The 72,089-nt window shown below is 35.2% G+C and overlaps 4 protein-coding genes across 7 annotated transcripts; 2 read left to right on the top strand and 2 right to left on the bottom strand.

Annotated features, from left to right (window-relative positions):
* Positions 1–14,316: 14,316 nt before the first annotated feature.
* Positions 14,317–17,655, top strand: LOC107793598 (NAC domain-containing protein 17). Its single transcript, XM_016615979.2, has 3 exons — positions 14,317–14,709; positions 15,648–16,886; positions 17,174–17,655. The coding sequence occupies exons 1-3, from the start codon at positions 14,487–14,489 to the stop codon at positions 17,548–17,550; spliced, it is 1,839 nt and encodes a 612-aa protein (XP_016471465.1). The 5' UTR covers positions 14,317–14,486; the 3' UTR covers positions 17,551–17,655.
* A 10,771-nt stretch (positions 17,656–28,426) lies between these two features.
* Positions 28,427–48,873, bottom strand: LOC107793597 (putative aarF domain-containing protein kinase At1g71810, chloroplastic). 4 transcript variants are annotated; one of them, XM_016615975.2, is made up of 21 exons: positions 48,385–48,873; positions 48,256–48,300; positions 48,062–48,100; positions 47,219–47,389; positions 46,954–47,106; positions 46,743–46,778; positions 45,406–45,449; positions 43,745–43,835; positions 41,230–41,271; positions 41,039–41,147; positions 40,012–40,126; positions 39,875–39,924; positions 39,686–39,764; positions 38,233–38,283; positions 37,976–38,117; positions 36,985–37,029; positions 36,753–36,857; positions 36,590–36,631; positions 31,109–31,288; positions 29,818–29,937; positions 28,427–28,948 (listed from the first exon to the last, which is right to left on the bottom strand). In XM_016615975.2, the coding sequence occupies exons 1-21, from the start codon at positions 48,748–48,750 to the stop codon at positions 28,844–28,846; spliced, it is 2,130 nt and encodes a 709-aa protein (XP_016471461.2). In that variant the 5' UTR covers positions 48,751–48,873; the 3' UTR covers positions 28,427–28,843. The 4 variants fall into 4 exon arrangements, with proteins under 4 accessions (XP_016471461.2, XP_016471463.2, XP_075082493.1 ...); XM_016615977.2 differs by having other exon boundaries at positions 29,818–29,934; XM_075226392.1 differs by lacking the exon at positions 43,745–43,835 and having other exon boundaries at positions 45,406–45,468.
* A 5,017-nt stretch (positions 48,874–53,890) lies between these two features.
* On the top strand, positions 53,891–56,211 carry LOC107793596 (putative oxidoreductase At4g09670). Its single transcript, XM_016615974.2, has 2 exons — positions 53,891–54,572; positions 55,499–56,211. The coding sequence occupies exons 1-2, from the start codon at positions 54,108–54,110 to the stop codon at positions 56,123–56,125; spliced, it is 1,092 nt and encodes a 363-aa protein (XP_016471460.2). The 5' UTR covers positions 53,891–54,107; the 3' UTR covers positions 56,126–56,211.
* A 2,867-nt stretch (positions 56,212–59,078) lies between these two features.
* LOC107793593 (16.9 kDa class I heat shock protein 1-like) lies at positions 59,079–60,522 on the bottom strand. Its single transcript, XM_016615972.2, has 2 exons — positions 60,230–60,522; positions 59,079–59,493 (listed from the first exon to the last, which is right to left on the bottom strand). The coding sequence occupies exons 1-2, from the start codon at positions 60,444–60,446 to the stop codon at positions 59,222–59,224; spliced, it is 489 nt and encodes a 162-aa protein (XP_016471458.1). The 5' UTR covers positions 60,447–60,522; the 3' UTR covers positions 59,079–59,221.
* Positions 60,523–72,089: the final 11,567 nt, after the last annotated feature.

Below are 72,089 nucleotides of genomic sequence, written 5' to 3'. Positions count from 1 at the left end.
CCCAAAAAGCAATTTTCTAAAGTAATTTTTTATTAAAAAAAACTGAAAAAAATTGAATTTATTTTACTAACTGGAAAAAAAAACGAAAATATTTTTTTTCAGTTTTTACAAAAAAACTACTTTAAAAAAAACTGAAAAATATTTTCTAAAACACTGTTTTTGTAAAAACTGGGGAAAAAAAACTAAAAAGCAATTTTCTAAAGCAATTAAAAACTGTAAAAATTGAAATTTTTTTTACTAAAAACTGAAAAAATCAAAAATATTTTTTTCCAGTTTTTAGAAAAATATTTCTTTTAAAAAACCGAAAAATAATTTCTAAAGCAATTTGTTTTGTAAAAACTGGAAAAAAAAAACTAAAAAGTAATTTTTTAAAGCAATTAAAAATTGAAATTTTTTCAACTAAAAACTGGAAAAAAATAAAATATTTGTTTTTTCAGTTTTTACAAAAACATTGCTTTAGAAAATTGCTTTTCATTTTTGTTTTAGTTTTTACAAAAATAATTGCTTTAGAAATTATTTTTCAGTTTTTTTAAAAGCAATATTTTTCTAAAGTTTTTAGTAAAACAAAATTCAGCTTTTTCGAGTTTTTACAAAAAAAATTACTTTAGAAAATTGCTTTTCGGGTACTAAATAATGGGTCTTTTTAATTAATTAGAAGATATTTAGAATTGGCCAACGGAACGATGACACGTGTCCCTCCATTTAAATGAGGGTATATTTGAACCCAAAGTACGAGTGCAGGGGTATAGATAACCAATAGTATAATGAAGGGTATTCTTAGACCATTTTCGAAAGTACAGGGGTATATTTGGACTTTTGTCATTTTAAAAATACCCTCCACCCAACGGAAAGCCACCAGATTAATAAAATAATTACTTTAAAAAAATTTCATTAACCCAAACCCATTAAACCTATCATTTAAAAATACATAACATAGATTTATGAGACGTCTTGACTCATTTTATTCATTTAGAGAGACCGAGAATGATGGTGGAAGTAAGATCAGTAAGAACTTATATATTTGGTTATTAGTTGTTCATAGTGGCATTAGGATGTCATGTTATCACTTTCGGTTATTTTTTTGTGTGTGTGGTTATAATATGGCATCCCTTTGTCTAATGTAATGCACATTTGACAGTTGGTTTGTATGTTGGTAACAAATGATATATACTTTAATAATACTTGCATTTGGTTAATACATGAAGTTAGTGTACTTATGTTGTTAAGTTGCTTTCCAACTTGTTGGTGTACTTTCTTTCATTCTTGATGAATTCCTTAGACTGTATCTTGATATTAAATTGAATCTCCTCTATTTATTTTTTAATTTTTGTTCATTATAAGTTTATCTGTTACTAAAATTATGAGTATCACGTCCCGTAGCTTGGAATATAACTTTGGTTTCTAAGGCGTGATTTGGCGATAATTACTTGTTGCCCAAATACTTAAAGCATAATAACAATCATGGTGCGTGAATACTCATCAATAAAGGCTCATTGTTGGATGAAGAAATACTTCGGTAGCTGCCTTAAAACTTCAGATCTGCCAACCTAATAAGATGCTATAAACATTCAAGTCATGGTGGAAAGAAAATCATGGTGAATACTTGGTACAGTTCGACATGGTGGAAAAAAACAAAGAAAGATGTTAGACGAAAAAAAAGAATTGAAAATGGTAGAATATAATAAACATACAATAAGGATATTAAAAGAATTGGGACTCAATGTATAAATTAATATATGGATGTCAGTATTTTTATGTCTTTCACTTCTTGAGTTCAGCAAGTGACTGCGAAGGAGATGACTAATATGTGAGGAAGAAGTGCAGTAAATAAAAGGGGGTTAACGGGTTATTAATCGTTTTTTATAAAAAAATATTTTTTAATTTGGTAGCTTTTCGTTAGATAGAGGGTATTTATAAAAAAAATTGGCTAACGGTAAGGGTATATATGCCCCGATAGTATAACGGATGGTAGATGTGAACAATCTACCAAAGTAGAGGTGTATATTTGCCCCTTTATATTTATGTATTTAATATTTTAATTTAAACTCTTATTAGAAATCTTGTCATTTATGACAATATTAGTCTAGTGTACAAAACATTCTGTATTCACGTAAAGTTCGTGAAAAGATTGCAACATAAGAGATGTGATTTAGACAGTCAATCCTAATGCAAACATTAATGACTGCTTCCAGCCTTTCACGGTTCGAAACCGTAACCTATAGGTCACTTGCAAACAACTTTACCGTTACTCCAAAACTTCACATCTGTGTGATAATTTTCTTTACTAGCTAGCATATCAACTTCTGATCTTTCTGTCCCACGCAGTATTTCTTTTATTTCTTAGACTCGGACAGACGGTTGAATGTTTATGAAGTTTGAGGCGTTTAATACATATCATTTATTGCAAGGTTTAAAATAAAATTAGACATTCATTATTATATTTAATGTGCACCTTTGACATTTGCTTAACTTAATAGAATAAAAATTGAATCGTTGAAAAGACGAAAAGGAAAGTACTATACCTATTCAAAATTGTAAAAGAAAATTCTTATGAAGAATGAAATATATCATATGAAAATGTGAAGGTAAAAGACTTATATATCACTTAGCACCACGACAGAGATGGAAAAAAGTAAAAAACTCAAGCAATTAAATCAAGCTACTATCTCTTATTTTTTTGGTACATTAAAGAAATTAAATGAAATTTTATCTTTTATAAGTTGTATGGCTTAAATTAGTCGGAGGAGAATGACAACATTTTCAATCATTAAACAGTTTACTTGTACCAATGTCGGCTTCTCCTCTGCAATCGAGACCAATCTTCTCCAAGGTCAAAATCAAAATTGTTTTTTTTTTCTTTCAAAAAAGTATACTTACTTTTTCATTTTTATTTTAGAGATGAGTTATTTGATCAAGTTTTTAGAAGAAAAAAAATAATTTTTAATAGAAGCAATTTTTGAAAAGTAAAAAAAAATAGTTTATCATTAAAATAACTTTTTAAAAAATACTTTTTAAAAAAAAGCTAAATTTAAAAGTTTGACCAAAGGCTACTGATGGTAATTGGTCACCGGAAGAACTCCATTATTTGTTCTTGGCCATGTACACGTCAGACAATTTTCCTTTTCTTCTTGACTAGATTTGGCCCGAAATTTTTATTTAGCTATTCTACCTTTTAAACTTATTTACCCTCACTATTGAAATTTAACTTAATTACAAGTTGATATATATATATATATATATATATATATATATATATATATATATATATATATTTCTGTTGTTATCACGCCTATTTTTCTTTCTTCGATCTTCTTTGATCCTCTCTCTTTTCTCGTCTCATTTATCCTTTTCTATTTAAGGAATTCATGGATTTAAATTATTTGACTATGAAGTTTTAATTTAGCAATTTCCTTTTATGTTGCACAGTTGGTGTTCGAATTAAAATTATCAATCAATAAATTTTGAAGGTGTTTGACTCTCAGCCATTGACAACAATTAAAAGATTTTGAAGCTTTGAATTCGAAATCGGATTTTCAAAAAATATTACTTATTTGGATTGGGTATTGTTGCAAGCGATTAAAAATATTATTTGTAGTTTATATCTCAATTTTGTGGGTGTTTGATAAAAATTAGAGTTGATTTTGGCTGGATTTTTATATTGAAACCCGATGAAGAACAACACATGACATACAATGTGCATATAAAATTGTATTAAAGTTGTATTATAGCTGTATGAAATTTGTATGCGAATTGTATTAAAATTGTATTCTGTTGTGGTGGTATTTTTTTTGTTTGAATGTTGTATGAAAATTAGAAACAAGTTGTATACTATATGAGTCATTGTATGAAATTTATATTTAAGTTGTAAATACTCTCTCAAAATTATACTAAAGTTATTTGAAAATTGTATTTCAATTGTATTCTGTTTGTAGTTATATTATTTTGTATGAATATTATATGAAAGTTGTATTAAAATTATCCTGCCAGGTTGTGCCTTTATCTTGATTATTCCCTAATTTCGCCATAGATATTTATAAATAAAAACTCCTCTCGTTTGGTGAAGTTTTTAGAGACTTAAATATATACTCATACTCAAGGGGTGTTTTTCACAGACATATAAGTACTAGAGATGATACTTTTGTTTCCTCGTAATGAAATCAAAGTGCACTAATGTCCATTAAAAAAGGAGCTTATGAAGAAACTTTAATCTGGAAGTGGATCATCTTTTGATGTTCCTATGTGTTAAGACAAATTTCAAAATTTAATTCAATATCAACTGCGAAGAATATGGAGGGAGGCGGCAGTGGAAAAAGTAGAGAGAAGAGGAGAGGAAAAAGAAAGAAGTGTGTGACTGAATCCCTTAATTGAAGACACTAATTACGGTTTGTGAGCCTTTTAAGGGGAATGTATATAATTTGTAAAAAGAATCCTCTTAGCTCTAGTAAATAGGAAAACTTAGACAATCTGGATGAATAAGTTTCAAATATAGTATAGGAATAAAAAAATCTCAGTTGGCCCGTAGTAGTCTTTACTTGGGCGACGATAAAAAACAAAAAATGAACGGAGAGGGGTTATATACACCTTTCTACTACAAGATATTAGTTATTTATTCCCCTCGTTATACTATTCAATATTTTCTACCTTTGACGTTACTCGTTTTAGCATTTTTACCCCTCATTTTGACGAGCCCCACATACATATGATGTCTTTTAAGCGTCCAGACTTATTTTTCTTTTCTAACCAAATATCTCGTAACACATACAAAACCCACACCTATATCGAGTATCTTTTAACTCTTTGGTTCTTACTTTAAAGAAAGTAAAAAAATCTTAAAATATTCTTCATAATTGGTTGGTTCAGGGTAGTATTAAAGTCCATAGTTATTGCCGCTAAATAAATGCCATTACAATTTAGACCTTTTAGTGGCAATAGTTGAGACCTTTATCAGTACTTTATGTAGTTGCCGCAAAAGTCTCTAATAATGCTAGATACAACGACAAATAATTAATTACCGGAAAAGTTTTTTGTAGCAATTTTATTGCCGCTAAAAGCCTCATTTATTATAATGTCAATTGCTAAAACTGAATTATTACTGCATTTTCAGCTCAAAAATATCGACCAAATTTAGTCAAAAGTTGTCTCAATCAACCTCTAATCTGATTCAATCCCAAGACCTACAAGGTTTAACTATAGATTTTTAATTTTTTTTTAATGAACCAAGCTCTTAGATTTTCAGCAATGAGATTCTTCTTCCTCAATCGATGTTTCAGATGTGTACTGAAACTTGATAAATAATACTAATTCAAATTGCAAGCACCAATCCGAGCAAATATCGGCAAAGAAAAGATGCCCAATTCATCCTCTTCTAGCTCAAATCTTAAATTCACTTTCGAAGTTCAAAGGTTATTCATCAATGACGAATCTCAAATTTCTTCGCTCAAGCTCGAACTACCAGCCACACAAAGAACTTTAAAGTTATTCAAGTGTTCCAATACCAAATCGTCTAAAACAGTGCGCCACGATTTAAGCTTAAGATTTCAGCTCCTAATTTAAAATATAACCAACACTCAAAACTCAAACTTAGAAATTTTTATTATAGATTTCGAAACCCAAACAATGAAATTAAAGAGACCCGTTACTAGAGGTATTATCCAGAAAGTTTGGAACATCTATTTTCTGATTTTCCTAAATAAAAAAGTGGTGCAATTATTCCTAACTAGTAGTCGTATCCGCGCGATGCGCGGTTAATATTAATTAAATTAATTATGATCAGACTTATTTGAACATATTAGATTGTATTGCTTTAATAATTTCAATTGTCATCTTATTTGTCAATATGATATACCCAATAATAAAATCTTTATTAAATTAAAGGAACTTATATATTCATTGAATAACCTTTTTGTTCTATATTTGTTTTTATTCTATTATCCAATGTTTAGTATTTTTACATTATTAATAAAAAAAATTATTATCAAATTACTTTGTTTAATATTTTTGTCTGCACGCTTTCTTTTTGTAATATAGGAGAAGATGTATATTTTATTAATGTTCAAATATTTTTTATTTTAAATTTTATTCTAATATTCTAAATAATATTATTTGAATTTTAATGAATAAAATCTCTATTAAATTAAAGAAACTTATATAGTCAATTAGTTATTTTTTGTTATGTATTTTTCTTTATTATATTATCCAATATTTAATATAATTGTATTGTTAATAGAAATTTTTATATTTTTGTCTACTATTTGTTTTGTAATATAATAGAAGATATATATTTTATTACTCTTGAAATACTGTTTTTATTTTAAATTTTATTCTAATATTCTAAATAATATTGTTTGAATTTTAATGAATAAAATCTCTATTAAATTAAATAGACTTGTATAGTCATTGAATAACTTTTTTGTTCTATATTTTTCTTTTATTATACTTATCCAATATTTAGTATTTTTACATTGTTAATAGAAATTTTTATTAACATATTACTTTGTTTAATATTTTTTTCTAATATACTTTCTTTTTATAATATAATAAAAGATATATATTTTATTACTCTTGAAATATTTTTCATTTTAAATTTTATCCTATTGTTCTCAATAATATTATCTAAATTTTAATGAATAAAATCTCTATTAAATTAAAGAGACTTATATAGGCATCGAATAACTTTTTTGTTTTGTATTTTTCTTGATTATTTTATCCATATTTAGCATTATTGAATTGTTAATAGAAACTTTTATTAGCATATTAGTTTATTTAAATTTTTATATGCTATTTATTTTTATAATATAATAGAAGCTATATATTTTTATATTTTATATTTTATTCTATTATTCTCAATAATATGTTCTGAATAAATAAACTTTTTACTTTTAAAAAGAAAAATAAATATTATTAAGAAAACCAAAGAAATTTTGAATTGGCATTTTTTGTTTGTTTGTAATTTTAGGTTTTTATTTTAAAATAATTTAAAAACTCCAACTTGAAACTACCCTACAATTTGAATGGACAATTTTTTTAATTTTTGTTTTTTTATTCTAAACAATTTTATTTTATTATCTTATAAATATTTAAATTCATAAACAATAACCAATAACTAATTATTAACTACTTATGCCATGTGGCTTTTTTTTAGGCTGCCACTTGGCTTAAGGGGATAGTTTTTTCCTCTTTTTAAAAAAATAATATATAGATACTACTTATGCCATGTGGCTTTTTTCTAGGCTGCCACTTGGCTTAAGGAGAGGACTTTTTCCTCTCCTTTTAATAATATATAGATTGTTCTCAATAATATTATCTAAATTTTAATAAATAAAATCTCTATTAAATTAAAGAGACTTATATAGGCATCGAATAACTTTTTTGTTTTGTATTTTTCTTGATTATTTTATCAATATTTAGTATTATTGAATTGTTAATAGAAACTTTTATTATCATATTACTTTATTTAAATTTTTGTATGCTATTTATTTTTATAATATAATAGAAGCTATATATTTTATATTGTATTCTATTATTCTCAATAATATGTTCTGAATAAATAAACTTTTTAGTTTTAAAAAGAAAAACAAAAATTATTAAGAAAACCAAAGAAATTTTGAATTGGCATTTTTTTGGTTTGTAATTTTAGCTTTTTATTTTAAAATAATTTAAAAACTCCAACTTGAAACTACCCTCCAGTTTGAATGGACAGTGTTTTTTAATTTTTGTTTTTTATTCTAAAATATTTTATTTTATTATTTTATAAATATTTAAATTTAAAAATAATAACCAATAATTAATTATTAACCAAATATCTAATTATTAATTACTTATGTCATGTGGCTTTTTTTAGGGTGCCTCTTGGCTTAAGAAAATGGCTTTTTCCTCTCCTTTTAATAATATATAGATTGTTCTCAATAATATTATCTAAACTTTAATGAATAAAATCTCTATTAAATTAAAGAGACTTATATAGGCATCGAATAACTTTTTTGTTTTGTATTTTTCTTGATTATTTTATCCATATTTAGTATTATTGAATTGTTAATAGAAACTTTTATTATCATATTACTTTATTTAAATTTTTGTATGCTATTTATTTTTATAATATAATAGAAGCTATATATTTTATATTTTATTTTATTATTCTCAATAATATGTTCTGAATAAATAAACTTTTTAGTTTTAAAAAGAAAAACAAAAATTATTAAGAAAACCAAAGAAATTTTGAATTGGCATTTTTGTTTGTTTGTAATTTTAGCTTTTTATTTTAAAATAATTTAAAAACTCCAACTTGAAACTACGCTCCAGTTTGAATGGACAGTGTTTTTTAATTTTTGTTTTTTATTCTAAAATATTTTATTTTATTATTTTATAAATATTTAAATTTAAAAATAATAATCAATAATTAATTATTAACTAAATATCTAATTATTAATTACTTATGTCATGTGGCTTTTTTTAGGGTGCCTCTTGGCTTAAGAAAATGGCTTTTTCCTCTCCTTTTAATAATATATAGATTGTTCTCAATAATATTATCTAAACTTTAATGAATAAAATCTCTATTAAATTAAAGAGACTTATATAGGCATCGAATAACTTTTTTGTTTTGTATTCTTTTATTATTATTTTATCCATATTTAGTATTATTGAATTGTTAATAGAAACTTTTTTTAGCATATTACTTTATTTAAATTTTTGTATGCTATTTCTTTTTATATTATAATAGAAGATATATATTTTTATATTTTATATTTTATATTTTATTCCATTATTCTCAATAATATGTTCTGAATAAATAAACTTTTTATTTTTATAAAGAAAAACAAAAATTATTAACAAAACCTAAGAAATTTTGAATTGGAATATTTTTGTTTTTAATTTTAGGTTTTTATTTTAAAATAATTTAAAAACTCCAACTTGAAACTACCCTCCAATTTGAATGGACAGTTTTTTTTTTAATTTTCGTTTTTTATTCTAAAATATTTTATTTTATTATTTATAAATATTTAAATTCAAAAACAATAACCAAGAACTAATTAATAACTAAATAACTAATTATTAACTACTTATGCCATGTGACTTTTTTTTAGGCTGCCACTTGGCTTAAGGGGAGGGCTTTTTCCTCTCCTTTATATAGATATAGATTACTTTATTTAAATTTTTGTATGCTATTTCTTTTCATAATTTAATAGAAGCTATATATTTTTATATTTTATATTTTATTCTATTATTTTCAATAATATGTTCTGAATAAATAAAATTTTTTGTTTTAAAAAGAAAAACAAAAATTATTAAGAAAACAAAGAAATTTTGAATTGCCATTTTTTTTTTGTTGTTGTTGTTGTAATTTTAGCTTTTTATTTTAAAATAATTTAAAAACTCCAATTTGAAACTACCCTCCAATTTGAATGGACAATGTTTTTTAATTTTCGTTTTTTTATTCTAAAATATTTTATTTTATTATTTTATAAATATTTAAATTCAAAAATAATAACCAATAACTAATTATTAACTAAATAACTAATTATTAACTACTTATGCCATGTGACTTTTTTTAGGCTGCCAATTGGCTTAAGAGCAGGGTTTTTTCCTCTCCTTTTAATAATATATAGATATAGATTATGCCATGTGGCTTTTTTTTAGACTGTCACTTAGTTTAAAGAAAGTGTTTTTTGCTCTTCTTTTAATAATATATAGGTTATGCCATGTGCCATTTTTTAGGTTGCCCTTGGTTTAAGTGGAGGGTTTTTTTCTCTCCTTTTAATAATATAAGATTATGTCATGTGGCTTTTTTTAGGCTCTCACTTGGCTTAAGAGGAGTGTTTTTTCCTCTCCTTTTAATAATATATAGATTGTTCTCAATAATATTATCTAAACTTTAATGAATAAAATCTCTATTAAATTAAAGAAACTTATATAGGCATCGAATAACTTTTTTATTTTGTATTTTTTATTATTATCTTATCCATATTTAGTATTATTGAATTGTTAATAGAAACTTTTATTAGCATATTACTTTATTTAAATTTTTGTATGCTATTTCTTTTTATAATATAATAGAAGCTATATATTTTTATATTTTATATTTTATTTTATTATTTTCAATAATATGTTCTGAATAAATAAACTTTTTAGTTTTAAAAAGAAAAACAAAAATTATTAAGAAAACCAAAGAAATTTTGAATTGGCATTTTTTTTTTGTTTTTAATTTTAGCTTTTTATTTTAAAATAATTTTAAAACTCCAACTTGAAACTACCCTCAAATTTGAATAGACAGTTTTTTTTAATTTTCATTTTTTATTCTAAAATATTTTATTTTATTATTTTTAAATATTTAAATTCAAAAACAATAATCAATAACTAATTATTAACTACTTATGCCATGTGATTTTTTTTAGGCTACCAATTGGCTTAAGGGGAGGGCTTTTCCCTCTCCTTTTAATAATATATAGATGTGGTAGTTAAGGGGGCGGCGATAAAGTTTAACAGTGTTTATGAGTGTACTTTCAAATAGGGACGGCTCAAGCATTTTAGTGGCATAAAGCCAAAATTTTTTGGGGGCTTAACTTTAAAAGGTAAAAAATATTTTTCCCCAAAAAAATATATATATTTCTTGCCTTTTGAGATATAAAGTTGTAATTAATGTTCTTATTATCGATTTCTTCTAATAATTTGTTTTCAAATGACAATATCGCTAACTCATTTAATCTTTCTTGAGAATTATTGATTTTAGGTAAGATTTTATTAATTTTAATTTTAAAGAACTTATTTCTATTTGGTAACTGTTATAGGAACTGTTAATATTATTTTATAAGAAATAAATGCATTTGAAAAATAATTAAGTCTTTTTATTTGATTGAATGTGTCAATTAGAGTATTATTTTCTACTTGTACTATTTTTTAAAAATATTTTTAATTTTAAAAATAAGTCTAAACCATCAATATTAGAGTGACTACTATATTTTAAGGAACATTCAAGGTTAAGACAATATGTTTTTAAGTTCTCGTCATCTAATGATCTTAAATTTTTACCAATAAAACTTTAGAACTGTTGAATTGAAAGAAAATAAGAAAGAAATTAAAGAGATAGTATACAATCTCATACATTCCATAATAATCCTTCTGACATCGATAATTTAAATTTAAATTTAACAAAATTATCTTTCTCTTTATATGAAAGAATTTACTTTTCTACTAAAAGTACTCTATCTTTTTTTTATTATAAAGAAATCATAATTCTATTATTGCTAAAAACGGGGGTGGGTGGGGGTTTGGGGGGGGGGGTTGGGGGCCTAAAGCAAGTACTCTACTTGCTTCACCATAGAGCCGTCACTGCTTTCAAAGGGTGTCGATGTCTATGCACCGACGAATTTAGAATTTTGTTCAAGCGGACTCAATCAGAGAAGTCCATAACTAATATAAATGGTATCAGACACGATTAGCAAGTTTTTTTGTCTTTATTGTTCACATTGTAATCTCATAATTAATGCCTCTTAAAGTCGGTGCTTTATATTTTAAATAATTTTTTGCTTATTTTAATTTAACCAATCTAACTTTAGCTACTTTATTGACCTTTAACAAAAATAATTTTGTCCAATTTTAAAATTCGTCGATTATAAAATATTTTCAGTATTTATAAGTAATAAATTATTATTTGCAAAAGAAGACAATAAGAAAAAGATTACAAACTAAATTAAATTAACATTAATAATAAAAGAAAGAGAGCTTATGAACTAAATAAAAAATTAAAAATATAAAACAATGAAAAAAAATTCAACATAAACTAAATTAAATTAAACTAACAAATGATAAATAATTTCAACAAATATATTTGCAAATCTTAGCAAAATTTATGAAAGAGAGAACTAAAATTACCTTTTGAAGTAAAATAAACTTCAACATAATTTCTATTGAATTGAAGTAAAGAAAATAAACTATAAAGTAAATTAAAGAAAACATCAAAATATATACCAGGCAAATAATTTGATTTGATTGAAATGACTGTTATACTAGACTACCATTGCACATTTTTGCTGCTATCTTTTTTCCTCCTGATTCTTATTGCTATCTATACAAAAAAAAAAAAAAAATACTATGAGCTCTCTTGACTACTTTGCAGGAGCACATTTTTTGTCAAAGTGGATTTAAATATAATATCTATACTTTAATTATCCTGCTTTAGCTGTAATTTATATATATACATACTATTATTTTTTGGCAAGATGAATTTAATTGAACCTGCTTACCATTACGTGGGTCGGCCCCTCAATTTATGTGTTTATGGATAAGATATTGCAAATATTTTGTGGTGGCTACTGATTGCTAGACAGGATGGTGATTAGTAGTCATACAGGTTGATGGAGTGTCGCGTTTTCAAAATGAAAATGAGGATATTGCTTTTAAAGATTAAAACAATTTTTTTCTGGTGGCGACAAATATAGTATTTGGCTGATTGATGCTGGGGCAAGAAAAATTTGTATGAAGTGGCCGTTTGGACATAAAAATTGTGAAATTTCGGAAAAAGTGAAATATTTTTTTAAGTGAAAATAATATTTGAAAATTAAAGTTATGTTTGGATATGAATATAATTTGGAGTTGTTTTTAATTTTTTGTGAGTGATTTGAAGTGAAAATTTAAAAAATAGTTTTTTCGGAGTTTTTCGAATTTTTGAAAAAATCCGAAATTCAACTTCAAGTAAAAAAATAAAATTTTCATGGCCAAAGATTGATTTAAAAAAAAAATTCCGAGAAAAAAGGTCAAAATAGCACGGGCTAGCCAGTTTTCGGACTGGTGATTCAAAAATAGCCGGCGTTTGTCAAGTAATTAAAAAATAGCCACTATTTTGCTGCCATAGAGACCGGTCCAGCATAATATACTGGAGTTCGGTGCACCTGTGTATGAACTTCCAACATATTATGCTAGACCGGTATTTTCAGTATATTATATTGGAATTCCAGTATATTATGCTGGAGTATTTTCCGGATTTTGAACAGTGTTTTCGTTCAGATTTATATTTACATGAAAAATGACTAAATTTCGATGATTTTTGAAACTTTGACTATTTTTGAATGACCACTTGTAAATCTGATTATTTTTGAATTTCTCCCGAGAAAAAGTGAATTCTTTTTATGACTTAACTGGCCCGAAATGATACAAAGATAATGAAGGAGGTGAGGGTTGACCATGAAAAATAGGGGAAGGGAGAGAAAAGAGAAGTATTTTAAGCCAAAAAAATGAGATTTATTTATTTATTTTTTATAAAAACGCACACGTGACTTAGGGTCATTGCTTTATCAAGTAGAGGTGTCTCAATGCCAGCTTGCAAAGTTGAAGCATCTTTTTAGCAGTTAGCGACAAGTTTAAGGGACTGTCTACGAATTTTGCCTTTTATATAATTTGAAGTTTTTTGTCTCTTGTGTACACACATGTGGAATAAAAATTTACCATTAATCTTTATTTTTTGAAGAATGCTTAGCAACGAACGGTTCAAAACTTTGAATTAAGATCGAAATTGAATTACTTAAAAAATATAATACTCTTTTCGTTTCAATTTATGTGAATCTTTTAGCATTTAAGATTCAAATTCATATTTTGACATAATTTTTTTTTATCATATTGACATGAAAAAAATTATATTTAATAGTATTTTTTATATAATTTTTGAATATTTAAATTTTTACTTTAAATATTACATCAATCTAATTTATCAAATTGACTTTCGAATTGAGGGGACTACAAAACATCTCACCTTTTTGACATAAAGACAATAACATATAATAATATCTTTCACTAATATTATTTTGAACTTTTTTGGCAATGTACTACTATTACCCAATTGTTCGACTGATTTTTTGGGCAAAAAACCATGACACTACCCTTTATGGGATACATGAATTTGCCCCAAAAGGACAAACCTTACATTGAGTTTTCAAGAATCAAGAAATCGAAAGAATCCAATTCGAGCAAGTTTTAGGTACAAAATAATTCAAACCTCGGAAAATACTACTTTAGTCCCAAAATTTCCAAATTAGTCAGCTCACTTGCTTCTATTCTTTGTAGAATTTTCTCTTCACTAAACAGATTTTACAAAAAAAAATAAATTTCCATTTTCTAATTAACCAAAACCTTATTTTAATTCATAATAATATTCATAATACAAGAACCCCACTCAAATCTCACTAAACCTAGTCACACCAAATTCCTACCAAAAAAGTGAAAAATTCTCCTTTATTTCGCACGAACCTTCCTCACACCCCATATGCCTTCACTAATTACCCCCCCCCCCCCCCCCAAAAAAAAAAGCCGCGGGGGTGTATTTTTCTTCGCTATTTCTTATTTGACCAATCAACTCTACACTCGCACCTCTTAGGGTCATTCTCCTCAATTGACCCTTCTCAATTTCATCTTTCTAGGGTTTCAGTTTTACACTTTTTCCTCTACAATCACAGCCACATATTCAGATATACAGTGTAATTCTATTGATTTTTGAAGAAAAGATGAAGCTTTTGGTGGATTCATCAACCCCGTCATCATCATCAGCTTGTAAAGAGATTAAGGTTTTTGGAGAAAGTAATGTTTTTCCACCTGGGTTTAGGTTTCACCCGACAGATGAGGAGCTTGTTGTGTACTACTTGAAGAGGAAGATCTGTCGGCGTCGGATCTTGCTTGATGCTATTGCTGAGACTGACGTGTACAAGTGGGACCCTGAAGATTTGCCTGGTATGTATCAATTCTTTTATTATATTAGATTTTTGTTATTATAACTTGAAAGATTAGATTTGTATGTGTTTTTTGAGGAGTTGACTTGATTTGATCATCTGAGTGACTGTTTTTGTAGGGTTTTGGTGTGTGAAGTGTGTTGTTATGTTCTGTTTGTGATTTTTTTTTGAGGATTTTGATTTAACTGGGTGTTGTATTGTTTTCTTTCTGGAGTATTTTTGTTGTTGACTTTGTTGTTTGGCATGATTTTACCATTTTTGCTTTCTTAATTCTTTCTGTGGATGAAGGTGTGTATTGGTTGAAGGATTATATGTGATGTTTATGTATTGTACATTGTGCAAGGAATATTAGTCATCTTGGCTCTATTGTGTTTGTTTACTTGACAAATATTTATTTGGGGTGAAGTAGATCTGTCATAAAGATGTTCTTTTCGCTTAATTTTGAGTTTCTATAAAAGGTTTACTGTGTTTTTTTTGGTTTGGGGGGTGGGGGGGCTAGGTTCTATTTTGAGTCATGTGTTTTTTGTGTATATTGTGATCAGAGTTTGTATGTGGACTGAGGGATGAATAAGAATAGAGATCGAGGACATATGTAAGCTCTCAGTAGTTTAATTGTGAGAAAAGAAAGGAAGTATCATTATCAGTATTTGACATGCATTTAAGTATATTTATGATTCTTCGACATTAATGGAAATGATGATGTTCCATGTATAGCTATTGTTTTCTAAATTCATCATTCTTCTCTTTGTTTGTTTGCTGGCTTTTCCTCTCTTGATGTGCTTCCTGACTTGAATTTCATACGATATTTTATTCTCTTCAATTGTCTGAAACTAATTGTTGCTGGTTGACACTCATATTTGGGTTGATGTACTTTCATGACCATGTTTTAATCTTCTGAACTCTTAACTGACTTTTTATTTTTGCAAATTTGAATTGCAGATTTGTCTAAGTTAAAAACTGGAGACAGGCAGTGGTTCTTCTTTAGTCCCAGAGATCGAAAATATCCCAACGGAGCACGGTCAAACAGGGCAACAAAGCACGGGTATTGGAAAGCTACTGGAAAGGATCGTATTATTACATGCAACTCTCGTGCAGTTGGAGTCAAGAAGACACTTGTCTTTTATAAAGGCCGAGCACCTGTAGGTGAACGGACAGATTGGGTGATGCATGAATATACCATGGATGAAGAAGAGCTAAAAAGATGCGAGAATGCACAGGACTACTATGCGCTTTACAAGGTCTTTAAGAAGAGCGGGCCTGGCCCCAAGAATGGTGAGCAATATGGTGCACCTTTTAAAGAGGAGGACTGGGCTGATGATGAGTGTCCGGTAGCCGAAGTCTCTGTTCAGCAGCAGGAGAATTCCACAAAGCACGTTAATGAAGTTCCAGCTGCTGCTGCTGATGCCCTTGAGGAACTGCTGAAACGTATTGCAGATGATGAGCCTGTGCTTCTTGAGCCTTTCTTTGTAGATAACGACTATGCATTGGATCAGCTTGTACAAGAGGAAGATACTGAAAGTACCTTGCTAGATCAGTCCTCAAGGGAAGTTAATTTGTACAATCATTGTGCTGTTGTTGGCCCAAGCTGCCAGCAGTATAATGTGAACGCAAGCTTTGACCTGACACAATCAGGCACATCACAATTGCAGTTGCACGAGGCAGCGGAGGTCTCATCTGCTCCTGTGAATCCTGAAAAGCCACTACATGCGGTGGAAGAGGATTTCCTGGAAGACTTTCTGGAGATGGATGACCTTCTTGGTCCAGAACCGAGTGTTCAAAACTTTGATGATTCAGCACTCTCTATTCAAAACTTTGATAATCAAACACCAAATGGTCAAATCTTCGACAATCCTGCTGGAAACCTGGAGACTGTGCAGTTTGATGGCTTCGATGGCTTAGGAGAATTTGACCTGTATGATGCACACTTGATTCTTGATAATGAGGGGACAACGGTGGGGCAAAATGGTGAACCATATATGAACAACTTTGTGAATGGGATTGCATACCCAGATTCCACTACATACATGAGCACTTTCCAAAATGACATAATGAACAACCGGCAGATGCACTTGAATCATGAAAACCAGATAAACCATCAATTGTGGAGACATGATGAAAGTTTCAACGTCTTTAACCCCATTGAAGGAGACCAATCAGTTGTTCATCAAGCAACTTCAGGTATTCAAAGAATTCCATATAGCGATGCTGCCAGTTTTGCTTGGCTAATGCCTTAATATTGTCATACTTTTCAAGATTTGTATAAAACACATTCTCTATGTTATCTGACTTAGTGGAGCTCATGGACAGATGGATGGTATTGAATAACCATGTCATCTTCAGCATGGCAAGAACTCTTTTGCCCAAGTGGAAATGGGGGAGTTTGAGCCAGCTTCAAGAGCTCTTCTGCTGTTAATATATTGGTGCTAGATCTTATTCTAACTTTAGCAAGTTTTGGCAATGTTTAGGTGTGGTATATGATAATAATACAAATCATCCTATGGGCGCAAATCAAAATCCAGTAGCCAAAAAGGATGATGGTGCACAATCGTGGATTTCCTCTAATTTGTGGGCTTTCGTGGATTCTATACCCACCACGCCTGCTTCAGCTGCTGAAAGTGCTCTAGTTAGCAGGGCCTTTGAGCGTATGTCTAGCTTTAGTAGGATGAAATTAAATGCCAGGAACATAAATGTTGCTGCAGGTAATACCTCTGCAACTTCAAGTAGTTCGGGCAAATCCAAGAATGGATTTTTTTGTTTTTCTTTACTTGGAGTACTTTGTGCAGTCTTGTGGGTGTTAATAGGAATTTCTGATAAAATCTTTGGGAGATATATATCCTCATGAATATGTGAAGAGTTTTGCTTTGCTAATTTATCATCTGGCTTCTTGCCAGAATCAATGGAAAGCTGAGCACATAATTTACAATAATAGGAAATTGTACTTGATGTATGATTGTCTTAAATTCTCCTCCCGTTACGCCCTCCAACCCTGGTCCTTGACCAAAGAAACCCCTGAAACAAAGACAAATTAAATTGAGATTTAAAGATAACTATGCATTAAAAGGTGGTGTGATATGTTATCCCACCAAAAACGTTTACCTATATTTCCCGTTTCTCTTTTTTTGGGGGGTAAGGTAAATTTTATTGCTAAAGGTACCAAGATGGTACAGAGAATTACATAACAGGAGTCGAACATCCTTTACAAACAAGCTCCCGAAATCCGTATATCAAAAAAAGAACCTACATCAAAATATGGTTCTCGACAAAAGTGGCTCAATCCTCTATACGACAAGGGACCTCCTAGTACACCAAGAAGAGACTAGAGACATAAGACTATACTGCAGTTTAGCCAAATCTTGTTCCACCTCTTTGTTTATGGTTTTAGTTCATGACTATCATCCTCCTCACAAAGGGGCGATGGTGATGTTAACTTCTTTTGATTATGAGTAGCTTGTATATTTGCAGCAAATACTTGCCGTTTTTACTTTGTAAACTTGCTTGGATAGATTGGTTTTTTCCCTTAGGTTTATAGCAGGCAAATGTTACGTTCAATCGGATCAATGAGCTGCACATCGCATTGCCTAAAGTGTTTATTTGTAGTCGGAATATCCGAGTAGCTGGAGTTAATAAGGTTTATTAGGGGTGTCGAAGAATATGCAATAATCCTAAGACAGATAAATTCAAGACAATTATAACAGCAGAAACAGAGAAAAGAATTGAAAAGGTATCCTATTTTGATCTAGGAGGTATTCTATTCTGAACCTAGTCGCAGCAAGAGTTGCACTTAACTATAATCGTGGCAGGAGAGGCACCCCAAAACCTTGAGATACACTCGACCTCACATTGGTCAATCTTCTGTCATTGCTATCTTTTGCGCATTTATCACTATATTTGTACGTCCACAGCATGGACTATAAAGCATTTATCGTAGTAGTTGCATGACCATATAACGAAGACTATAAAAAGCTATGACTTACACTATTCTTTTATTTAATTTCTGGCATGAAATTCAAAAATAGCCAGATTTACAAGTGGTAATTGAAAAATAGCCACAATTTTAAAAGTAATCGAAATTTTGTCACTTTTCATGTAAAGATAAATATGAACGGAAACACTGTTCAAAATCCGAAAAATATTCCAGCATAATATACTGGAGTTTGAATTTTTTACATGTGAACTTCCAGCATAATATACTAGAGTTCCAACATAATATGCTAGAAGTTCATACATAGGTGCTACAATCTCCAGTATATTATGCTGGAACTTTCTGTGTGCTGGAATTCTAGCATAATATGCCGGAAGTTCATACAATCTCCAGTATATTATGCTGCAACTTTTCGTGTTGCAGCAAAATAATGGCTATTTTTCAATGACTTTGCAAATACTGACTATTTTTCAATTACCAGTCCGAAAACTGGCTAGCCCGTGCTATTTTCACTTCTCAATGGCTTATCTAATATTAAAACTGCGCATTTTTTAAGTTTCAATTTTGAACTGTCCATATCCTTTTTTTTTGTTGAGAAACTAGAATAATTTATTACTTCAAACTACATATAGTCTGACAAAAGATCCAAACTAACTTAAGGTTGCCAAGTTTGGCTAGCTTCCTACAGTTACTTTCACTAACTAACTTATTGGTAGATGAAAGACCCTCCTTGTCCACCAGCATCCTGGGCTCAACGAAGGCAGGGGTTACTACATAGCAAACTAATCTATCATGATTCGATTTCCTAACTCCTTCCTGTGCCAACATGTGAGCTACTTCATTCCCTTGTCGAAAGTTATGCCGGATCACCAACTCCTTCCCCTTCGTGGATAATAACCACCTGCAAAATTGTAAATGAAAGTCATAAGAGGTGTTGCTTTCCTGTAATAATTCAATTACCTGAGTTGAGTCGGTTTCAATTTCATACGGCCATAGGTTATGTTGAAGAACCAGGTCTAGTCCTTTTTTTAAGGCCAGGATTTTTGCATGTGTACATGTTAATGCCTGTATTCTATCATGGAATCCCAGAATCCAGTCGCCAGTACTGCTTCTTATGACTCCACCTATGCCTCAATGATTTTTTTGGAAAGCTCCATTCACATTAAACTTAAACCATCTAGCACGTGTTGAAGAGCAACTTTCTCTGCTGGTCAGGAGAATAAATTCTGTAGCTTGTTTGATGACTAAGGGAATAGAAACGTAATTAGAGGTATTGTTTTCACTATTATTATCCCTATTAAGCCAAATGTTTCAAATAGCAAAAGGAAAAGTTGAGACCAAGTAATTAATTTAGAGGGTATGGTAGGATTACAAAATCTTAATCTATCAAGTCAATGGTGGTTCTCAGACTTTGGCCAGTTGATGCTTAGATTAAGGGAGTGCCAAAATATTTTTGCTACAAAACAGTGAATAAAAATATGGGGGATATCTTCAATATCATTACTACAAATAGTACAAACTTTATCAAAGTTCATTCCTATATGGTGGAGATAGGATCTGCAAGGGAGTCTATTATGGTAACATTTCCATAGAAGGATTTTTAACTTATTGGGACAATATACTTCCCAAATCCAACTAAAACTTTTGGTCGGTATCATATCTGATTCAATTAGATTATAGCAAGAAGCTGTAGAGAATAAATCATTACTATTAGGTTCCCAAATCAAACAGTCATTGCCTTTGTCTATTGGTAATTTGATAGAGAAAATTTTCCCAACTATATTATCTAGCAAAATCATCGAAATATTATCCAAGGCCCAATTGTTGTGGTTAATAAGGTCCTTGAAAGTTAATGAAGAGTCTTTTTTCGTTAGGGGGCCTTAAATAGCATTTCTTAGGCAGGGACAATTAGGGATCCATCTTGTATCCCACATGCCTAGGGAGGATTTATGACCAATGTACCACAATTATCCTTTATTGCAATATTTTCAACCCTTGAGTATACTCTTCCAACAAAAAGATTGACGCTTCATAGAAGAAAAGATGTAGGATTGCATGAGAACTTTTATCCATGGGGCTTGGGGAAAATTTAATAGTCTCCATGCTAAGCTTGTAAGGAGAGCTAAATTTTTTGATTTGGCTTTCCTAAGACCAAGGCCGCCTTTGTTTTTATCAAGGGTAATCGTGTCCCAACTTAGGAGATGGAGTTTTATTTTAGAGTCATTTGATCCCCAAATAAAGTCTCTTTGAAGCTTATCAATGATTTTATGAATTTTGTCTGGTAGAAGGGTATATTTCATTACATAGTTAGGAATGCTAGCAAGAGTGGTTGATGAAAGAGTAATTCTAGCAGTCATGTTTAAACAATTAATCTTCCAATCGGCAAGGCGATTACGCATATTGTCAAGAATAAAGAGGAAGTCTTTGGTTTTTGGGAGGAGTCAAGGATAGAAAATCCAGGTACTTTCCAAATGATTCACTACTTTTCACCCCAAAGAAGTTGAAGGTGGCAGTTCTAATGTCTTTGGAGCAATTCTTAGAGAAAATAATTTTTGACTTAGCCATATTAATGCTTTGACCGAATAGATTACAAAACATGTCAAGGCCAAATTTAATAGTAGTGCAAGATTTTTGATTAATATGACTCATTAGAGTTAGGTCGTCCGCAAAAAAAGGTGGGAGAGGGCAAGGCCATTAGAGCTAATAGTTACAAGATCCGACCTTTTGATATCCATTTGGAAGTTGATATATCTCGATAACATCTCCATGCAAAGGATAAAAATATAAGGAGATATAGGGCCACCCTGTCTAATTCCTCTACTAGGATAGAAGAAATCACTTCTTGTACCGTTTACAAGGACATCCATGCTAGATGAAGTGATACAAGACATAATTAATTTTGAAAAGTTGGGAGGAATTTTGAAGTAGTTAAGGGTTCTAAAGATGAAAGACCATTCCAATTTATCAAACGCTTTTTCAAGATCTCTTTTTAGGACCATTTTATCTTTTTTACTAGAACTATTTTTAAAATTGTGAATGATTTCTTGAATCAGAATCGCTTTGTCACTAGCTCATCTATTTTTTAGAAAACTAGACTGGAAGGGACTAGTGATCTTATCTAAAAAGGGCTTCAGTCTATTGGCAATAATCTTTGTGATGATTTTGTAAATGGTGTTACACATGCCTATTGGTCGGAAGTTCTTAAGATTATTAGAATTATGAAATTTGGGAATGAGGCATAAGTAGGTATTATTAATATTATCAGGAATTTGATAGGAACTGAAGACCTTATGGCAAAAAGAAATAACACTAGGCCCGACAATTTTCCAGTATTTTTGGTAAAAGAATGGGTGTAAACCATATGGTCCGGGCGCTTTATAAGGTTTAAAGGAAAAAATTGCGTTGGTGATTTCACTATTCGAAAGAGGCTTGTTTAGAGGGGAGAGGTCTAGGGAGTCAAAGCTGACTAAACCACTTATAACATCAATTATTTTAGAAAGGCAGTGGGAAGTTGTGAAGGTATTTTCAAAGTAAGTTTGGGCATGAGCAAGGATATCTCTTTGGTTATCAATCCAATTCCCTTGGTCATCTTTAAAGAATACATGATTTCTTCTCCTTCTACTAGAAGTTGTTATGTGAAAAATTCTCGTGTTAGCGTTACCATCATTTAGGGCATCTCCAACCTTTACCCCCATTTTGGTCCTCAAAATGGAGATTTCCCCATTTTGGGGACAACTTACTCCAACCATTCCCCCATTTTCCCCCAAAAGAGAATATTCTTCTCTCTCTTCTATATTATATTATTATCTTTCATTTCAATTTTATTTTTTAATTTCCATTAAACAAATTCCATATTTTATTTTCATTAATTTGTAATTTTCATTAAAACAATTCCATAAAATTTTAAATAATATAATTTGTAAGCAATTATTATAGATTTAACTAATAATTCAAATAAAAGTAAAATCATTGCGATACAAGATTAATTAAATACATATTACATAACGATAAAATTCATTCGAAATACTACATAAATATTCAACTTCAACCTCTAGTATTCTCCCATAAATGATCTATTAATGCATTACGAAGTGTAAAATGAGCATCTTTGTCCTTAATTCTTCTATGTCGAGCTAAAAATTCTTGAAATCGTTGATTTTCATCTACTGCCATTTTTACTGTTGGAGGTGGACCTTCCAAATCATCTTGAATTGGTGCATTAAGATCACGCTCATTCTCGATTATCATATTGTGCAGTATAATACATGTAGTCATTATATCATGTAGCACTTCTTTTTGCCAAAAACATGACGGTCCTGCAACAATTGCAAAACGTTGTTGTAAAACTCCGAATGCACGTTCAACATCTTTTCGACATGATTCTTGTTTCATCGCAAAATATTTCTTCTTTGCCGAACGCGGCTCACAAATAGTTTGCATAAGGGTTGACCATTTTGGATATATACCGTCAGCTAAATAATAACCCATATTATATTCTTATCCTTGAATATCTCTATATATATTTATGGTGTTAGCATATCCTTCCATAACCATAAGTGCCTTTTATTTTTCTTTAACCATATAATTTACTTTTCCTCTGTAGATAAAGATCTTCTATTATGCCAAATGTATTTAGATATTTCTCAAGATTCAATAACGGGCATCTATCAATCTAGAGATCAATTTTGGTTTCGAGTTGTAGATGCATACAATAATGCAAAGGTATGTAATTGGGAGATTCGCAACAAAAAATCACTACAACATCGATTTGCAAATATTAAGAAGGCAGTAAGAAAATTAAATAGATGTGTACGTCAAGTAGAAATGTTGCGTCCTAGTGGTGCTTCAGAGAAAGGCATTGTAAGTATTTATTTTGTAGTTACTTATACTTTATTTGTATATATTTACTTATTGTTTTTCTTATCTTTTTTTAAACATTGCAGCTTACACAAGCAAAAACTTTATTTATGCAAGATCCAAACTTCAAAAAAGGATTTAAATTTGATCATGGGTGGGCTCTAATGAAGGATTTTGAGATGTTTAACGATAGTAATATTGAAAGAAAAAAAAACAAGAAAGAAAAATGATGCTAATATATCATCGGACTCTGAGGCTCGTGCCCCTGATTCACCCTGTGTATCATCTCCTAACTTATCATTTTTAGTAAATTTAAATGAGGATATTGTAGGTGATTCCACACCATCACAACAACCAAGTGGGGTGAAGAAAGCAAAAATGAAGAGAAAAATCGACGATGGTTATATGAAGATAGTCGAATCACAAAATATCGAATTGTTGAGGCGATGAATAGTGCAACTGAGAGACAAAAATAAACAAATGACATTGAAAGAGAAAAAATAAGACTAAAAGAATTGAAATATGATCGTAAAATTATGTCCATGGATGTGGATTCTGTTTTGGATCCAATTCGTCGTGAATATTTCCGGTAAGAACAACAACAAATAATGTATAAAAGAAGTCAACAACCATAACAGTCACAACCACAACAATCATCTGCCCCATTCACCCAGTACTATAATAATTTTGGTGTACCTGAAAACGACATATCTCACTACTAAATTATTATGTTATTTAACGTAGTTTCAATTTTAATGTATTTTTAATTTTAATGTATTTTAATTTAATGTATTTTCAATTTTAATGTATTTCAATTTTAGCAACATCAAATATTTTATATTTGCACCTTCATTTTTTGTGATGGTTATATGTTTTTCATACAATTATAACTCATAATAAAATTAACTACCAATTTTACATAAAAAAAATAGATGCACAATAATTAATTTTTTAAAATTATACGTCAAAGTTAAGATGAAAAATTAATTAGGTAAATATATTATATAAACATAATTAAGTATATATAAAAAGATAAATTAAAATATTAAATAATAAAAATAATAATATTTTAATAGGGAATAGTAAATGGGGAGATGAATAGTGTGTCCCCAAATTTGGGGAGACACTATTCACTCCCCATTTTGGGGATAAAAATGGGGGAGGGTTGGAGTGAAATTTCCCCATTTTTGTCCCCAAAAAATGGGGATTTCCCCATTTTTGGGGACAAGGTTCCATTAATCCTCCTCCAGTTTTAAGATATTGTTGAATTATTCTTTTAGGGAGAATTCCAGATTTTGGAGAAAGGGGCTAGAGACGTAGTTATGAGAATTTTGAATGCCTTTGAGACGAGCCAAAATTCTCTTCTTTTTTCTAAAAATGTCACCAAAGGTCTCCTTACTCCAATTGGAGACATTAATTGCGAACCTACGTGTGGCTTCTATAAGGTTAGAATCAAGCTAGTTGTTTCACACAATATTAACAAATTCAGGATGTGTGCACCAAATATTTTCCAATCTAAAAGGTTTATGAAGTGGTTCATAGGAAAAGGAGTTAAGGTTTATGATAGGAATAGGTTTTGGGTAAGTGAGTCACTGTAGCGTTAGGAAATAAGTTAGCCCATTCTTCATTAGCAAAGAAACGATCAAGTCTTTCCATAATTAATCCATTTTGCCTTTTTCTATGATTTGACCAAGTAAATTTGCTACCTTTATAGCCTAAGTACATCAACCTACAGTTGTTAATGTAGTTCCAATTCCTAGAAGTTCTAGAGATGCTTACCGTTTAGCCTCCAAATTTTTCGGATGCCATGATAATGTCATTAAAGTCACCTCCTACTAACCATGCCCCTTTATAACAATTAGAGATATTGATAAGCTTTTTCCACATAATATCTCTTGCACGTCTATGTGTACTAGCATAAATAGTGCTTAATAGCCAAGAAAATCTAAAAGGGAGTACCTCTATCATTGCATGTATCTCTTGAACTCTCTCCTCGTTTATGCTTTCTTCAATAATCCATTTGAAAGGGTTTTCGATGCCCCCAGCTTGACCTTCAGCGGGTACCTCGATCATTTCGGTGAAATTAAAGTCATTAAGGAGTGGACCATGTGCTCTCATCCTAGTTTCAAGGAGTGCTACTAGGCAAGGCCTATGTGTATCAACAAGATCCATAAAGTTACGACGAAAATCGTCATTGTTGGCACCACGGACATTCCAAAAGATAATTCTAGTGGATCTTATCATCCTTGTTTGATGGTTTGGGTTGACATTCATCTCCTCCTCCTCCAAGTTGGAGTTGGGGGTCCTCCTTTGGCATGGGACCAATATTACTGCATGGGTTCTTACCGTTGGATCCCGAGGTGGCCTTATGTCCATTGAGCATTAGAATATTGAGGGTGGACAGTTGAAGATAATTTCTTGATCAACATATCCTTGAATAGTATCACTTTTACCTCGTTTAGGTTTGCAAATTCCACACTCTACTCCACATTTAGAGGATTCATTTCTTCCTCCTCCTCTGGGTGGTTTCCTACTGGTTCTTGAGCGTTGGGAGGTGGATTGTTTCCCATTTGTATTGGATTGTTGTTCCAGGCATTTGCATGTCCTGTCGTTGCATGCATGTCCCATGGTATGAAGATGGGATTGATTTGAGAGATTTCCTCTGGTAGGAAGAATGTAAGATCCAATGGGAGGTTTAGTGGAACTTGAGGGTTTGCATGGGGAGGTAGATTCCATTGGTGTTGCATGGCTTGGATTAGGTTTTGGTTCATGGTTGGGGCTAGTGGTTGAAGTACATTGTTGATCCACATTTGGTTCATGTAGTTGTTCATGGCTAATCTCATCCCCTCCGAGATCAATTTGGCAGGGTAAGGGGTGCTCTGGATGATTAGAACCGTGTCTTGGCCGTTGATGTCCATGTTGAAGGAGATTGCATTGTTCATTGTTGGTTGATGATGGTAGCGAAGGATTTGGAGTAATCTGTTCCTTCTCCTTGATGAGAATGGGAGTCTTGGCATTATTAAAAGTGGAAGAGATTATATCCTGTTTTTTTAGTTGAGTGGGATTGATGATGGTCGAGTCCCTAGGTGACTTTATAACAGAAGCTTCTACTTGCATTGGAGCAGACTGGGGAAGAGTAAGTGAATTAGCAAGATCTTACGGAGATTCTATTTGTGACACTTGGTCATGTATGGTGTCCATTTGGCATTCTTTAGATTTCCCATTTGCCATGGGAATTAGAGAGGCGTTGGAATTAACAGAAGGTTTTGTAGTAATATTGTGGTCGTTATTAGTAGAAATGGTGGTCGTATTTTGTGTTACATCCATAATATCAGGATTATTTTCTAAGCTATTACAGAAGTGTTGATTAAGTAAAATTTTTTGGTTATTAGGAGTTTTAGCTAATGATTGCAATTTGGGTGTAGTAGATTGCATGCCTTTGGCCGCATGTTGTGGTCTTGGTAGGTGTCATGCACAGTTATCATGCATTGGCTGGAAGAAAAAACATCCGGCTTAGTGTTATTGTTTTCTCCTAAAACCTTGTGCTGATCCATTAAGGTGGAAAATTGGTTACTAATCACAGGTGGTTTAGAGAGCAATGGTGCATTAGTGGATAAAACTTTTCTTTTATCTTTTCCAGATAACCTTTTCCACGTAATTCAGTTTTTGAGTATTTAGATACTTTCCTGTTTCAGCATCATAAATTCCTGACATTTATACCGGGACTGCTTGAACATTAATGGATGTTGTTGTTGGACGTGTGCTTTTCTTTTTTGTCTTAGCAAAGGAAACTCTTTTCCAGTCTTCTTCCATTGGCTCTTGCTTCTGTAATTCCATAACTTGACTGGTTGCATTATCTAGGGATTTTGCATTTGGTTCCGAAGTGTAGTAGTGACACTGTAGGGCAACATGGCCTAATCTCCCACAACTCTTACACACAATTTTCTCCCTCGTAACAGATATCCTGCTTATGGGATCCAATATAAATAAAAGGTTTAACTGCTTGTCCATGAGGATTTCAGCACATAACCTCGCATATCGCCCCCTTAAGGTAGCGGAAGTGCAACCATCAAATTCATTAACAGCCTTCCTATGGTGTTACCAATCTTTTGTAGGACCGTGCCATCGTAAAATTCATTAGGTAGCTAGCTGGGGAAGACGAACCCACATAGCTGTGAAGAGAGGCTTTGCTTGCGATAGGCTAACACAGTAGCCCTCTTTTAATGGCTCCCCTGTACGCATGCTACATAGAGCTGGTATTGATGATTCCGCTTCTTGATACATCTGCAATGCTATGTGGTTAGAGTGGGGGTCCGTTAGAAGCATATCTCTAAACGAGGGTGGGTTATCTAGGGGTGTTAGATTGTGATCATTTAACTAAGTTTAATTTCTTATGGTAAAACTTTTTGAATGAAGAGCAGTACGATACAATCTAAGGGTTACCAGGCGGACATTTGTGTGTATCATGTTTCATGTATGCTTTATGGAGGAAATTGAATATATTCGACGTTGCAATTATATGGTTCTTTGCTCCAGTGTCATTAGGGAGATAATAAATTGCCTTTGTCAATGGCAATAGACATTTTGGTTTTCGGTTTATTGCCTGGAACTCGCATGAAATAAAAGAAGAAAAGAAAGACAACTACCATCTCGTTTTTTCAAGCCACAGCCATTTCTAGCTACTAAGAAGCTACTCCTCATTTTCTCACCCCCTGAATATAATTGTGTTTTCATCAATTATCGACTAAAAGAAGTCCACAATATGCACATTCTGGAGCGGCAAACGCCATCAGCCTCAGTACATCATCAAGCAAAATAATCCAGCCAAGGTAAACCTATATTCCTTGATGAAGACAGTCTCCTCCTTTCCCAGTGAGGCAAATGGCACATTTCAGCTATTTCAACACCTTTATGTAGCAAAATCTAAATAAAAAGAAGATTTTCTATTAAAAAGACTTCATTGAGTTTTCATGACCAAGCTTCTAAGCTCATTCACGAGGTATTATTTGTTTTTACATTTCGTCTAGCAAATTTTGTACACTTGACTTGAATGGTACAAGAAAAAGAAGCAGCAGTGCAAATATAATTTTGACAGGTATCAGCAGTGTATTTGTAATAGGAGAATTACTAAATGGTGCCTACATTTTGCCTCCATGCTATATTTTTACTACCTATATTATTTTAGATCTTTCTGTGTTTGTTGTAACTGCATAGCTCTTTTCGCTCTGGAATGGCCAACTTGATAAGATAATTGCTCCCTCCCATTGTCCCACAAACCTCCAAAAGCTCTTCGGACTTCGAAGAGGACCAAAATTGAATGTCTTGCTTTTCTTACAGTTGTGAAAGCTGAAATATCTCACAAGAATACCCTCTGTAACGTCCTTGCAGCGACTCGGGAAGCCAGCTTTCCAGCGAAATCAGCAGGCAAGAGAAGCAATCGTTGTTGCATATCTTGTGGAAGCTGCAAAATACATGCATCCATTAGTAAAACCTGCAAAAGCTAGAAAATAGTCTTCATGCAAATAAGTGCATTTTGTTTTTGGCACCACGGACGGAGCTACCTTGAAGCAAGGGGGTTCAAATTATACCCCTTGCTAAAAAAATTCACTTATTATACATGTATATTACAAGCTAAAAATATTTTTTGAGAAGGATTTTTTGTAAATATTTTTTTCCAGAAGGTACAAGCTAAAAATAATAAAGTACATAATAAATACAAGGGTTGAATCCCCTTGACTTGAAAGGGAAGCTCGATCTAGCCTATTTCTATAAAAGTTGAATCCCTTTTATGAAAACTCTGGCTCCGCCATTAATTGGCACGTATTTACCATTTGCTGTCAAAGGCAGTTAAACTGAAAAAAGAGATTGACAAAAAGCGTAGGCCGTAGCTTATATAGTAAAACGAGAGGATAAAGTTTTAAACATAAGCCATCAAATTGTAATAAACACCGTAATATAAACCTACCAACTTAAGCTGGGCCATTGGTATATGCCATCACATATCTTCTATTGTAGAGCAATCATGCAGTTAAACGGACTCTTACAGTTTCTTAAATAACTGGTGGGAAAATAGTATATTAGTGTAAGAGAGGTAATTAAAGGGGGGGTGCCCAGTTTTCTAATCATCAGGCCTACTTATGCAGGTAAGCCCTCATGCCATCTGTGGCCCTTCTTTCTTTCAAAATTTACTGAATCAGTTTTTCTCTATAAACAACAACTAAAAGATTGGATTAGAATTATGGAAATACACTCTATCACTGCCATCATAAAGAAGCGACCAGTTATAAAGTTGGTTTGTATTATGGAGATAATAAATATCTTGAGCTTTACCTCAGGTAGAACTGAAAGGAGGGGGAGAAGTTCTTGGACAGCTTCAAATTGCTGAAGGGATACGGGCGCTCCATTCAAAGATATCCTCTGCTCTTTGGATGTGCTAACTCCTTTAACCTTCTATAGATAATAAGTTATGAGTCCACGTTTTACTAACATATCAAGTAATTGTGCAATAATCATAAACATCAACTTGGCACTGAAATGATTAGTAATGTGGTATCCCTAATTAAATCAAGTTCTATAAAATGCACAGGGATGTAGAGTAACATAAGAACATAACAGTTCAATAATGGGAAGATCATTTTTTTTTATACAGAAAATGTAACTAGTCTAGGAGCTTGGATACCAAGATGGTGAAATGTGAAGCGGAATTCTCAGCTGGAGAGAAACATCTTCTTGGATTTCCATGCATGTTCAAGGATGCATCATGGAATAAATCTGATCTTTAGCAGCTAACTAAGAGCAAGCAGTGTGATTATGTTGTCATAGTGTGGCAATACACTGCAAGGCTCGCAATTGGTCTTTGAGGGGACACTACATCAATATTTATAATGAAACTTTGGAAATTTCAAAGACGTAAAAAATAGGGAGAACATTCTCATGGAAATAAGAAAGATACTGAACTCTCATTATTAAACTGATGCTTTTTCAGGTGTTTCCAAGTACCAATATCTTAGCTGTTCATGGATAGTGGTGGCACATAGATAAAAGAAAACAATTATCCATTTATATTATCCATTAAAATATGGGTTGGATAATGAACTATTTAAAAACGGGTCAAATATGAATAAGAATCATATTATCCACTTAGAAAATGGATACCAATGGATAATTAGTTGGTTTAACTTTTACATTTGTAAAGCCTCAAATTGGGGGTTCCTCAAGTTTGGGAGACTAGGAATTCTCCCAAAAGTGATCATATTCAAGAATCTATGGATAATATGGCGGTCAACTCATTTTTTATTCGTATTAAATATGGGTCGGATCGGATAATTTATTCGTTTTTCTATTACCCGACCCGACCCGCCCGTTTGCCACCCCTATTCATGGATCATATTAAACGTTTGTATGTCTGAATGCGTTTTTCTTCAAGAATACAGCATGTTATGGGAGGTAACCACGGATGCTCTCGCTCTATTTTTACCAGTGATAAACATGGGTAAGTAATAGTAATCCATACAAAAACTGTTCTTAGATACTTTTTCCATAATGGAGATTTGTGCATCGTGGTGGTTCTATATCAACTGCAAGAAAACACATGTCTATTTTGTTTGCAAGAATCTCTTACCATGCTGGGGTTCTCGTTCTCTCTAAGTCCTGATATCAACAGTAATAGACGTTGCAGATTTCTTAGATTAGTAATATCTTCATCAGTCAATGAAGATGGTCGGGAGGGAGAGAACGGTAGCCTAGTTGCAACTGCATTTGCTACTGAATCAAGAGTTGCAACACCAAGTGCATCCATACCCTGTAAATTGGAGAAAAGAGTGACTTCCTAATACAACCAGTGCGGATGATGAAAACTACAGTGAAAGAGTAGCATTCTGGAAATTTTGGACACAATATCAGAAACCAACCAACATGGAAAGGGAGTTAAGCTATAACCACTTTTCAACACACCAAATGAAGTGGAAATTCGCCAATTTGAGTTTCTTAGATTATTCACATTAGCACGCATACTGATACCACGTGAAAATGAGGAATGCAGACTCTAACATCATCAAGAGCACTGATTTTGGGACTGCACATAATATTTTAAATTTCCATGTCATGTTCAGTGATTGAGCAGTTTCTTGCTTTCTTGAAAGTAGTGGTGGAAAAATAGATAAAAGAAAACAGTTATCCATCCATATTTCCATTAAAAAGTGGGTTGGCTAATGAACTATTTAAAAACGGATCAAATATGGATAAGAACCATATTATCCACTTAGAAAATGGATAACCAATGGATAACTAATGGTTTTAGCTTTTACATTTGTAAAGCCACAAATTGGGAGTTCCTCAAGTTTGGGAGACTAGGAATTCTCTCAAAGTGATCATATTCAAGAGCCATGGATAATATGGATATCCATATTATCCGCCGGCTAACCCATTGAAACAGAAGCTAAGAAGAAAAAAAAAGTCTTTCTAACAGAGAAGGAAACTTAAGAATCAGTTAGTTCAAAGTTTGAAGCCCCAATACAGTGATTCTTGATTCAAGGGATTTCCTGTGCATCCTTGGATTTCTTTCTTTGGAGAAGAACAAGGTAAAAATCGAATTTTCTCAATACCAAGCCTATTAACAGTTATTGTTTCTCTAACTAAGGACAAAGACAAGAAAAGGGAACTTAATGTATTTTGTATAGCAGTTAGGAATTCTTATTAGATGAATAAATATCCCATAAGTTATAACAAACACTCTGGTGTAAGGATACTAAGTACTTGTTGAGCATTATGTGATGAAAATAAAATAAAAATATATTGTTCATTACTATATCAGACAATGGAAAATAAACCCCCCCAAAAAGGGGATTAGGGCCCTTAATCTTTTAGGAGTGAAATTATTGAATCAAAAATTGGGAAAACTTTAACAGAGCTTTAGAGCTCCTGTGAAACAGAGAAAGCAACCAAGAGTTTTGTGCAATAGAATTTTTTTATCAAACAATTTGCACTTAAGGCCTATCTGGCACTTAAGGCCTATCTGGCCTATCTGGCCTTAAGTGCAAGAAAACGTTGGTTGCACTTCAGACTTTTTGGCCTTGCATCTGAAGTGCAATTTTTCACTGTATTAGTTGAGTCACTGTATCTCTTGCACTTAAGGCCTTTCGGCGTGCTTACCTTGCGCCGTTATTAGTTGAGTCACTGTATCTCTGGTGTGCTTAAGAAAAAATTTCATCTATTTTGAAGCTCTCTAGCTTATCTGCTTTTGCAGTAATTGTGGTGTTAGTATATATTCTTAGTTTCTTGTTGGTGTAGTGGCTAGTCGCAATGATGATAGAAGTAGGGTCATGTCCTTGGGTGGGCCAGGGGGTGGGGGCAAGGGTGGCAAGGGGGGTAAGGGTTCTAACAGGCTGAGAATGGGGTCTTGGAACATAGGGACACTGACAGGTAAGTCTATAGAGTTAGGGAGGATTCTTCATAAGAGGGAGATTAATATAGCATGTGTCCAGGAGACTAAATGGAAGGGTACGAGGGCTCGGGATGTTAACGGGTTTAAGCTATGGCATTCAGGAGGGGCTGCGGGCAAGAACCGGGTAGGTATTTTAGTTGACAGGGATATAAGGAAGATGGTAGTGGATGTTAGGAGGGTGAATGATAGGTTAATGACTATTAAGTTAGTGGTTGGTGGGGTCACTTTTAATGTGGTTAGCGCTTACGCGCCTCAGGTGGGCCTGGGTGAAGAAGTCAAAAGGCGCTTCTGGGACGATTTGGACGAGGTTGTGCGTGGTATTCCACACACCGAGAAGCTCGTCATAAGGGGCAACTTTAATGGCCATATTGGGGTGACGGCCACGGGTTATGACGACGTGCATGGCGGGTTTGGATTCAGAGTTAGGAACGACGGTGGTACTTCTCTGTTGGATTTCGCTAAAGCTTTTGACTTGGTGCTAGCTAATTCGTGTTTCCAGAAGAGGGAGGATCACTTGGTCACCTTCGGGAGTAAGGTAGCCAAGATTCAGATTGACTATCTTCTCCTTAGGAGGAGTGATAAGGGCCTTTGCACTGATTGCAAGGTTATACCAAGTGAGCGTCTGTCGACGCAACATAGGCTTTTGGTAATGAACTTGGAGGTCAGGAGAACAAGGAAGAAGAGAGCGGGGTATGGCCAGCCGAAGATTAAGTGGGGAGCGTTGACTAAGGTTAATGCTCAGGAGTTGGGGGAGAAGTTGTTGGCCATGGGGGCCTGGAGGAATAGTGGGGACGCGAGTAACATGTGGACCATGACAACGAACTGCATTAGAGAGGCTGCTAGAGAGGTGCTGGGGGTAACGAAGGGTTATTTGGGAGGCCACAAAGGAGACTGATCGTGGAATGCGGAGGTCCAAGGAAAAGTGAAAGCCAAGAAAGCGGCATATCTGAAGTTAGTGGAGAGCACAAACGAGGAGGAGAAGAAGACGTGTAGGGAGTGTTACAAGAAGGCAAGGAAAGAGGCAAAATTGGCAGTCACAGCGGCTAAGACTGCAACTTTCGAGCTATTGTATGAGGATCTTGGGGGCAAAGGAGGCGACAAGAAGTTGTTCAGGTTAGCCAAGATTAGGGAGAGAAAGGCTTGGGACCTGGACAAAGTACGGTGCATCAAGGACGAATATGGTAAAGGTTCTGGTGGAAGGGGCGTGTATCAGGCATAGATGGCAGGAGTACTTCCATAGGCTCTTGAACGAGGGAGGGGACAGGAACATCGTGCTAGGTGAGTTGGAGGATTCAGGGAGTCAGAGAGATTTTGGGTTTTGTACGCGTATTAGGAGCGTAGAGGTGGAGGGGGCGATGCGGAAGATGAGCAGGGGTAAGGCTACTGGGCCAGATGAGATCCTAGTGGAATTTTGGAAGGTAGTGGGTCGGGCAGGCTTGGAGTGGCTTACTGGTCTGTTTAATGTCATTTTCAGGACGAAGAAGATGCCAGAAGATTGGCGGCGGAGTTTGATGATCCTGTTGTATAAATACAAAGGTGATATCCAGGATTGTAACTATAGGGATATCAAGCTGCTGAGTCATACTATGAAAGTATGAGAGAGGGTGGTGGAGATGAGGGTGCGACGTAGTGTTACTATTTTTGAGAACCAGTTCGGATTGATGCCGGGATAGTCAACGACAGAAGCCATTCACCTTGTGAGGAGATTGGTGAAGCAGTACAGGGAGGGGAAGAAAGACTTGCATTTGATATTCATTGACCAGAAAAGGCCTATGATAAAGTCCCGCGAGAGGTCCTATGGAGATATTTGGAGGCTAGTGGTGTCCCGGTGACGTACATTAAGGTGATTAAGGACATGTACGAGGGAGCAAAGACTCGGGTGAGCACTGCGGGAGGAGACTCAGATTATTTCCCAGTGGAGATGGGATTACACTAGAGATCGGCTCTTCGCCCGTTTTTGTTTGCTTTAGCATTAGATACGCTGACGCGTAACATACAAGGGGAGGTGCCATGGTGTATGCTATTTGCTGATGACATAGTCCTGATTGACGAGATGCGAGGCAGAGTTAATGCAAAATTGGAAGTTTGGAGACAAACGCTGGAGTCTACAGGTTTCAAGTTGAGTAGGTCGAAAACTGAGTACTTGGAGTGCAAGTTCAGTGAGGGGATGCATGAAGAAGAAGTGGAAGTGAGGATTGGTACTCAGGTCATCCCTAGAAGAGACAGTTTCAAATATCTTGGGTCTATTATTCAAGGCAATGGGGAGATTGACGAGGATGTTACTCATCGTATTGGAGCCGGTGGATGAGATGGAGGCTCGCATCGGAGGTTTTGTATGATAAGAATATGCCACCAGGAATTAAGGGCAAGTTCTATAGAGTGGTGGTTAGACCGACTATGTTGTATGGAGCTAAGTGTTGGCCCGTCAAGAAATCACATGTCCAAAAGATGAAAGTAGCTGAAATGAGGATGTTGAGATGGATGTGCGGGCATACTAGGAAAGACAGGATTAGGAATGAAGTTATTAGGGACAAGGTAGGTGTGGCATCTGTGGAGGACAAGTTGCGGGAATCAAGGCTGAGGTGGTTCGGACATGTGGGGAGGAGAGACATGGATGCTTCGGTGAGGAAGTGTGAGAGGTTGTCCATGGCAGGTCTGAGGAAGTGAAGGGGTAGGCCTAAGAAGTATTGGGGAGAGGTAATTGGGCAGGACATATCACTGCTTCAGCTTACCGAGGACATGACTCACGATAGGAAGATGTGGAGCTCGAGGATTAGGGTTGTAGGTTGATAGATAGTAGTGTGTTCCTCCTAGGCCATTCAATAGTACTAGGACTATTTTTGTAATTTCCTATTTACGGTTCTTTATTACGTAGGTTGCGGCATTCGCACACGTTACTATGTTACATTGTTGCTAACATTCTTTGCTACTTGGTGCTTTATTTTCATTGTTTCTTGAGCCGAGGGTCTATCGAAAACAACCTCTCTATCTCTATGAGGTAGAGGTAAGGTCTGCGTACACACTACCCTCCCCAAACCCCATTTATGGGATCAAACTGGGTTTGTTATTGTTGAAATATGGGTCGAGTTGAATAATTTATCCATAATTTATCCATTTTTGCATTACCCGTTTTTGGCCCGTCTCATATCCGCCCCGCCCCGCCTGTTTGCCACCCCTACTTTAAAGTATTGGGTCTTGCATTGTCAGATGGATTTCCATCCACAAACGACCAGTATGATAGCGAAACCTCTCTTCACCTATGCTTTATCTCTTTGTTATATCTAGTACTCCTACTGGGACTATATATATTTTGGAATAAGAGCAAAGAAAGAAATTCCCAAATCGTCAATAATATCAGAATCAGAAACACCAACCAACTACAAGTACTAATGATGCAAATCAGTTAGTCTGTAATTAGAATCCATTGAAATAGAAAACTTGACTGACAAGTTATGAAGCTGAAACTGCCTATAGATTTAGCCAAATTATTTCTATTATATTTGGTATAGGGTCTTTTCTTATTCATCTACATTCATGGCTAAAGAATTTCAGCCATTACCATATAGTATTTATCACCTGTTTGAATTAAGTCAAACGAAGGTGCTGAGCATCGATGAAAAGTTTGCTTGAATTTTTGTAATTTCAAACAATGGTCTATACCTTGGCAAATTCCTCAAGTAGAAGGTCTCTGACAAAGGCACCCTGAAAATAAACAAATGAACTAATAAGAAGTGCGTCTGTGTATTTCTTTCTTTCATTTATTTTCAGGTGCAATCCAGCTTCTGGTCTGTTTAATAGTGTAGTATTTTCTGAGATAGAATACCTTATCATCCAGAGTAAAAGAAAGAATTTGCTTGATAACGACCTTCGAATCGGTCTCACCATTTTGCTTGTTAATCAGGGTTCTCTCTGTCTTGGCACGGAGAGACTGTTATGAAGAGAGATTCAGGATCTACACTTATAAGAAACAAATACTAACTAACATGGTGAAACTATGAAATACTTAAAGATTTCCAATTTTCTCATATGTAACTCGAATATATCATAAAGCGTACCTCTGATAAGAGTGACTCTAGTCGATCAATCCTGAACTGACCATCCTAATATAAGAGTATATGGAATTAGAATTTGCCACGAGTACATAAACAGTTAAACTTGCAGTTACAAAATTTATTAGGTTAATAACACTATAACCAGTAAAACTTCTGTATACTGTCTCATGCTTCAAGCTTGATATGTCTCTACCTAACGTTACTAAATTAGTCTTTGATTTCTTTTTCTGAATAAAGCCCCTTCTTCAAAGAATTCACAATTAGTTGGAGACAAATTTGTGTCAAATACGATGCTTAGTAGATCCCAAAAAGACAATGAGAAAAAAAAGGGAGAGGAAAGAAAAGAGTGTTGCTAGCATAGCTGCATCCATACATGATTGAAACCTAGCTCATCGCACATTGTTACATCAAATTGATATTTGAATATTTAAAACTCATCCCTTTCTTCCATATCAAAGGAGAAGAAAAAAGCCCTCTTTCATGCAAAAAGCACAAGCATAAGATACTTGAGATTCATTTCCAATTAAATCATTTGAACTCCCGAACGCGACTTGTAAAGATTTGTGACTTTTCCTCACCTAGGAAAATTAATTGTTAGTGGTCCAGCTGTGGCACCAAATATTTGAATGGAGGTCAGAAACATGAAGTTGTATGAGGTCTATCAAGTTGCTTCAGCAAGGGGACGGCTGGGAATTGGTGCTAAGCAGTGGCGGAGGCAGGATCTCCGTGAAGGGGGTTCAAGAAAAAAAAGATCGTAGCTAGTGGGAATTGAACCTATGACCTTTCAAAGATTTTGAACCCCCTTGACCACTAAGCTATACTTTTGGGCTGTGTCAAGAGGGTTCAAAACTTAATATATAGAGGTAAAAAACAGATTTTGCCTTATTTATACAATGTAATTTTTCGGCGAAGGGGGTTCGGATGAACCCCTTCCGCCCCCCTAAATCCGCCCCTAGTGCTAAGAAAGAGAACAAGAGAAACCATTTGCATATACCTTATAAAGAAGTGCCCGTAAAGAAGCTTTCAGTTTTGGTGAGCTGTCAGTTAGTACTTTTCGAGCGATCCATGGGTACGTACTGCCCAGAACTTTGTATTCTGGGTTGATGCCAATAGCAATGCCCTCCAAAACAGCGAGGCTAGATGTCTCAGAAGCAACAGCACATGACATCAGCCACCAACAGAATAAATGAGACAAGGGAAATTGAAAACAAACTAATTTCTTTTGTTGTGAAACTTTACACGCAAAATTACCTTCGGATGACAAGAGAGAAATAAGAAGGTATTTGAAACTTAAATTTGTACCTGTAATCAAAGAGTTTGGCAAAACTTATTTAAAAAAAAAAAATCAAAAGAATATTGCATAGAGTAAATGATAGATCTGGCATTTGGTGTCCTCATAAGAAAAACCAATATCTACTAAGGCATTATCCAGACAACAAAGAACATCTCTGAACATTATCATCAATGATCTCAATATGAATGGTAACGTTTTCCAGATTTTTATCAAGCAAGTTCATTCGTTTCGAAGAGCCATATAGTCTGACATGCAACAGTGCATGCAACTCCCATTGTAATACTTCGGTGTCCTGAGAAAAGAGGCGGATCCACGAGTTCAAGAAGATGGGTGCACTATTACGAAGAGGTGGATCCAGGATTTAAATCTAACGGGTTCGACCTCTAGGTTCTTAAATCTTACCATTGAACCCATTAGGCTTTTAAAATTATAGGTTCAAAATTAAACTTTTTTAAAGTTTGAGCAACTTTCACACACACACACACACACTAAAATTGTATAAAATAATATATAATGTTTATATTAAAACAAGTAGCAACGGAGGATATAGCATATAGTCAATGGGTTTAGCATTGGAGGATGTAGCATATAGATTATACGCTACATCCTCCACTGCTACTAGTTTTAATATAGACTTTTGATTTAATTATATAATATTTTACGGTGACAAAAGAAGAATAGGGATTTCAATATGTTAGACTTGGAATTTTGAAAGACAAAACCAAACAAAGAAAGATTGAAGAAAAATGTACTAATTTAGAATGGAAGAAGGGTCACCAGACATGCCATGGGTGGGCCTAATTCTAGAAAAGAAAGGAAAAAACAGCAAGAAAGACATGGAATTGAACCCTGGACCTCATTTATGAAGGTGCACCCAATAACCATATGGCTCTTTGAGCATATATATATATATATATATATATATATATATATATATATATATATATATATATATAAGTATAATAAGTATGCATATAACATTGCTATACATAGTCTAGGGAGGGGAACTTAGGTGCATATGAATCCATGTCCTCCAAAGATCCCCCACTGGCTAGAAGCACAAATATTCTATCCCATAATCTAGCAGATCAGCTCAGAACCAGATCAAGATCGACCACTAAGTTGTTCAATAAACTAAACCAGGATTAGTGCCTTTAATAGGACACACCTTTTCAAATATGTTTCTTTTCCTTCTTAAATTGTTTATTTAGAGAAGCTCCCTTCTCCGAGCCTACCCTCATCACAGCATGCTCCATGTGTTATACATCTTCCATACCAACTTAGAAAGTAAGAAATGATAAAAGCACAAGTGAAATAAGACCAAATTACATCACAAAAGAAAAGTTAAGTGCAGGAAAGCAAAGATATGTTCAATTTCAATCGAAAGAAGTAATCATGAAAAGCGCTTACATGGTGAATCCCAAATCTCCGAGAAGATCTCCAAAGCTTACATTGCGGACTCCTTTGGCGACAGCATCCCGAAAAACACCTAATGGTGAAATTCATATCAGTATAGAAGAACCCAACAAGTATATCACTTTCTAGGTCCAGACATCATATAATTTTAGAGCTAATAAATATCAACATAAAGGACAAAACCTGTTAAAGCTTCTGTAACTGCAGCCTTGTCACTTGTGGGTGGAATAAGCCTGTCAAAGCATATATGTAGCAGAACTAAGCAACTTTCTAATATTAAGGAAGGAACTCGAATTGAGTAGTGAAGATAATAATAATACCCAAGAGTGACAAAATCCTTGGCCAATGCACTGTAATCACGATTCACAAGATGGAGACATGCTTCAATGAAACCATCACGAAATTCTTGTTTGAATTCACCCATCATACCGAAGTCTGGGATTGAAAGAAAGTTTAAGTTAAACAATTGATGACAGGCAGCTAAAGCTAAGGCACTCAACTGGGACAAAATTTTCATATTGTTATAGACTAACTTTAAGAAAATAGACCTTAGGTCTGACTCAAACTTAAAAGCTAGCTCAAGTGGTGAGGATTGTCCAAGACCATATAAGGAGACTACAACCAATACACATAATTAATGTGGAATTCTAACACTTCCTCTCCCCCACAGCTGGACATCTGGAGTGTGAAGTAATATAACTTGGGTGGCCAACACTGATTGGGTGGCCCAACATCACGGATGAATCTGGTTTTGATACCAAGTTAACCTTGGGCCTGAGTCAAACTCAAAAGCTAGTTCAAGTGTTGAGGATTTTCCATGTTGATATAAGGAGACTATAACCCAAACACTTCTGATATGAGATTCTAACACTAAAAAATAGAATAACTATGACGAGAAACAACCAAAGAAACTCAGAGGAGTTTGTTCTCTAGCATCACTAGCAATCTAGTATATATAACCACTTTCACATATACACTTCATAAGACATTCAAATATGATACTTTGAGTTTACATGAAGATAGCTACTATGAGTTCTCAGCAGCATTTTCATTTTTGAGCTATAAGACAATAGGTATAACCAATTCATGAAATCTAATGGTATTAAACAAAGTAGACATTTCAACATTCTCCATAAGAAAAAAAATGACAAACGCTAGAGTAAGAAAGAAAAAAGGAAAGTAGCACGTATAAAAGGTTACCAACATATATTTGGGAAAGTAGCAAGTACACAAGATTACCAGCATATATTTGGAACCATAGCATGAACAAAAGGTTTCCAACATGATATATTTAGTTAAAAGATGGCATCCTGCATGCATATTGAAAAATGAAAATAAATGAAGTACCTAAGTAAGCTAGTTTGCCATCATATGTACGAAGTAGATTTCCAGGATGTGGATCTGCATGATAAAATCCATACTCTAGAAGTTGATTGAATGAGCAATAAACCCCTACCTGTGAACATTAAGTTAACTCTAAAGTATGGTTCAAAGTTGAAAAACAGATAGACATTGAGGAAATGAGTTTCATGACCTACCTCAACCAAATAAAGATCCTTGACCCCAGCCAGCTTTTGCCCCTAGCCAAGAAAAAGGTGTAGTAACATGAGCAATATGTCTAAGTTTCTTAACACTGGGGGAGGGGGAAATGGACACTAGTTGTTGGCTATAAGATATGCCAACTCATCTGACCTAAATAAAAAGATCCTTGACACTCTCATGTTGCTGAGAACATATATATGTCAATGAACCAAATGAGATCATGTTAGTGCTATTGGAGCTACTGTGTTTATCTGTAATACCTTAATATTATTAGATAGTTATGTGTAAATAATCCTAGTCCCATAAGTAGTAGGAGTAGAATATGTATTATATATAAGGCTCATTGTATCATTGTTAAAAAATAAATTTTTCTCCCGTGCATTTTCACATGGTATCAGAGCTTTAGTGAGAAAATTATCGCGGTGCGTCATTTCAACGACATCCGAGAAGAAAGATCTCGTCGCCATGCAATTTTCCGGCAACTTCTTGTTCCCACGGTTCATCATTGCTACAGTGGTACTGTGCATATACCTGTACCACCATCAGAAATGAAACCTTATGCGACCAAACCCCAGAAATTCCAGTCCCATCGGAACAGAAAAGTCAGTCACCGTGCGTCTTTCCGGTTGACGACTCAAGATTGATTTGCATTATTTCCTCGTCGGTAAGTGTTGTGCAAAAACCAACACTACCATCTTGTTCAGAAAAGTCAGGTAAAAAATCCCCAGTCAATCGCTCCGGCGGAAAGTCCCTCACGCGCCTCCACGTGCCGCCAGAACTAGGGTTCCGGCGAGCGCGTCTGACACACGAGCCTGCGCGTGGAGCACTTTCCAACCAGAATTTTCAAAAATTTCTTTAGGACAGCTATTTCGTGGGGTGATTCCGAGTCCACCAGTACAATTTCCTGCAGATTCCGAGAACTTTGGAATTTTCCGACGAGCTACAGTAACTTTTCCGGCGCGTGTGAGCCCATTTCGGCCACTATTTGACTTACCTTTTTCGGGACAACTTACTCGTCCAGTGATTCTGAGCCTACCCATATAAATTACATCAAATCCTGACAGCTTTAATTTTTTCCAGCGTGAACAATGCACTTTTCTGGCATGAACAGTAATTTCCAGAAAAGTTTCTGTTTTCTGGTAGTGTTTTAGAACCTATTTTGTAGTGTGGAATTCGGCTTAGTCTCACTATTTTCAAATTTCTCCGGTGACTTTTCAGCCAACTTTTGTTTATCAGACCTGATTTTGTTGCTTCGGGGAAGTCTAGTGGCCTTGTATGTCGCTTGCGCTGCGCCGGTCACTTTATGGTCTAGATCAGTCTCCTCGGGTTTGGTTTGGTAAGTTCAGCAAGTTATTCAGGAGTTTGGCATGATTCGTAGTGAAGTCGAATGATCAGCTTGCATATTTTCACGAAATCCCTTACCGGTCCTTGTATTAGTTACATATGTAACAAGCTCGGTACATATGATTTGTATGCACCGGCTTGAGGGAGAGTGTTAGATAGTTATGTGTAAATAATTCTAGTCTCATATGTAGTAGGAGCAGAATATGTCCTAGTCCCATATGCATTAGGAGTAGAATATGTATTATATATAGGGCTCATTGTATTTAATACATATTCTACTCCTACTGCATATGGGACTAGGACATATAGGGCTCATTGTATTGACAAGAGTGGGTTGATCTAGTGTTAAGCACCCTCCACTTCCAACCAAGAGGTTGTGAGTTCGAGTCACCCCAAGAGCAAGGTGGGGAGTTCTTGGAGGGAGGGAGCCGGGGGTCGATCGGAAACAGCCTCTCTACTCTAGGGTAGGGGTAAGGTTTGCGTACATACTACCCTCCCTAGACCCCACTAGTGGGATTATACTGGGTTGTTGTTGTTGTTGTATAGGGCTCATTGTATTATTGTTAAAACATAAATTTTTCTCCCGTGCATTCTCACTAATATAATGAAACCAATTAAAAAAAAAAGGAAATTCTTCAAAGGAAACGACGAGATTCTCAAACATTTTATCCAAGTTAATAGAGATGTAAACCTTAGTCTAACTTAGACCCCTTTGGATGTAACTCTTTAAATGTTGTGTTGATGCTTCTCTCCCCCCTAACTAGGTAGTGCACATCAACTAGTGAATATGTTAATCTAAAGAAACTCCCAGTCAAGTATCCTCTTTACCTTTCCCTTCCGGGCCTGAATGTCAGGGACTGTCAGAAAGCCATAGGAATCACAAAAAGAGATGTTTCAAAGGAGCAAGTATAAGGAAGAGACGAGATGTTCTCAAGATCAGTGCCCTTATGTAAGAAAATCTCCAAAATCTTTTTTTTTATTGGTTGAATTCAGCATTTTTACTAATCAGGTCTTTATTGACTTTGACATTTGCGTGGAAGAAATCCAACTGCTACTTACGGAAAGTTAAGAGAATGTGCAACATAATTGTCACAGGCTAACCCAAAATCTCACTGAACGTAATTATCACGTGACAGTATGCTTATAGCTGCTGGTATGTAGTTGTACCTCAATCCACTGCATAGTGAGCACTTTCTGAGTTGTTTGCGCCAAATACATTTCTGGAACTACAACGTCTTGTATTGCACCATACAATTGCCTGCTCGTGCAATTTATGAGATGTTTAGATCATGGATAAATAAAAGAAGATGTCTCCCTGTTAAGAGATGCACGAATCTGCAATTACAAACTAACGAGTACCATACAATCCAATGCCACTGGTGCTAGATGAAGCATGCATAATCAACCTAGTAGGCAAGTATGAAACTTTTGTAATTGTTGGAAATAATAGGATGCACAAACTATGATAATCAACTATTTTTCACATGGTGCATGGAACTTTTCCCCGCGCGGGTGAACATTGAATAAAGTTGGCTAGTATCTTTATAAGCAATACCAAATTGCCATATGCCCATATCCAATAAGAGGACATTCATGATGGACCTGATCCAAAATAATTGTTCAGGTGAAATCAGATTGACATCACATTCCTCTGATGTGCTTTTTCATTATTTTCACGCTTTCAACTATTTTGGGTGAGTTTTCCCTCCCTCATTTTTATGATATTTCCGTTCCCGTATGTGCTTTTGATGTCTTCATATCATCATATGACATCCCAAAGTAGCTTAGTGTGGCATGTGCACGAACAAGGTCATTTCCTCTTGGTCTCCATGCACCAGAAAACAAACAAAGTCAAACTCGGTAAGCAGGATTTGTCTACCGGAGTTTCGTAAGTTCCCTCTCTCTCTCTCTCTCTCTCTCTCTCTCTCTCTCTCTCTATATATATATATATATATATATGTTTCAAAACCCAATTTTGTACAGTTCATTGGCTCATTGAAGAAGATAGGAAGAAATACTACTCTCCCTACCTGTTGCTTAACCACCTCATTAACCAGAGAAACATTGGAGGCTATTTTTCTATTTTTTGTCTTTTTCCCTTAACTTGCAGAAGGGAAGGGTCAAAACCATACTTCATAATAATGAGTAAGATGCTTAAACAAAATGCTTTCAGATTTAGTTGATAGTGTTTTAAGAAAGGTTTCCAGGTACTGCACATTAATTTAAGGGAAAAGGCTTATAATTGCAAATTATTAGATCAGTGTTTCAACAGAAACATCAACCAGTTACAAAGATTTCGCGAGAATGTATGTGACCAACAGAAGGTGATTGCAATAGCTAATCCATTAAAGCATCCTATAAAATTTCTTCTTATGTACCTGATTCGAGCTTCAAAAACACTACTCACCGGTTAACCCTCTTAAATTCCCGAAGCTTGGTGCAATATTAGAAAATTTCAACACGACACAATAATAAATAAAAAGGAGAGGTATTATTATATAATGGACAGCTCCAAATCAGCGTTAGTCATAAAAGGGAACAAAAAAGATTTAACACAATTGGGGATATTTATCTCATGATAAAAGCTAGTCATTCATAAACTTCAAAAACCAATGGTAAATTCTGTAAAAGACCTTGGAGCCAATTGCTTGTCTTGTCGTTAACCATACAAAGCAGTGAATCTCTGATCCTTATTTTTTTTTAAATGCAAACTCACTCATCAAAACAATCTAAGTGAGACTGGACTAAGAGTAGATTAAAGGTATGCAAGGAACAACAGATTTCAGATATCTTATACAGGATGCATTCAGGTAGATTAACTATTTTACCGAAATTTGACTCCATTCCGTGCTTCTTGTTTGTAGTCCATCTCCTGCATTCAATTTGATCACCTGTATTCAATATAAAGCACTAAGAATATTCGTCCTTCTATATTGTTAAAAGTAACTGTTGTTAGTTTGCTTTGTGCGTGTGTGTGTACATGTAGGCAGAAACAGATTCTAGTCCATAGATATGTGTACATGAGGATTTGAGCCAGCTATATGAATCCTTTATATCCATTTGCTATCTGGGCCCATTTCATTTCAATATTAAATGATTACCTTTGAAGGCAAATTAGGGCACTCTAAATCTCAAACTATAACTATTTTAATCATAACCTATATGGATCCTTTGCTTCTATATCCCCAATCTTCAATCATCGTATTGTCATACTTATGGACCTGTGCATATGAATGTCTACGCAGAACATGGCAAAACCATCTCAAGCAACCTTGTTGCATTTTATTTTCTATATCTGCTGCTTGCGTCCTTTGTCAAATGTGATTCTCCAATCTTGCATGGCTTAAAAAAAACGTTCATTTGATCTCACTTCACCTTTCATTCTTCTTATTTGAGCTAAATTCTTCTTATTCTTCATTCTTCTTATTTGAGCTAAATTTGTAGTGCATATATTCTATCTTACTTATTATCCTAAAAAACTTACTCTCTAGTATTCTCCATAGTTCTAACTTTGACAAACTCCTTTGCTACTTTCATCAATATATCATGCACCATAAAACCTCATCCCTTATACTGTAGGAGTAGTTAACTCATCCACAATCAGTATAAGCAAGTATAGGATCAAGGAAATCCTTAGTGTAAGGAAGGTCCTTTCTATCTCCAATTATTCTCACACTTGTGACCGATCATCTTTCATTTCCTCTATGTAATTATGTACTTATGAATTCCTTTCTTCTCAAGAGGATTTTTTTGACACTATCATATGTTGGAGTATCAATGTGGAGATCCTTCTTTTTCTCCATCAATCTTTTCAAAGATAATTTAAACTTAGTAATAGATCAACAATATATAAACCCAAACTAGTTCACTATCACCCTTTGAATGTTCCTGAGTCTATCTATGTAACTCTTTCCATTGTTTAATCGTATCATTTATAAGCTTAGTCCATGATAATCCAGAAAACCTACTAACCGGCTAATAAAGGGGGTTTTTGGGGGGGGGGGGGGGAATTCCTCTTGCGTGACAAAAAATATGAACTTAAAGCTGAAAGTTTTGATCAGTTGAATAAATTTTAAAATGTGAGACTCATAAAGTATCAAAGCAAGTATGTGGACAGCGCATATATATGATATTTTTCTAGGAAGATTAAGATATAATTGCGTACCCGAAAAAGACTTGAGGCCCACTCATCAACAACTGCCTGTATATTGGACAAAAAATTTGCTCAGGACAACTAATTGCAAAGAATATGCCTTGTCATGGTTGAAAATAGATGCTTGTGCACACTATGAATGCACAGCAGCCTAAACCATATGTGTTCCACATCCCATCCCATTTTCGCCTCTCAGCAAGGAATTTTACTTGTACTACAATACCTGAAGATCAGTATTAAGCTTTCCTGCCCTCCTTATTAAGCCTGCGAGATAACGTAAAATCAATATGTCCAAGGAGATTGAACTTTGAACTCCAGGTCTCTGCACCTTTACAGCAACAATTTGTCCGCTAGAACGTAGCCTAGCTTGATAGACCTTAAAAAATGGAACTTACATTTAGTTGCTATCACGTTTGGCTTTATAATAAGTGTGAATATGAGTCCGCCTAATTAAAATATAAGAAAAAGAAACCCACTGCTTCACAGACCTGTCCAAGTGACGCTGCTGCAACAGGCTCCGGTGAGATCTCAGAGAACACCACATCTAAGGGCATGCCAAGCTCTTTCTCTATAATTTGAAAAGCTACTTCAGAGGAAAAAGGTGTTATCCGATCTTGCAACTGAGATAGCTCATCCAAATACAACGGTGGTACCAAATCCTAGAAACAATATGTCTGATGAACATCACTAACTTTAGTGAAACATTGGGTGCTGTCACTACGAGTGTGCACCTTCAAACAATTAATTGTTGCAGAGAGCTACTTGCACTTAATTTCCCATTATTTCACAGTAAGTAAGAATTAATTGCGCAAACTGAATCAGTTTATGTTTTGGATACATGCCCAGAATTTTAGTTCAAGATATCTTTGGACCTTAATAGTTGCATAACTTGGAGAGTGAAGAATGAATTTTTGGAACCCCATTATTTTCAAGCAGCTTCTACTCGCGCAGACGAGCGAGTTCTAAAAGCTGCACTTTTGTTTTCTACATTTTTTTTCTTTCCAGAATCTAAAAGATGTTCCAAAAAAAGTTGAGTTTCAGGAAAACAACATAGATCTCCAGTCAAAAAGGAACTAAATTCAAAATGAAATCTATAATCCAGCATGCTAGCTGCAATCGTGCTAACTATTTCTCATTTTCAAAGTCCTTCTGTTGCTAAAGGTCACTTCGAACTTGTTGACAAATATTCATAAATGGAAAGGGGAGCTAATGCCAATTTAGTCCAGCAAGGAAGTAAATTCTCTCAGTCAGCAGAAAATTGCTGGACGTTGAGTGGGAATGAATGATAAAATTTGGAGATAAACTGACTAGCTGAACAACTCGTTACTTACAGGACGAGATGAGATAGCCTGCGCAATTTTAACATATGCCTGCAAAAAATATTTTAAAACGAGGCTTATGAATAGAGAGACACCTTACTGTTGCCACTTCCATATTAAAAAGTACTCATACTATCTTTTTAAAAATAAAACTAATTGGGAGAAATATTGAAGTAAAATTTGCAAGTTGAATTTATAAGGCATACCGGACCAAGCTGTACTAGTATCTTCCTCAATTCTGCAGCTCTAATCTACAAGGGGAAAAAAACTAAATAAATTCAAAATACACAATGCGAAGATACATAATTCTAAAATATGTACCGAATAGTACTAACTTTGAACATCTCATCGGCACGTTCGTTAACAATATCCATGTACCTGACGGCGAACCACTTGCCGAGAGTAGAACCGATTTGGACAAGTCTACGAACGACAATCAAAGGTTTCTTCTGATAAAACGCGGCGATTTTCGCGATATTGTACTCCGTGAGAGACTCCTCATCCGCTGAATTCAGCTCGAAAACGTAGCCGGAGTACTTTGTGAAGTCGTCCACCTCCCGGGCAATTGCCGCAACCCGCGGTGCTGCGCGGCGGGAAGTGGAATGCACCTTGCTCCGACGGAATAGACGGCGGAAGGAGCGGTCGGAAAATGAAGTGCCGGCGAATAATAACGGCGACGGTTGTGGCGGGACGACTAGCATTTTTGTGGCGGAGCAATAGTATGTTGCTTCAGGGTCTGTTAGGACCGTTATGTAAGGCTGAAAATTACTCAAAACTCGTACATAATATAATGGTATCACAATTTTTTCGCAAAATCTTATTCGTGTGTGTTGATTTTTTAGAATTTTCCAATTTTTGAGTGTTGGAGTTTTTTTATTGGTTTTGGTTTTTTTTTTCTAATGAGAAATTTGCACTTTAGTCCCTCAACTTTTGACAAATTCTTCTTTTGAGCATTGTGATATTTGTCTAAGCACATTTAACTTTCAATTATTAATATGTACAATTTTGATCCTCTATTTGTGAACCTTCACAAATTTAATAAAATATATAATCACATCATTTGATTGCTTACGTGTTATGTTAACTTTGTATTGTTACATTATATTTAAAGATAATATAGACTTAGTTATAAACGAGTCTAAATATAACTGATTCCTACATAAAGGAATCAAAAACCCATAGATGTGCTTAGCCATATATCACAAAGACCAAAATTAAATTTACCAATAATTGAGGGACCAAAAATGTTATTCTCCTTATTAATTTGATTGTAGAAAATCCAAACATGATGATGGAGAAAGGGAGGGAAAGAAAAGATGGGATTGGATTCGTGACCTTAAGGATGCGTGTAGAAATAGGGAACTGTTTGGCACTTCAGAATATTACTTTTCAATTTCTGGAGAAAAAATTGTATGACAATTAATTCAGTTGGCGTTTAAGCAAGAAAAGTGACGAATGTCTTGACTTCTATTTTAGATTTTAGATGGATTTTACTTTAGTGTTGCTGAATTAATTGCACCACAAATTTAGGAGAAAGAAAAGGCAAGGGTTAGATTCTCGTTTGGATTAGCTTAAAAAAAAATAATTTTTAAGCACAAATACTTAAAAACACGTTTTAGGTGCTAGAGTTTATTTTATAAATAAATAATTATGTGTTTGGATAAAAAAGTTGAAGCTGAAAAAAAAAGTTATTGAAGTGTTTGGTAAACAAATGTTGTTAAGCATTTTTTATTTATTAAAATGACTTAAATATTCTTAAAGTTGTTAACACTATAAAGAAGCTGATTACTATGATGATTTATTCTAAATTAACACAATTACAATTTTATTTATATTTTAATTCACTTTCAATTTAAACCAATTACCTAAAATAATTTTTATAAATATAATTCTTGAATTCTCATTTTCCTATCACTTTCAACCATGTAAAACTTTTTATTTCTTTCTTGATTTCAAGCCTGTTGAGGAAACATATAGGATAAATATCACATTTGTTTACATAAGAAGGAAAATAAATGAATTTACGTTATTGAGATCTTAGAATTGGCTCTCGTTGGGAAAAAATGTATACTGTTAAGCATTCTTGTGTTTGTTTTCTACTAAACAAACAAGTATAATATTGTCTGTTTGATAAAAGAAAAAGGAAATCTAAAATTAAGACAAATTAAAATTTCAAGAAAAATTAAAAATTATTTGTGAATATTCTACCTAACACATGAGGACTAAAAAAAAGAACTAAAATCTCTATTAACTTAAGAACGGAATGCATGTGTAGTAGTTTCTCGTTTGGTTAATATAAAATTATCATAATAATATATAAGCAAGCAAAATAAAGGAAGAAGAGGAAAAACGAAAGAAATTAGAATATAAGAATGTGATAGAACACATCAGTTCTTAAAGCAACACGACCTGAATCACCATGGTTCAAAGACTCAAGACAGAAAAAAGGTTGATCGGAATTGACTGAAGAGTAGCGTTTTGTTATGGCTTAAAAACACGTGCTTAAAATCATTTTTTTTTGTGCTTGTCAAACAATTAAATAAGCCAAAAAGTAATTTTAAATTTATTTGACCAGCTTTTAAACCAATCTAAATATACTTGTAATAATGAAGTTAAAAAATTGAGTAGGGAATATAAAATATTCTTCGACAATATCTTTTTGATTGATGTGTAATCTCTTGAAGTTATATATATAGTAGGTAGATTAAATCTATAAAGTATTTTGACATTTAATCTTAGTGTTGTCCTCTATACTTGAATTAACTCCGTTGTTTTTTTAAATGAAAAAAATAAGCAAAATTAACATGAATATGATACTGGTTTGAATAGAAGATAAAAATTTAAATAACTTGTTCTTTGAAGTATATATAAAATAATCATGCTCATTAAATTAAATAAGACGGTTGATCCAAAAAGAAAAAGAAAAAAGAGTTAATAGGTTATTAGGTACCAAAGAAGCTGCTATATCGCATTTGTTCTCTGAACCATTTAAGTAAATATGGTGCTCGCACAATCAATAATATGTTACTGATATTTTCATTTTTATCAATTAAATTACCTAGGGATTTAAATGTCTTCCTTGAATCGGGAATTGGTACGGCAAGATATTGTTTTGAAGTACTCGCTTTAGTGTTTTATATTGGTTCTAAACTTAAAATTTCCGCCATAAACCTAAAGCCCTAAACCATCTTTTAAGCATAAACACAAACATAAGAAATTTAATCACATTCCAGGAAACAAAAGAAAGGGAAGAGGAAGAAGAAAAAGAACATCACTTGGTTCGCACATATCATTATCAAAACATCTAGCATTTTCACTTTTCCAAGTATATCATAAGTATAATACAACTAATCCACCTTTAAATTTTACATCGCATAATTTGTTTCAATTCTGAAAATGCAAATACCAATCGACAAATGGAAAAAGGGGTATATGTGTAATTAGTACCTCATGTATAACAATGATTTATCCCTTCAAAATTATTTAAATATATACGTATTCACCTAAATTCAAAGTGTTCTATGATGCAATGCTTACTAGTGCACTTTTATTAGTAAGGTCGGAAATTCAAATCTCACATCCATTTTGTTGTTTTCCCTTTCTTTTTCTAGAATTTAGCCTCAAGGTGCAAATCTCATGTCCTTCTTGTTATTTTTTCCATTCTTTTTAGAATTGGGTTATGGCGGATGGGCTTGCCTTGTGTCCCCCAGTGCGTTTTAATTAAGCATTTTTTCTTTTTCTTTTTTTGTTTGGTTTACTCTTTCAAATTCTTAGGTGAGACGTATGTAAACTCCTATTTTTTTTTTGTCAAAAGGGCCAAATATACCTCTTTACTTTCGAAAATGGTTTATGAATATCCTCGTTATACTATTGGGTTATCTATATCCCTGCAGTCATACTTTGAGTTCAAATATACCCCTCATTTAAACGGAAGTACACGTGTCATTGTCATGTTGTTCAATTCTAAATATCTCATAAATAATGAAAAAGAGTCATTACCCATACCCGAAAAGTAATTTTTTAAAGCAATTTTTTTTTTTTGTAAAAACTGAAAAGAACTGAAATTATTTTTACTAAAAACTGAAAAAAAACAAAATTTTTTTTTCCAGTTTTTACAAAAAAGCTGCTTTAAAAAAGACTGAAAAATATTTTCTAAAATAATATTTTTGTAAAAACTGAAAAGCAATTTTCTAAAGCAATTAAAAACTGGAAAAATCTGAAATATTTTTAACTAAAAACTGAAAAAAAAAAAGAAAATATTTATTTTTTCAGTTTTTACAAAAATATTGCTTTAGAAAATTACATTTCAGTTTTTTTTTAGTTTTTACAAAAATATTGTTTTAGAAAATTGCATTTCAGCTTTTTTTAAAGCAGTTTTTTTGTAAAAACTAGAAAAAAACATATTTTCGATTTTTTAGTTTTTAGTAAAAAAAATTCAGTTTTTTCCAGTTTTTACAAAAAAAATTGCTTTTCAGTTTTTTTTTTAGTTTTTACAAAAACATTATTTTAGAAAATATTTTTTAATTTTTTTTAAAGCAGCTTTTTTTTGTAAAAACTGGAATTTTTTTGTTTTTGTTTTTTTCAGTTTCTAGTAAAAATAATTTCAGTTTTTTTTCAGTTTTTACAAAAAAAAATTGCTTTAAAAAATTACTTTTTGGATATGGATAATGGGTCTTTTTAATTAATTAGGAGATATTTAGAATTGACCAACATGACGATGACACGTGTCCCTCCGTTTATATGAGAGGTATATTTGAATACAAAGTATGACTGCAGGGGTATAGATAACCCAATAGTATAACGAGGGGTATTCTTAGACCATTTTTGAAAGTAGAGGGGTATATTTGGCCCTTTGCCGTTTTCTTTTCTCATTACCGTTATAATTTAATTGAATCTCTATATTAAAATTAACTAAGGTGGAGAATGTATCATATAATCAATGAGTTCAACTAACCACAATATTTTCAATACTAAGTACAGAAATAATGAGAAAATTAATTGCAAACAAAAAAAAAATTTGAACCTATAATTTTAAAAGAGTAATGAGTTTAAAGGTTAAACAAATGTGAATCCTGAATCACATCTTAGTACAGTCATCTTTTTAAAATGCAGCTGCAGTGAGTTATTGCAAACTCAATATTTTGACGCGAAGTATAATTATGTATATATGAAAATTTCAACTAAACGGTAGAAGTGAGCCGATAGGCGGTAGTTTTAGAAGTACAAAATTTCAGAAATTTGAAAGGTCAAATATATCAAGTTAAATTCTGAAGCCGCTTACGAACAATTGCAATCTTTAAATGCATGCCGAAGTCTATTTGTCTTCAATTTTTCCCGAAGTAGTGGTTAAGTAATCTGTTTCCCATCTAATTAAGGTACTTTACTGAAAAGCACTACAGTTTTCTCAAAAATTACCACTTGAACCAAGCACTGCACATAAGTAGTCAACTGAACATTTGGGTTTACGATGTTTCGAAAATATAAACATGAAATTTATTCGTGCGATGAGACTAGGATTTTTGTTTATGAACTTATGCAAACGAATCTGAAATGCTCAATTCTCAAAATCCCTTCACGTGGTTTGGAGAGGTAAAAATGTACTAGTAATTTTTTTTTTTACATATATCAGCGCTTGCATAAAACTAATAAATGAATAATGTATGCTAATAATAAATAAAGTATAATTAATTCATCTTGTATTACATAAAAATATATTAATAATAAATTAATATGATTCTATGCAAGCAATGGGTGGGACAAATTCTTTACAAATTTGCTACGGGTGGGCAAATGGTGGAGGAAATATTTATTGGGTGAATGTTGGCGTCATATCATATGAGATGTGAAAAGGCCGTCGAGGTCACGCTATTGACGCTTTTCTCTTTCAAAATGCCGGTCTCTCTTATTTTTCAATTCTTAATGGAGTAGTATTTTATTTCGTCTTTTTCACTTCTCTATTTATTAATTTTACAGTTTCGGACATAACCCTCATTTAGTACTATAAATATTCTTGTCTACTGTCCGCTCCACTCATCAGTTAGCTTCTTTTGAGGAAAAAATGGCAGAGGCGTCACAGGTACGTTTGGGCATACTAGGTTGCGCTAACATAGCTCGGAAAGTATCACGAGCCATCGCGCTTGCTCCAAACGCCACTATCTCCGCCGTCGGCAGCCGTACGATCGAAAAAGCAACGGCGTTTGCTAAAGAAAATGGGTGTCCGTCAAATACAAAGTTATACGGCAGTTATGAGGCTGTTCTGGATGACCCGGAGATTGACGCCGTTTACGTTCCGCTTCCGACAAGCCTGCATTTGAAGTGGGCTGTGTTGGCGGCCCAGAAGAAGAAGCACGTTTTGCTGGAAAAGCCCGTTGCGTTAAACGTGAAGGAGCTGGATGCTATTCTGGAGGCGTGCGAATTGAATGGGGTGCAGTACATGGATGCTACCATGTGGATGCATCATCCTCGTACTGTTAAGATGAAAGAATTCCTCTCTGATTCTCATCGTTTTGGCCAACTCAAATCGGTATATCCTCTGATCCTTTTTTTTTTATTGGTGAACTACTGAACTGATATAGGCTGTTTCATTTGGACAACTAAATTTTGATTTATCGATCAATTAAAAATAATTATGTTTTGTTGGTTAAATTAAAAATCCCCAAAATAACCATGCTAGGATTGAAAAATAGTACTTAACCAATTTTATTTATCTATCCCCAAAAAAGAAAAAGAAAAAAATGCAACCATGTTCCAAAGGCGGAAAGTGAGGATGGGAGGTGAAAGAATGAGGGGGAGCTGGGTGGGGATAGGGTCCACAGCTTAGAAATGCCAAAGGTAAGAAAGAAGTTGTTTCGGGGATCCTTTGCGGTGAGAATGACAATATCTCTAAAGCGATGTATATTCTCATTCTCTGCAAAAGAAATGTAATTTCTTTGTTAGAAAAATGTATTTTGGTTATATAAATATACCAAATTACTCAAATATCTCTAATAAAATGTAAAAGTTCACCTAAGGTATAAAATTGTACTAAATTTATAAAAAACATATTTGTTGCAATTTTTCTCTTTTCTTTTGATAACAAATAAATTCAAAAATAAAATAGAAGGTCAAAATACTAATGTAATGAAATCCTTAAAAAAAACGCGTTCAATTTTAAATTAACTAAAAAATGAGATCAAGCCAGATTCTAGAGTTGAAGTTAAGAGAATATACTTGGACACCTAAGATATCTTACAAGAAAAAGGTGGATAAAATATTAGACATCTAGTGCAGGTTCCGCACAATTGATGCGACAAAATTGAAACTTATCAGAGTTGTGAGAACCCTATATGAAGGCTTCTGAGCTTAGTGCTTACTGCTTCTAACTTCTCTTTACACTTTAATCCAGTATGGACTTGATTTTTCCATTAAAGATCCCTGAAGATGGTCTTATAGTATATATTATGTTAACAGGTACACAGCACTTTTGCTTATCTTGGTGACCAAGAGTTTCTGAAGAATGACATTCGTGTAAAGGCCGACCTTGATGCTCTAGGTGTTCTAGGTGATGCTGGTTGGTACAGTATTCGCGCAATCTTGTGGACTACTGATTATGAATTGTCCAAAACCGTGACAGCTCTACCTGATCCAGAATTGAATGAAGCTGGAGTTATCCTATCTTGTGGTGCTTCTTTGAGTTGGAAAGACGGAAGGGTAGCAACTTTCTATTGTTCGTTTTTAGCCAATATGGCCATGGATATCGTTGCTAATGGATCCACAGGAAATTTGAGGGTCCATGACTTTGTAATTCCATTTCAAGAAAATGTTGCTCCATTTTACACAGTGGAAAATTCGAGGTTTGGTGAACTTTCTACAGCGATTCATCCTGCACCAAGTGAGCAAAAAGTCAGCACAGATCTTCCTCAAGAGGCTCTCATGATAAAGGAGTTCTCTAACCTGGTTGGAGGTATCAAGGCGCAACGTTCTAAACCTGAGAAGAAGTGGCCAACGATTAGTAGAAAGACGCAACTTGTGGTAGATGCTGTCAAGGCATCAATTGAATGGCATGCTTTATGTCCCCATGTTCATGTTGTTTGTTAATGGGTGATGTTTGGCATATTTCGATATGTGTTGATGTTACTTTACCCATGTTTTAACCGCTTTTTGATGCTATTTGATCTTTAAAATGCCCAACATGGTTTAATTATTGGTTTTATAACTAATTGAGTTGTGTGTGGTGAATTAGGGTGTGTGGAGTGCAAAAATATGAAGAAAAGGTGCTCTAGGTAGAGGAAGAGAGATTGGATGCGTCGCATCCAATCTAGAAAAAGATCAGTTCGCGCACCCTTAGCAGTGAAGTCAGCCCATAGCATCCGCCATAGCATCCGCACCTGGGCAAAGCTGAGATGGAGGAACTAGGGGTGGACGCGTCGCATCCACCCTCGCATGCAAAGCTGAGAAATAGAGGACAAGGTGGATGCGTCGCATCCACCTTCGCAGGCAAAATTGAAATGGAGGACGAGGTGGATGCGTCGCATCCACCTTAGCATCAATCCCTGAAGCTGATTTGGATTAGAAATAGGAGAACTTTGGCCCACGACTTTGGTACGCAATATATAAGCCAAAAACGCCTCTTTTAGGTCATCTAACATATTGGGAATGGGGAAAAAAGCCACGACAAAGCTGTGGAGGCCGGAATTCATCAAGTTCCATCTTTCTCCCACCAAACTTAGTAATTTTTATGTTTCTTTATATGATTTGTTGTTTGGCTACCATGTCTATATGGAGCTAAACTTCACGTTCTAGGGTTGTGGTCCTTTCATGACTATTGTTATTCGGATATTGATTTTGACTTCTTGATTTATCATATTAGTTTATTTATTCAATCTTGCGCTTAATTATTTAATTGCTTGATCACCAATTGAATACTATCTACGAATCTAGAATTGAACTCGAAAGTGGGAATTCTATATTGCATATAGGATTGAGTAGGGCAAGTTCTTGAACTCGGGCATCGGGGAACGGATTCGTAGTTAGGATAGACATATACCTAATTGCCTTGCTTGGTTGATTTACAGGAATTATAAATGCGTTCTTGTTGATTCTAACTCCATAGACATATAGGCGTTAGGTTAGCTTGAATAGGCGAGTAAGAACTCGACAGATTCTTATGAGCAATATTAACCCTGTCAACCAATAAGCTAGATAAATTAGTCGGTCAATTCAATTGAAGAATACAATATGATTGTTAGATAGCCCATAACCCTAGATCGTTTTCATTACATTGATATCATAAAAATCTGCTCTTTCTTTGTTCAAAGTTCATTATTTATATTTTTTATTTAATTAGTTTAGAATCAAATATTTTTAGGTTTAATTCTTGTTTAGATAATTATGATAGTCTAATTTAGTTAATAGTTAATCATAAGTCCTCGTGGGTTCGACATCCGACTTTTAGTCTCTTTATTACTTGACGACCGCGTATACTTGTGTGAGTGTGTTTGGTCGCAACACTATGTTGTTGTAACTGAATGCTGTTTTCACTGCATTGGCTGAAGTCTCAGTAATGTTTGTTGACAGTGTAAAATTGTATTATTAAAACTTGAATTGAGTCTTTAGAATGGTTAGTAATATGTATTGTCAGCACCATAGATTAGGGAAAGATAGTCTATTTGGTAAAGATCTTCCACATCTAACTGAACTCTCCTTTGTGTTCAACTTAGATGATTTACTAATTCTGGTGTTTCATCTCGAAGTACTTGCTCTTTCTTTGCTTTCTTCTTGTTACTTGTATGCGCAGTTCTATATATTTTGTTTAGTTCACATAACACATTTTATAAAGGGATAAAGTTCCGATTTTCCCTTCTACTGGTATATTATTTACATTGCCCCGTTGGACAAAATACTATGATATATTATTTATATTTATCCCGTTATACTTTTAGTCCCAATCAAACCCCTACCAATAACGCACTTTTTGGAATTGCCTCTACACCTAACAATCCCCCCTCTAATTCTTTGTCCATATCAGCATCCTAGTCAGCAGTTCCCGCCAAATTAAAAGTCTCCTATGTCTATAAACTTGACCCATTCTACCCACTTGATACTCATAGCCATTGGATTGAACGGGATGGTTGGGGTCCATGATGATATTCAATTAGAACAGATTTTTGATGAATATACAGCAAAAATTGCTTTTTTTCCAGTAAAATCACACTAACGTCCACTGAATCTTACTCATGAATTTTGAACTGCAGAACTCTAGAAACTGGAAACCCTTAATAGTAGGTTTTACTCCCTCCGTTCACTTTTACTTATCTAGTATTCTAAAAATAGATTTTTTACTTTTACTTTTATTCGTCACTTTTAACATATTAAGATAATTTTTTCCGTATTATACCTACAACATTAATTATTCATTTCAAATAATTTTCTCAAATCTATTAAAATTATAAATTAATTAATATGAACATCATCATAAATTATACACTTCATTTATTATTTCTTAAAAGGTATATAAAATGGGTAAAATTCAAAAATAGTCAGATTGACAAGTAATAATTAAAAAATAACCACAATTTTAAGAGTAATCGAAATTTAATCACTTTTTGTGTAAAGATATAATGAACGAAAATAATGTTCAAAATCCGAAAAATATTTCACCATAATATACTATAGTTCAAATTTTTTACACGTGATTATGCTGGAAGTTCATAAACATGCGCTCCAATCTCCAGTATATATTATGCTGAAACTTTTCGTGTTCTGAAGTTCCAACATATTATGCTGGAAGTTCAGACACATGTGTACATCTTCGATATATATTATGTTAAAACTTTTTGTGTGCGGGAGATGCTGAAAATTCAGACACATATGCACCAATCTCTAGTATATTATACTGAAACTTTCCGTGTTGCAACAAAATAATAACTATTTTTTAATAATTTTACAAATACTGACTATTTTTTATTACCGGTACGAAAACTGATTAGGCCGTGCTATTTTCACAAACAAAATCCATAGCGAACTAGTAAACGTGAATGGAGAGAGTATATTTGTCCAACTGACCACACTTCATTCACTTATTTAAAGGCACTACATATACCAAACAAACATATACACATAGCATGCACAAGGACTACAAAGCCAAACTCGCAACACACGTACTACAATACCCAAAGCCAAAAGACTAGTGATTTAAACAATATCTATAGCCCTAACATTTCTTGGAACCTCTTGTGTTTCCTTCTTGGGCACGTTCACAGTCAAAACTCCATGCTCAAGGCCACAACTTATGCCTTCGACGTTGGCATTTTCCGGCAGACGGAACCTCCTCTTGAAGCTGCCGCGGCTACGCTCTACGCGGTGCCACTTGTCTGTGCCTTGCTCTTCCTCTTTCACTCTTTCACCACTTATTTCAAGTATGTTGTCATCTTCAATCTGCACCTTCAGATCTTCTCTCTTCACCCCTGCCATTTTGAAAAGGCACTTAGCTTTAGCTTTACAAATACCAGCCTTACATAATTAAGGCACATAATCCAGTTCGCACATCTTTACTTTGCTAAAAGTTTTTTGTTATCTACGGTCTAATCCTTGAAAAACTTTGTGACTTCTCTCTCTTTGCTCATCTAGAAGTGGTTAATCTAGGATATCAATAAGAAGTATTCTTCTATGATACCAGCATATATCAAGTCATGGTCTGTTTTAACCAATTTAAACCCAAAAAGTAACATAAATTAAAATCGTTCACGACCCGTTTGAATGTAAGTATACTATTTAGACATCTGTAGGTATCAACATTTGCAAATACTAAAGTTCAGTATTTAAACTTCAAGAAAAAAAAATACTCCACTAAAGTACTGATATGAAAAATTATTTCATAGGAGTATAAAGACACTTAATTTGCACAAATCTTGAACTATTTTGAGTAAAATATATGTCCAAAGACAAACTTAAACTAAAATTCATGTCCAAAGACAATGAACTCCTTTCGTTTTGTCAAGCTTAAACTATTAAATTTTCTTTTAAAAAAAAACTCAGATATTAATTAATTAATAGAAGTCAAGACGCAAATAAGAAAAGACGTGCCCATCAAGAACACCCTATAGAGTGTCACACAACTAACTCAAAAATGTTGTCCACAAAAACTCATGAATTACAAAAGTTCTTCGTTATAAAAAAAGAAACTAGGATTTGATGCTTAACCAGGAAGGTCAACACGAAAAAAATGAGCATTATCAGTTTCACGCCAGTCCACATTAGCATGAGCTAAAGCAGAAACATCATCTTCGCCACCACGCCTCCACCCTAATCCACCAATGTTAAAAGGATCCCATATATCTGAAGCAAATGGGCTGCTAAATCCAACATCCCAATCTCTACGACGTCCACCACCCATCCATGGTCCTATTGAAGAAGCCATAATTTTTTCACAAGTAGGCTATCAAACTATTCTTCTTGCACTTAGTTCTTGATTATGAAATGGCCAGCTATATGTTAATGCATATATATTTGTCTGTGACAGAGGTATTTTATTGCTTGTGTCTTGCTGTCACTTGTATATGTGCTGGTTACTTCTGTTTTAAGCCACGTTTCCACTGTTAGGATACTATAAGTTCTTAACTGTAAGCCGTGTGACACCTACGTTTGAAGATGAACATGAACTAATTAATTCGACACTCAATTTTAGTTCCCGGCCCCTTACGAGTAACCTTTTTAAGTTGTCAAAATTATATTGAATCCCGCGGCAATAAGTTTAGCAAGAACGTTTACATGATTGAATTTGCTAAAATCTGAAATTTCCTTGATTTTATAAGCTATATTGGCACAAGAAAAAGAAAAAAATAAATAGACACCACATTGTTTATCATTAAATATCTACCCACGAAATTGATTAGAATATGAAGCTCGCAAATCGAAACCTTTGCACTATAATAAGGTTAGTTACCATAGTCACAACGTGACATCAAGGTATACCTTCCTAATTCCTATAATAAGTCTTTAGACCAAAGAAGGGTCTAACTGTTGGGAATAATGATATTCATTATTATTTGAGCCCTTATTGTTAGTAAAATTGGTAAATTTGTGTGTCAGCGGACAACAAATTTTAACATTTTATTTTTAAATTTGGTAGATATGATAAAGTTTTTCTCTCATTAAATTAAACAATATCGTAGCTTTTCATCTATTCTATTTTTCTTCCTTTATGAATAGTCCCCCCAAAATATTTTTCACGATTTTATTTTCTAATTTCAATTCAAATCACTACTAGAAATTCGGTAAAAACCGACCAAAAAAACCGATCAACGTTAGTCGGTAATTACAAAAAATCGACCAAAACGCGACCATTTACGTGTGGACGGTATTTTTGTGGTCGGAAAGGAATACCGACCAAAGTTGGTCGGAAATTAAATTCAAAAAAAAAACATTGCAAAAAAAACCGACCAAAGTTAGTCGGTTTTTTCCGACCAAAGTTGGTCGGTATTTTAATTATGTAAAAAAAAAATTCACCATCTGGGAATCGAACCGGGGTCTGTACTGTGGCAGAATACTATTCTACCACTAGACCATTTGTACATTTTGTTTTAAGACTGTCTTTTATTTGATTTATACTCTTTAATCGTATTTTCGCACGAAAATAACCGACCAAAGTTGGTCGGTTTTTTTAAATGACCCGCCGAATTAACCGACCAATTTTGGTCGGTTTTTTTAATATTAATTTTTATTTATATTAATTAAAAAACCGACCAAAGTTGGTCGGTTTCTTGAAACATAAATTTCGCGGGACTCAAAAATAGTTTTTCGCATTTTTGCGCCAAAGAAAACCGACCAAAGTTGGTCGGTTTCGTAAAAAAAAAAAAAAAAAATTGAAAAACCGACCAACTTTGGTCGGTTTTTTGGTCGGTTTTTTTACCGACCAAAGTTGGTCGGTCGACCTTGGTCGGTTTTTGCCGAATTTCTAGTAGTGAATTCTCTAAATTAGCTATCTCTTTTTTATCACATTTGATTGATTCATACATTAAGAAGCAAGTTTTTGTGTATCATCTTGTTTTAATTAAGAAATCCCATAGAGAAGTGTTACAAGATTCAAAACTCGATAAATAATGCGCTCACCCCTTTATCATTTTTACTTAATATTATATTCTTGTATAGGATAGAGTTCAATATCATGACGTGCGCTTAACACACACATCATGCACTGCACTCTAACCACTAGATCAAAGCAATGTAGGTTTTTTGGTATCATCATTGTATGAATTTTATGAAAGAAATTTAAGGGTCTTTTAATATATTTTGATAGGCCCACCAGTTCCGTTGAAATCATTGCCCAACGAACGTGCTATTCCACCAACTTCATTCACATTTGGTAACTGAATGACACATTCACTATCTTTAATGTTATTCATCATTGTTGTCTTATCTTAATTGAGTGTAACGACCCGATCGGTTGTTTTGAGAGTTGTAGCCTTGTTCCCCCATTTAGTGCTCATTTTGTACTTTATAGCTGTTATGTGACTTGTCGGGGTAGTCGGTTCGGGTCCAGTGTGATTTCAGAATGAAATGAGACACTTAGTCTCAAGGTTGAAAGTTTAAGTTAAAATGATTGACCGGATATTGATATGTGAGTAAACGACTCCGAAACGGAGTTTTGATGTTTTCGTTAGCTCTATTAGGTCATTTTGGACTTAGGAGCGTTTCCGGATTATGATTTGAAAGTCCGTAGTGGAATCATGCTTGAAATGGTGAAAGTTGAAATTTTTGAAAAGTTTGACCGGGAGTGGACTTTTTGATATCGGGGTCGGATTCCGATTCCGAAAGTTGGAGTAGGTCCGTAATATCATTTGTGACTTGTGTGCAAAATTTGGGGTCAATCAGATGTGATTTGATAGGTTTCGGCATCGTTTGTAGAAATTGGAAGTTTAAAGTTCATTAGGTTTGAATCTATGTGCGATTCGTGTTTTGATGTGGTTCGAGGGATCGACTAAGTTCGTATCATGTTTTAGGACCCATTGGTATGTTTGATTGAGGTCCCGGGGGCCTCGGGTTGATTTTGAATGGTTAACGGATCGATTTGAAGTTTGAGGGAAGTATTGAAGCTCACCAGCTTCTGGTGTAATCGCACATGCGGAGTGGGGAACGCGGGTGCGATCTCGCAGAAGCGAGAGGTGAACCGCAGAAGCGACCAGGGAGGAGGTGAGCAGAGGTCGCAGGTGCGAGGTCATTTCCGCACCTGCGATGCCGCATATGCGGTTGGGTATACGCAGAAGCGGAGTTGGGCTGGCCTGGGTAGGGCGCAGGTGCGAGGAATTTACCGCATCTGCGAGCCCGCAGGTGTGAGCGAGGCTCCGCAGATGCGGAATTGAGAGAGGGGCCTGTTTTCGCAGAAACGGATGGAAGGCCGTAGAAGCGGCTCCGCAGGTGCGGAACATGGAGCGCGGATGCGGGCCAGAGGAATTTAAGTGGCTTCCGCATAAGCGGGAAATTGACCGCACAAGCGGTTTCGCAGGTGCGGATATATGGCCGCAGGTGCGAAAAGCCTGGGCAAACTATTAAAAATAAGGGTTCGCGATTTTGGCTTCATTTCAAACATTTCAAGCACGGTTAAGGCGATTTTTAGAGAGTTTTCGAGGGAATTTTTGAGGTAAGTCCCTTGTGCTTATTGTTGATCAATAATATTGCCTCCCCATTGATTTTCCCACCTAGATTGTGTGTATTTAAGGTGTAGATTGGGAGTTTGAGGCTAGGGATTTGGAGAGTTTGATTTGGGGATTTGGGTGATGATTTGGTATCGGATTTTGATAAATTTGGTATGGATAGACTCGTGGTTGAGTGGGCTTTCGGGTTTGTGACTTTTATCGAATTTCGAGACGTGGGCCCGGGGGTCGGCTTTTGAGCCGATTTTTGATTTTGATTAATAACTTAGCATTTTCTTATAGAGTTGATTCCTTTAGCCCGTATTGATTTTATCGCTTTGTTTATGGTTAGATTCGAGGCATTCAGAGACCGTTTCGCAAGGCAAGGGTGTGTTGGAGTAGAGATTTGCTCGTATTGAAGTAAGTAGCGGTTCTAAATTTGATTATGAGGGTACGAAACCCCGTATTACGTGTCATGTATTTAGTTTTAAGGTGATACACATGCTAGGTGACGGGTGTGTGGGCGTGCACCGTAGGAATTGTGACTAGATCAATTCTATGGATTTGTGTATTTGAATAATTTGTTGTTATCAGTACATTTTTTCCACATATTAGAGAAATCGAACTATAAATCATGTTTTAACCATGTGTTAACACTGTAGGGACCCACAAAGGTCGTGCACATGTTGAATTATCTGCTAAATTGATGTTGTACTCGGTAACAATTTATTTGCATGTCATGTCTCAGTCTCTATTGTTCCTTGTTGATACATTGCATCTTTTCTGTTTGGGCTGATTTTCATGATTTCTGAGAGCCCGAGAGACTAGAGTGATTGATGACTGAGTGGGGTCGAGGGCCTGATTGTGAGATATTTATACTATGGCACGTGAGTTGTCCGTGCAGATCCAGATATCATACTATAACACTTGAGTTGTCCATGAGGATCCAGATATCATAATATAGCATGTGAGTTGTCCGTAAAGCACGTGAGTTGTCCGTGCGGATCCAGATATTAGATTATGTTACGTGAGTTGTCCGTACGGATTATAGCGCTTGGGCTGAAGGATCCCCTCCGGAGTCTGCACATACCCCAGTGAGCGTAGGTACCTATTGAGTGCGAGTGCCGAGTGCTGAGTGAATGTGAAGGTTGAGTGACTATGGCCCTGAGAGGATGCATTTGATTTCATTAGTGTTGCATTAACTGCCATGTATCATTGTTGAAATTTCTGAAAGATATTACACCCTGTTTCACTTGAACTGGTTAGGGAATAACTGTTGACCTAATTTATCGAACTTGAAAGCATGCCTACTTTCTTATGTTGAAATCACTGTAATTGAACTATAACTATGAAGCTCGTCACTACTTTCAGTTCTTTATTTAGTATTGTTACTTGCTAAGTTGGTTGTACTCATACTATACCATACATTTCGTGTGCAGATCCAGGTGTTCCCGGACACAGTGGGTGTTGATTTTCGCGCACAGTTGATCTTTTGGAGATTTCGAGGTAGCTGCCAGCGTTTTGCATACCTTATTTATCCTTCCCTATCTTTCCACTTATTGTATTTAGTTTCAGATTTTCATACACATTATTTTTCGGACTTGTGATGTATAGATGCTCATGTGCTCAGTGACACCCCGATGTTGGGAATTTCCGCGTCGTATTTTGAATTTTCTATCCCGTTTATGAGAAATTGTTATCATTTAAACTGTTTTAAATCCGTTTTGTGTTAAGTGTTGGAGTTATTTCATAAATTTCGGCTTGCCTAGTACCACGATAGGCGCCATCATGACAGGTTAGTCTTGCGTATCGGTACGGAGACGTATGTACTTATCTTCGAGAGGCTGCCGAACCCTTAGGAAATTTCACATTCTTGTATTCTTGTCATGCGAATTTGTTGTTCTAGTAACTAAACTTCTGTATCCTATTCTCTCACAGATGGTGAGGACACGTGCTACCGGACATGATGGACAACCACTAGTACCACCAGCTAGGGCCACAAGAGGTCGATGTCACGGTAGGGGCCGCAGTAGGGGTAGAGGTGCAGCTCGTACAGCAGTTAGAGCAGCACCTGAAGATCCACCAATTGCTCCAGCTCAGGAGCAAGTTTCAGATGTAGTTGCGCTAGTAGGGCCAGCTCAGGCACCAGCTGTGCCCATTGTGATTCCAAGCCTTCAGGTGGCATTGGCCCAGATATTGACAGTTTTCACTGGTCTTGCTCAGGTGGTTTCGGCTTAGGCCGCACCAGCCACTTCTCAGGCCGGGGGAGGTACTCATACCCCTACTATCCATACTTCAGAGCAGGCGGTGCAGGGACTTCAGACACCGGAGGTACTACCCGCCCAGCCGGTTGCAGCTGCTTAGGCCCATGTGGTCCCCGTTATGACTGATGATGAGCATAGGAGACTTGAGAGATTTGAGAGGCTTCGGCCTCTATCATTTAGCGGAGTTGAGTCGGAGGATGCCCGGGGCTTCTTGGACAAGTGCCAGCGGATGCTTCACACAGCATGTATTCTGGAGACCAGTGGGATCTCGTTCACTATTTTTCAGTTTTCTGGGGATGCTTCAGATGGTGAGAGGCTTATGAGAGGCGCATTCCGGTTGGTGCAGCACCACTTACATGGCAGGAGTTCTCCGTTCTCTTTTTGGAGAAGTTCGTGCCGCAGTCTCGCAGGGAGGAGTTGCGCAGACAGTTTGAGCAGCTTCGGCAGGATGGCATGTCTGTGACCCAGTACGAGCACGCAGTTTGGTTGGTTCCCACTGATAGGGAAAAGATCATAAGGTTCATTGATGGCCTCACGTATCAGGTGCAGTTGCTTATGACTAGAGAGAGGGTATCTGGTGCCACTTTTGACGAGGTGGTTGACATTGCTCGGCAGATAGAGATGGTTCGTATCCAGGTGCGGGGTGAGAGGGAGGCCAAAAGGCCTCGAGGTTCGGGCGGTTTCGGTGGTGTACCTTCTGGGGGACAGTCCTACACCAGTAGGGGTCGTCCTTATAGACCCACTCAGAAGACTCGTCCACCTCATCGTGGCGCATCAGCTAGCCACGGTTCTTACAGTGCTCATTCAGGCCAGTCTTTATTCAGTGCACTACCAGCGCAGAGTTCTCACCATGCCTCGTCCGCTCAGGCTTCTACAGGTAGTTCCTCGGGTTATCCGGAGCAGCAGTTCCGTCACAGGAGGGGTTGTTTCGAGTGCGGAGACTTTGGCCATATCAAGAGAGATTGACCTAGGTTGTTGAGTGGGACTACACAACAGAGTTCTCGGCCGATGGCACTAGCACCAGCAGTTACGCCACCCACTTAACCAGCTTGGGGTGGGCCCCAGGCATCTAGAGGTCGCCCTAGAGGGGGAGGCTGAGCAAGGGGCAGTCAGGACCGATTCTATGCTATCACTGCCAGACCAGATATTGTTTCCTCTGATGCAGTGATCACATGTATTGTCTTAGTATGCCACAGGGATGACTCTGCATTATTTGACCCTGGTTCCATTTATTCATATGTATCATCGTATTTTGCTCACTATCTAGATATGCCCCATGATTTCTTAGCTTCATCTGTCCATGTATCTAAGTCAGTGGGCGATACTATTATTATGGACCGTGTATATCGGTCGTGTGTAGTGACTATTGGGGGATTGGAGACTAGAGATGACCTCTTATAGCTTAGTATGTTAGACTTTGATGTGATCTTGGGTATGGATTGGTTCTCTCCATGTCATGTTGTTCTGGATTGTCACGCTAAGACCGTAACTTTGGCAATGCCGGGGTTGCCGAGGATCGAGTGGAGAGGTTCTCTAGACTATGTTCCCAATAGAGTGATTTCATATTTGAAGGCCCAACGGATGGTTGGGAAGGGTTGTTTATCTTATTTGGCCTTTGTGAGGGATGTTGGAGCTAATACTCCTGCTATTGATTCTGTCCCGGTGGTGCAAGATTTTTCGGATGTGTTTCCTACAGACCTGCCGGGCATGCCGCCCGACAGGGATATTGATTTTGGTATTAACTTGGCGCCGGACACTCAACCCATTTCTATTCCACCGTATCGTATGGCACCGGATGAGTTGAAGGAATTGAAGGAGCAGCTTTAGGAACTCCTTGATAAGGGGTTTATTAGGCCCAGTGTGTCGCCTTGGGCTGCTCCTGTCTTGTTTGAAAAGATGAAGGATGGTTCTATGCGAATATGTATTGATTATCGCCAGTTGAACAAGGTCACAATGAAGAACACATATCCATTGCCACGTATTGATGACCTATTTGATTAGTTTCAGGGTGCCAGGGTGTTCTCCAAGATCGACTTGCGTTCAACCTATCATCAGTTGAAGATTCGGGAGCCAGATATCACGAAGACTACTTTTATGACTCGGTATGGTCATTACGAGTTCCTTGTAATGTCATTTGGGCTGACCAACGCCCCAGCATCATTCATCCACTTGATGAACAGTGTATTTCAGCCCTATCTTGACTCCTTCGTCATTGTGTTTATGGACGACATTCTGGTGTACTCCCGGAGCCGGGAGGATCATGAGCAGCACCTGAGGACTATGCTCCAGACCTTGAGAGAAGAGAAGTTGTATGCAAAATTTTCGAAGTGTGATTTTTGGCTAGATTCAGTGGCATTTTTTGGCCATGTGGTATCGAGTGAGGGGATCAAGGTAGATCCAAAGAAGATTGAATCAGTGCAGAATTGGCACAGACCATCCTCAGCTACGGAGATTCGGAGTTTTCTGGGCTTGGCGGGGTATTACCGTCGATTTGTAGAGGGTTTCTCGTCTGTTGCGGTACCTATGACCAGGTTGACCCAGAAGGGTGCTCTGTTCAGATGGACAGAGGATTGTGAGGAGAGCTTTCAAAAGCTCAAGACTGCTTTCACTACAGCCCTAGTATTGATGTTGCCTACTGGTTCGGGGTCCTATACGGTATATTGTGATGCGTCGCGCATTGGTCTTGGCGCGGTGTTAATGCAGGAAGGTAGGGTAATTGCCTACGCGTCTAGACAACTGAAGGTGCATGAGAAGAACTATCCTGTCCACGACCTCGAGTTAGCAGCTATTGTTCATGCCTTGAAGATCTGGCGACACTATTTGTATGGTGTCCCTTGTGAGGTTTTCATCGATCACTGGAGTCTACAACATATGTTTAAACAGAAGGATCTTAACTTGCGGCAGCGGAGATGGTTGGAGCTGCTTAAGTATTATAACATCACCATCCTCTATCATCCCGGAAAGGCCAATGTAGTGGCTGATGCCTTGAGTCGCAAGGCGGAGAGTTTGGGGAGTTTAACATATCTACCAGCCGCAGAGAGGCCTTTAGCCTTGAATGTTCGGGCCTTGGCTAACCAGTTGGTCAGATTAGATATTTCCGAGCCGAGCAGAGTTTTGGCTTGTGTGGTTTCTTGGTCTTCTTTATATGATCGCATCAGGGAGCGCCAGTATGATGAACCTCATTTGCTTGTCCTTAAGGACACGGTTCAACACGATGATTCCAGAGATGTTACTATTGGGGATGATGGGGTATTGAGGATGCAGGGTCGGATTTGTGTGCCTAATGTGGATGGGCTACATGAGTTGATTCTTGAGGAGGCCCACAGTTCGCGGTATTCCATTCATCCAGGTGCCGCGAAGATGTATCAGGACTTGAGGAAGCATTATTGGTAGAGAAGAATGAAGAAGGATATAGCGGGGTTTGTAGCTTGGTGCCTCAACTGTCAGCAGGTAAAGTATGAGTATTAGAGACCGGGCGGATTGCTTCAGAGGTTAGAGATTCCAGAGTGGAAATGGGAGCGGATCACCGTGGATTTTGTAGTTGGGCTCCCATGGATTTCGAGTAAGTTTGATGCTATTTGGGTGATTGTGGATTGGCTGACCAAGTCCGCGCACTTCATTCCAGTTGGGACTACTTATACTTCAGAACGGTTGGTTGAGATTTACATCCGAGAGATTGTTTGCCTCCACGACGTGCCAGTGTCCATCACTTTAGATCGGGGCACGTGGTTCACATCGTAGTTTTGGAGAGCCATGCAGTGAGAGTTGGGTACCCAGGTTGAGTTAAGCATATCATTTCACCTTCAGACGGATGGACAGTCCGAGCGCACTATTCAAATATTGGAGGATATGCTACGCACTTGTGTCGTTAATTTTGGGGGTTCTTGTGATCAGTTTCTGCCACTCGCGGAGTTTGCCTATAACAACAGCTACCAGTCAAGCATTCATATGGCTCTGTATGAGGCTTTGTATGGGAGACAATATAGATCTATGGTGGGTTGGTTTGAGCATGGGGAGGATAGGCTATTGGGTACTGACTTGGTCCAGGATGCTTTGGACAAGGTTAAGATGATTCAGGAGCGGCTTCGCATGACGCCGTCCAGACAGAAGAGCTATGCCAACAAGAAGGTCCGTGATGTTGCTTACATGGTCGGGGAGAAGGTACTACTCAAGGTTTCACCCATGAAGGGTGTTATGAGGTTCGGGAAGAAGGGAAAGTTGAGCCCTCGATATATTGGGCCATTTGAGGTACTTTAGAGGATTGGAGAGGTGGCTTACAAGATTGCCTTGCCACCTAGTTTGTCGAGTGTGCATCCAGTATTTCATGTTTTTATGCTCCGGAAGTATGTCGGTGATCCGTCTCATATTTTGGATTTCAGCACAGTTCAGTTGGATGGTGATCTGACTTATGATGTGGAGCCGGTGGCTATTTTGGATCGGCAGGTTTGAAAGTTGAGGTCAAAGGACATAGCTTCAGTAAAGGTGGAGTGGAGAGGTCAGCCAATTAGGGAGGCTACTTGGGAGACTGAACGAGAGATGCGGAGCAGATATCCACACCTATTTGAGACTCTAGGTATGTTTCTAGACCCGTTCGAGGACGAACATTTATTTAAGAGGGGGATGATGTAACGACCCTGATAGCATCCTAGGAAGCTCAACTCTATTCAAGGACAAGGATGAAGCTTTGGAATCTTAAAAGATGGCCTTTAACAATATGCCAAGCTAAATAGTTGCAAAATAAGGCCATTAGACTTCAAGTGCAATTAAAGAAGCTTTTAATTGTGGAGGACGAGCTCAAGACCAAAGGAGATAAATTATACAAGTTTTACAATTATTTGGTGGCCCAAATTGAAGTCCAAGAGGAGGAAGATTGAGTCCCGAACTCGGCCCTTGAAATCTAGCGAAAGGGCACCCAGAAGAGCCCAAAATGAGCTTAAAAGAGGTCCAAATAGGGGTGTTTGAAATGGAGCCCAATTGGAGTCCAAACCAATGACCCAAACTAGTAGTTTTAAGGTCCAAATCTGCCCCAAAGGGATTTGGCCGTCTCCTACCTAATTTTGTGACTTTTCTTATTTCTTAGTAACTACCCTACCTAATTTTGATGACTTTGTTACCCCTTAGCAGCCCCCTACCTAATTGTAATGACTTTTTATGCCTTAGTACTCCTATAAATAAGGAGTTCTTCTCATTCATTGAGACACTTCATTATTGATTAAGTATATCATACTTTGAGAGTTCTTTTGAACCTTTGTTACTTGTGCTTTGAGATTTATCTTTCAACCTTTACTAGTTCATAGTTTAAGGTAGTAAGATTACTTCTCTATTATGATATCTTTGATTTCTTTGTGGTATTCTTAGAAGGCGATTAATACTAGTTATTAATTGTTGTCTCAAGTTACTCGTAAAGCGGTCAAGATCCGAATCTATTGTTTTGATTTGCTTTTAAGTAAAGGCGTTTGATTTCTTCAATAAATCAAGACGTTGTTGCTTTGATCTTGTCAAGGCTATAGAACTTGCGTTCGTGGAAGTTCTTGGAATTCTTTCCTTGAATTTTCCCATATCCTTTATTTTCTGTCATTTAGTTCTAGTTGCTCAATTCCTTATTGTTATTGTTTCCGCATTTACTTTTCAAATTCTTACTCTAGTTTGGATTCCCGACCTTGTCGTTATCAAGTGGTATCAGAGCGGTTCTATCAAGGTTTCGTTCTTGATAATTTTGGGGATTTCTTGAATACTAAGAGCAAAAAAAAAATAAGTTAAAAAGAAAAACAAAAAAAAACGAAAATTAATTTTTTAAAAAAAATTGCTTGCTCTCCAGGAACTTTCTTTTGTATCTAATTTGTTTCCAAAAACTATCAAAGGAAACAAGAAGAGGGGATCCCAGATTTCAAAGATAAAACAAAAATTTAATTTCTCTTACTCTTTCTAATCTAAATATATAATCAATTCCTTTTTGTTCGTGTCTAGTTTCAACCGAGCCTAATAATTTTAGAATTTGGTTCTTCTTTCATTTGTTCCTCAAAAATCTATATTTTACTACTAAGAACTTTATATGAGTTGGGTTTAACCATAAATCTACAAAGTATTTTGTTCAAAGGTTATTTTGAGAGGAAAAAAAGGCAAGAGAGGTGAGAGCATTATAGAGAAAAAGCCAAATTTGAGACATAC

The sequence above is a fragment of the Nicotiana tabacum genome, chromosome 12 (assembly GCF_000715075.1).
Source record: "Nicotiana tabacum cultivar K326 chromosome 12, ASM71507v2, whole genome shotgun sequence".
Lineage (NCBI taxonomy): Eukaryota > Viridiplantae > Streptophyta > Magnoliopsida > Solanales > Solanaceae > Nicotiana > Nicotiana tabacum.
Note: the sequence above shows the minus strand (reverse complement) of the source record. Positions and strands in the feature narration are given on the sequence as shown.

Excerpts from the sequence above, each read along its gene's own strand:
- LOC107793598 (XM_016615979.2), top strand. The coding sequence starts at position 14,487 with ATGAAGCTTTTGGTGGATTCATCAACCCCGTCATCATCATCAGCTTGT. Across the intron at positions 14,710-15,647 it reads GGACCCTGAAGATTTGCCTG|ATTTGTCTAAGTTAAAAACT; the intron begins GTATGTATCAAT and ends TTTGAATTGCAG. Across the intron at positions 16,887-17,173 it reads TGTTCATCAAGCAACTTCAG|GTGTGGTATATGATAATAAT; the intron begins GTATTCAAAGAA and ends GGCAATGTTTAG.
- LOC107793597 (XM_016615975.2), bottom strand. The coding sequence starts at position 48,750 with ATGCTAGTCGTCCCGCCACAACCGTCGCCGTTATTATTCGCCGGCACT. Across the intron at positions 45,450-46,742 it reads GGGCCTCAAGTCTTTTTCGG|GAGATGGACTACAAACAAGA; the intron begins GTACGCAATTAT and ends AATTGAATGCAG. Across the intron at positions 38,284-39,685 it reads GGAGATTTGGGATTCACCAT|GTACAAATTTAAGTTTCAAA; the intron begins GTAAGCGCTTTT and ends CTTTGATTACAG.
- LOC107793596 (XM_016615974.2), top strand. The coding sequence starts at position 54,108 with ATGGCAGAGGCGTCACAGGTACGTTTGGGCATACTAGGTTGCGCTAAC. Across the intron at positions 54,573-55,498 it reads GTTTTGGCCAACTCAAATCG|GTACACAGCACTTTTGCTTA; the intron begins GTATATCCTCTG and ends TTATGTTAACAG.
- LOC107793593 (XM_016615972.2), bottom strand. The coding sequence starts at position 60,446 with ATGGCTTCTTCAATAGGACCATGGATGGGTGGTGGACGTCGTAGAGAT. Across the intron at positions 59,494-60,229 it reads TTTTCGTGTTGACCTTCCTG|GGGTGAAGAGAGAAGATCTG; the intron begins GTTAAGCATCAA and ends TCAAAATGGCAG.